The sequence below is a fragment of the Nyctibius grandis genome, chromosome 26 (assembly GCF_013368605.1).
Source record: "Nyctibius grandis isolate bNycGra1 chromosome 26, bNycGra1.pri, whole genome shotgun sequence".
NCBI classification, from domain to species: Eukaryota; Metazoa; Chordata; class Aves; order Nyctibiiformes; family Nyctibiidae; genus Nyctibius; species Nyctibius grandis.
Window position 1 is genome coordinate 156,294 of NC_090683.1, and position 72,089 is coordinate 228,382.

The following is a 72,089-nucleotide window of genomic DNA, read 5'->3' on the forward strand; positions in this document are numbered from 1 at the left end:
GAATCACAGAATGGTTGAGATTGGAAGGGACCTCTGGAGGTCATCTTGTCCAACTCACCTGCTTAAGCAGGGCCACCTAGAGCCAGTTTCCCAGGACCACGTCTAGATGTCTTTTTTAAAAAATATCTCTAAGGAGGGAGACTCCACAACATCCTTGGGCAACCTATTCCAGTGTTTGGTCACCCATACGATGAAAAAGTGTTACCTGATGTTCAGATGGATCCTCCTATGTTTCATTTTCCCTCTGGTCCTGTCACTGGACACCACCGAAAAGAGCCTGGCTCTGTCCTTTTTGCACCCTCTGTCCACGTGGAAAGAATTGCAGATGAATTGTACCATCTAAGATGGTGGTGAACTCATGTTCATTCTGGATCCTTCAGTCTTTTCCTGACATTGAAGGCAGAAGGACATTCCATCGCATGAGCCTGGTCAGTAAGGAAAACTTCTCTGGAATTTTTTTGGGTGCCTAAAGCAACATTAAACACCTATCTTTGGGCATCTGAATTACTTCCATTTATTCTGTTATGCATTTGGGACAACACTGGGGTGAGGAGAAATTTTTCTCACCAGCCCTGTGGGGTCTGGGCTGGTTGACAGTCAGTATTGTGTTATAGTAGGCTACTGTTGATACAGCAGTCTGCTAGTGCCCCTGTCTCTAAGGGGTAATGTTTGAGGAAGAGAAATAGTCATCCTTTGACAAAGGGCCTTTTATGTACCAGTGAGTTACCCAAAAAGCTGAACTTTATCTGTATTGAAGAAAACAGTTTTAAAGGAAGTACGGAGTACTACAAATGTTCAGCCAGATTCCCCTATGAATAATACAAAACCTAACCTGTCAGAGGGTAACTGGGGAAGAATGGAGAAGTGGTGTCCTTTAAATATGGGATTTAAAAGTCCTTGTCCAGGTATGAGATTAGTGCTGGGAAAGAGCACCTGTGACTCCCTGCCCCTCTTTCTTCTTGAATTGCTGTACTACACATTTCAAACACTATCCTTCATTGCTTGTAGGGAGAGTTTTCTTTTCATCCCTGGTATATAGAAAGCAGAGATATACCCTTTAATGTGCTCTAAAAGTATTTCCATTTGCCTCACAGGTGCAGATATTCCCCAGGTTTGAGTGGCCTGCTGGCTTGGGTCATCTACAGGATGAGGTGATACAAGATCCAGCCCACAGTAAATGTGGGTAATGATGTCATTGCCACTACAGCCTAAGGTCCTTCTAGGTAATCCTGAGGAACTGGTGACAGTAAATATAGCATATAGACAAGATCATGCAGAATTATATCAGCATATTATGTAAGTTAATAGGGCAGGGACAGAAACAGAGATTTCTCAGTTTCTAGCAGGAAAGGGCATGGACTGACAGCAGGGATACTATCCTGATTACGTCAGTGCAGTGCAATAATCACAGGAACAATCAAATCCACACCATCTTTGTTTTTAGCTATGATTCATTCTTGTGGCTTCACTCTTTCATAGGATGCATATTTTTAAACTCTGAAGTATTTTGCCTTCACTAATTACTGCTGAGTTAATGCTCTAATTGAACCTAACCTGCTGTCCTGATGTATCCAAGTGAATCCTTTGCACTACCTTGTACTACCTTGTTACTCACTGCCTCAGCCTAGACAGCAAATCTAAATTTGTTCTATTACAGATTTATAACATGCTATACCTCACATCCTGGTCTATTTGTGTTATGCATTCCTGAGTCCATCTCTGTCCTTGCTCTCTTAGAACCTTGGTCTTCTCAATGACCTTAAACTGATGTGTCCTGACTTCTGTATGCTCAGGCATTGCCACAGTCTCTGATACTTTGACTTGATTCAGAAACCCTGTGGGTAGATCTCAAATGAAAAGTAACCATGTCCCATTACAATGGATTCCTGGGGGTGTGGGGGTGAGGGGGGTAGAGTGGCTGGGGTGAGGGACTGTAATTATGCTTGTGTATGGAAGTTGTGGACCAGTTGATTCTGTCTATGTGTTCCTGGAGTGATTGCTTACACCGATTCAAGGCCACAGATTCCAGCATTGAATACAAAGCTTAGATCCTGGAATAGAGGAATTCAAACAATGTAATATTAGGTTTTCTTGCAAAGTGTATGAGAAGACATTTAAGTCATTTGTGAATTTGTGAACTATTGCAGTTAGTTTTCACTACTTCCTGCTTAGTTTTTACTACTTCCACTTTTCTAGGAGCTATAATTACAAAAACTATCATTACAGCTACACAAATTAGACAGATATCTAGCAGAGCAAGTGATAGTACAGGTTTCAGGAGCAGACAGTAGAATGAGTACTGGGAGTTATACTCAGCAGGAATGGCTCATGTAGTGGCAAGTAGCCTCTGGAAAGCGCTCATACTACAGCAGCACAGTTTACATCAGACATGCAGGAGCAATAATTGTTTCTACAGAAGAGGAAAACAATCATCTGAGTTCACTTTTATTTCCTCTGGAGAGGCAACTGTAAAGACTGTTAGAATAACTTCTTAGAAATGATGAACCATGTTTGTTTGCAATTTCAGTTAGCATAGCTACATTAATGCTTCCTCTTTTCCAGGTCTGTAAATTCTAGGCCAGTTTTGCACTCTTATACAGCAATGTTTAACTCTCTGTTTAGGACTGTTAAGTCCTGCAAGTAGCAAGTTCCGTCTATCCCAAAAGAAAGCGAAGACTGAGCTCCAGCTACTGCCACTGATGCAATAGACAACAGATGTCATAGGGGCAGGCCCCTGATAAGTCACATAGTTAACAGGCCATTGAACCCTGTCTGGTGCTAGATATTACTGGAAGAACAGCTTTGAAGTTCATATACAGCCTGGCCTGGAAAAGAGCTGGGAGCAAATGTCTGAATTGTGCAGGGAACAACGATATCAGAATTTCTTAATTCACTGTTATAAGGAGTTTGTACTACCTTATGTCCTGTCTTGTTGTATTGAACCTTCATCAGAGCAGTTTAATTTAATGTTCTGTCTCCACGTCTTCTGTGTTATCCCATTACCAGCTGTCTGGTCTGATTCAGTCAAATTAATACATTGCCCTGGTTTGGCTCCTCAGGCTGACTCAGCACAGGTAGACCACACACAGCTACAATCCATTCTACTCTTGATAACTCATCATCTTAGCCTGCTCAGTCCACTGTAACCAGTTGACTTTGACTAAGCCACCTAAGGCAACTATTCTTTTGATTTGATTCCTTTTTCTCCAGGCAATTGATCAGTATTAATCTCTACCTCTGTTTTGATAGAATTTCCTCCAGAAATCTGGAGATTTAAATAAATCTAAAAAATTATAATACTGCATTCAGTTCAGCCACCTTCACCTTGCTTGACGAGCATTAGTAAGAGCTGGGACTTTGGAAAACACTGCCAGAAGTCTAAACTCTGGCTGAGCCTGACTCACAGAAGAAGTGAGTCAAGGACAACTTCAGATCTTTTTGTTTTCAGTCTGGGCCTTATCTTACTTCTGATATTTCAAGAAAAACTCTCATCAGCCCCACGGGAGTTGGGCTGGCTGGCAGCCCAGATTCTGTGATAGCTGGTTACAATCATGGTATGATTTTACTTAGAGCAAAGGAATTCTTCTCATTAAAGCACACACATTGACGTTCATAGAAACTGTGAAAATGTGTTAAATGGTAGAATATGGGTACCTGTCCCTTGCTTGCTCTCATTGGGCCATGCTGATATGCTCCTGAAATTAAATAATAAGTCAAAGAATAATAAATTTACAAGGTGGGCGGAAGAGTGTGTGTAGGTTCCTGTTCAGTCCTTGATAGGGCTAGGATTCCCAGGGAATCTTAAACATAAGAAAAAAGGTTTTACAATGAGAATGGTCAAACACTCGAATAGCTTGTCCAGAAACGAGTGGAGTGTCCATCCTTGGAGACCCAGCTGGAGCTGGTCCTGAGCAACCTTACCTATGTGACCCACTTTAAGCAGAGAGGAGTGAACTAGATGACCAGAGGTCCCATCCAACTCTACCCTATTCTGTGATTCTATAATAGCCTTTGAAGTTTTTTTCAAGGCCCTGATCACTTCTCATGAATAAAGTTATTTTCATATAATAGCACAGACATAGGAGTCTCCAGACCTGCCACTCCAAAATAGTAATCTAATGGGGGAAAGAGGTGATCATTGCTCTCTAATAAAGGCTACTGCAAGCTGTAAGAGGTCAGTGACCTGTATGTCACTCAGGCTGCAGTCAGTTCTCTTCAATGCGGAAACAAAGAGCAGTGGGCAGAAGAGGGTGGAGGCTACAAACTCCAACAGAATCCCATCCTACCGCTGCTGCTTTATTCTAGACACATGGTCCCAGTGAAAGCAACTGAGCTAATCCTTAGCACTTCATCCTGGCATCTCAGTTCATAGGAACAATGATAACTACTAGACCATGGTCTTTTAGCCCTCTTTTCCTTCCTGAGACTATGGTGATTTATTCATACTGTGTGTTGATTTAGCTATGCTGCATACATTTATATAGTAGGTTCACTACAACAAAATTGTCTACTGTTACAGTGTTGCCATATCCTTGACACACAATTGTCTTCCAATAACAGCTAGAGCTAGGTAGTCCTCCTGGCTCCTGAGTATTGTTCAGAACCTAGCACTGGCCAGAAACCATTCTCAATAGCTCACCTGCATGTAGTGAATTATTTTTAGAAAGTAAAAGAAAGTAATGAGTCACGACTGGCGTGTACTGTCTTTGGATGAGGAAGTCTGCCATTCTTTAGTTGTTAAGAACTGACAGTTTCTCAGCAGTGTAAGTCTTCCCTCCCTTTGAATTTAGGATGCTATTGCCAATTTTCAGGGCTACAAATAAGTGTTTATTGCTATTGAACAGGGTCCAAAAGTGATTAAAGAAAAAAGGATACAAAAGTCAGACTGGTTTTCTGAGTGCACTTTGAAATGTGGGTTGAGAAGTCTTACCCTGATTAAGCGCAGCCTTAAGGACAATTTATCTGTATCTCTTTCTCGTCTCACAACTTGAATATGATACTGCTAACTCTGATATAAAAAAGAATTTCCTCCTCCTCCCCTGCAAGCAGCCTGTGTTGCAGTGGTTGCCATGGAGATATGAGATTTGCCAGCTACTCGAGCTTTATCCTCTGTACTGGATAGTGCAATGAAATACAGTTCCTTTCACTGTGCATGAAGCTACTGCTAAACACAATAGCCTGCAGATTCAAAACTGCTTTAACATCGCTTGTCAGCAGGAAAAAAAAAAACCACATGTTTCAGGGTGGTAGAGGTTAGATCTGCTAACCAGGACAGAGTCCTTGAAAATCAGCAGTCATTATATTTACCAGATAAGAAAGACAATGTACCCTATACCTGATAACTTGTTCCTCATATTAGTTGTCATGGGAATAAAGACAATCTAGAACACTGATACACAGAACTGTGTATTTGTATAGGAAGGCAGGAATTTTTAAGAGAGACTAGGGCAATGAGAACATGCTTTCTGCTTGGATCTGTGCATCCATCTCCTCGAACATTGTAACAATTTTTAGGCCTTTCCACAGTACCCCCATCAGTATCTTCTATGTCACCTGAGTCAAGAATTTCATTTCTCACTCCGTGATAAACCACTTCTTCTGACTTTAGCTGGTGGCACACATTGTTCTAGTCCAGGATATTGTGTGGAACCACTGACCAAAGGACAGAAAACCACTCTGGGACAGGAGAAAATTGTGAACTGAGCACAGCAGGAAGAAGGTTTTCTCTTCAAAGTTGTACTGCCTGGGCTCTTATGCCAGACTGAGCTTACTGCCTACACTTCAGCACACAGGTTGGCTCCCTTGTCATAGGATCACAGTGACAGAGATTTGCAAGGATCAGGGCCTTCTTTCCAGTAAAAGCTGCAAAGCACTTACCCTACTGTACTGAGCCTGGCTAGGATAGAATTAATTTTCTTCTTAGGAGCTCATATGGTGTTGTGGTTTAGATTTTTGACCAAAACAGTACTGTTAATACATTAATGTTCTAGCTTTTGCTGAACAGTGTTTGCACAGCACCAAGGCCTTCTCTGTTTGTCACTTCCCCTCCCCTTCCTCCCAATTGAATAAGGGGTATGCAATAGGCTGGGAGTAGACACAACTGAGCATATAACCCGAACTAACCAAGGAGATATTCCATACCATATAATGTCATGCTCAGCCGTAAAAGGGAAAAGAGAGGGGTTTAGGGGGTGTTAGCCATCTTTTGCTCAGGAATTGCCTGGGCATCGGTCTACCCACAGGAGGTGGTGAGTGATTGCCTTTGCATCACTTGTTTTGTTTTGTTTTCTTCCCTCTTCTTCCACTTATCCTTCACTTATTAAACAATTATTATCTTGTTTGCTTGTTTGTTTTATCTTGACCCCCAAGTTTTCTTGGTTTTATTCTTTCTTTCCTCTTCCCTCATCCCAATGGGCATGGCAGAGGGGAAGTGAGTGACTGTGTGGCATTTATCTGCCCACAGCAGTTAACCCAAAACACCTGCCAATAAAAATAAGACAAAGCTCTAGTTAGCTCTAATTAAACAGCAGTAATTTGCACGATGGAACACTGTGGTGGCAGAAGTGCCAAAGGAGCAATATAGATTTACCTAGCTGGAATGGGGCCCCCAAAATCCTGATTATGCATTCAGATTTGGTATTGTGCTCTCAAAATCTATATTCAGTTTGTTAATATCAGTTCATTCTGAGGCAAGAAAGTGTCTAGTTGTACCAGAAAACAAGGATTACTGAAGGTGTCCAAGGGAGACAGAATCAAAGTTTCAGCCTGTTTCCCTGAGTTTTTCTGAAAATTTTACTTGAGCTGTCTTGTGTAGGTCAGTCCTAACCACTAGTTGAGGGAAAACCCTGTGGGATTTACTTTGTTTACAGCTTTGATCAGTTTCTTTTGCTTCCGCACAGTGTTTGTCTGCAGTCCCCAGAGGAAAGGAGGCCAGTAGACTGTGACTGCTCTTTCTGTAAAGATTAGATGGAAGATATTCCAGCTGTGAGAAATGTCACTTCATACTGGAGAGCCTAGGGAGGAGCGAGGGGGGGGTGGTGGGGGGGGGGGTGTACACAGACATCCATTTACAGGTTATTCAACTTAAAATACAGCACAATAATTAAGAAAAGTAATAAATTAAACATGGATATATGCATACTATAATGAACAGCAGATAATGGGTATAGTAACAAAGCCCAAACTAAATAGCAATAATTCAGGTGTAGCCTTGAAGACACTCAAACATCAACTTTTGTAATTGATAAGAAGGAAACAGGATTATCACAGGATTAGAATGGGTCTCACTGGTAAATGACAATTTAGTATAGGATGTTTAAGAGTTATGGGATGTTTTAAAGGATTGTGGGAATGCATGAAATTCACTGTAGGATGTTCCAGGGAATTATCAAAAGTTGGGAGAGGTCAAGTTGAGGTGAATTGAGGAGGAAAAGTGTGTGAAGATGAAGAGAATTAAGAGAAGGATGGATAAAAAGGGCTAATAGTGTCTAAGTAGGCTGCTGGTCAGTGTACTTGCTTGGCCAGCCCTTTCCTCAGTCACTACAATCTGTTTTGTCTTCTTTATTTCTAAGTGCTTACTGTATGTGTCTGTGTGTGTGTGAGTTTGTGCTCTAGCTTGTTTGTGTGCATGTTTGTGTGTGTAAGTGCCTGTTCTGCCAGTGAACTTTTAGTTGGACTAACAGGGAGGTAGGAAATCTGAACGTGAAAAGACTCAGGGCCTGTGCTGGAGACTGGCTAAAAGGTCCAGGGTCTGGGATAGATACAAGAGGGACTTTAAGTCTCAGCAAGAGATCAAGAGATACCCACAAATAGAAGTATATGCATAAGTTAAGTGAATTAGGGTATATGTATAGTCCAATAGCATATTTTAAGCTTGATTAGCAGGAAGATCAGGCTTTCTCTGTTTGTGTTTATATGAGTGCTGCCTATGTTTGTGTGGGTGACAGTAAAAGGTACTGTCCTCACTGTTTTGATCAATGTGGCAGTGATGCCTGTACTCAGTTTTCCTGTGCCAATGCTCACGTTTGCCTTATGTACTCTGTTGCTACTGGCTGGGCCCACTAGCAGGGAAAAGCAGCACCCTTCCTGCTTTTCTCTGAGTTCTTCAATCTACCAGATAAGAATATTCTTAACAGAGGGGGCGTGTCCAGTGATAGGATTGTTGTCCACCAAAATCTCCTATTGAGCTTCAAGAGTGTATGACTTCTGACACCAAGACTCCTCTTGCATCAGCTTTCATAGTTTAACCAGGTTTGAATGTGACTTGAAACCACATGGCCAGCAGCAGAAAGCAAGGACTGGATCCCTTATCCCACTGTGACAGTATGGCCAGTCTAGTTAGATCACTGACCTCACTGTCATTCCTACCTAATGCACTGCTCTAGCTCCCTTCACCAAAGTCTGCTTGTTGTTCACCGCCCTCTTGTGACTCACGAGACCCTCCATTTTGACAGACAGCTCAGAATCACAGAATCACAGAATCAATCAGGTTGGAAGAGACCTCTGGGATCATCGAGTCCAACCGTTGCCCTGACACCACCATGTCAACTAAACCATGGCACTAAGTGCCATGTCCAGTCTTTTCTTAAGCACATCCAGAGATGGTGACTACCACCTCCCTGGGCAGCCCATTCCAATATCTAATGACCCTTTCTGAAAAGAAATGCTTCCTAATGTCCAACCTGAACCTCCCCTGGCGAAGCTTGAGGCTGTGTCCTCTTGTCCTATCACTAGTTGCCTGGGAGAAGAGCCTGACTCCCACTCCACTACAACCTCCCTTCAGGTAGTTGTAGACTGCAATAAGGTCACCTCTGAGCCTCCTCTTCTCCAGGCTAAATAACCCCAGCTCCCTCAGCCGTTCCTCATAGGTCAGACCCTCCAGACCCTTCACCAGCTTGGTCGCCCTCCTCTGGACTCGATCCAACACCTCAACACCTTTCTTGAAGTGCGGGGCCCACAACTGGACACAGGATTCAAGGTGTGGCCTCACCAGTGCCGAGTACAGAGGGACGATCACTTCCCTAGACCGGCTGGCTACGCTATTCTAAATAGAGGCCAGGATGCCATTGGCCTTCTTGGCCACCTGGGCACACTGCTGGCTCATGTTTAGCCGGCTGTCGATCAGCACCCCCAGGTCTCTTTCCGCTGGGCCGCTTTCTAACCACTCTTCCCCCTGCCTGTAATGTTGCATAGGGTTGTTGTGGCCGAAGTGTAAGACCCGGCACTTGTTCTTGTTGAACCTCATGCCGTTGGTCTCGACCCATCTATCTAACCTGTCCAGATCCCTCTGTAGGGCCTTCCTACCCTCCAGCAGATCGACACTCCCACCCAGCTTGGTGTCATCTGCAAATTTACTGAGGATGCACTCAATCCCTACGTCTAGATCATCTATAAAGATATTGAACAGCACTGGCCCCAGAACTGAGCCCTGGCGAACACCGCTAGTGACCGGCCACCAGTTGGACTTTGCCCCATTCACCACCACTCTCCGGGCTCGGTCATCCAGCCAGTTTTTAACCCATTGAAGAGTCTACCCATCCAAGCCCCAGGCAGCCAGTTTGTCTAGGAGGATGCTCTGCCGGTGTTTTTCTGAATCACCTGAACTGTTTCATCCACACAGCATTTCCTGCTTTTTTTTTTTCCTGTTAAAATCACAGTCCTGGGTGTGATGGACCTCACTTAGCCTATCTACCCATTTTAGCTGTACCCCAGCCCCTATATACTCATTAAGCCGCAGCCTAGGCAACAAATCCAAACCTGCCCTTTTTTTCCTGTCTCACCTTAGTTCACCCTAATATTAATTCCTCTGTTCTATTAAATTTTTGATGACACATTGTTCTGGTCCTATTTACTCATGTTAAAACTATACCTGAAACCGGTTCAGCTTCACTCTCACACCGACATCATCCAGCCTGCACTGTGTCATGGAGAGGGGTTTGCTCTAATCGACTCATACACACTCTCTACTCACCACTGCTAGCAAGTTAAATCAAACAGGCAGAGAGCTTGTGCTTCTTTCAGTTTCCTTCCAACACTCAGCTGGAAAACTTTATTTTGCTGCAATCTCAGATAATTAACATGGATCATGGGGAGAACTGCGGAACACTTCTTGTCCGTCCACAATACCATACTGTCCATATTCTGTCCATTCCATCTCCCATTAGGGGAAGAAATTTTATCTTTAGCTCCCAGAGACAGCAGCTGAAGATACTAACTACAGGTAGAGCAGGGAGAAGAGCTCTCTACCAGAGTAGCTGCCCTGGTTTGGGGTGGGAGGGCAAAGTGAAAACTGAATTGTATGGCTCTTCTGCAATGAAGGTCATTTCTCAATAGCAGGATGAGTACCTCCCACTGCTGTGGCTCCTGTGATGGATGTCATAAGCTAGGACTGAATTTGGTGCAGATTGAATGACTGAAGGTTCAAATGGCAGCAATGGGCTGAGTACTGCAGGGAGGAGATGCCATATATGTCACCCTTTGCTACTGCTCTCTTCTAGTACAGGCATGTTTGCCTACTGTGTGCTGCCAGTTTACCAGTACTGACCCATGAACATCACTGTTCCATATCTGTTAATCCATTCACTTTTGCTGCAATATTATCATTATTTTTCATCTTTCTGTATTAACCCCTACTTTGGGCTGGTTCTGCTACATTGCTTTGACAATCTCTCCCAGCCTTTTGAAAGAAACAAGAAAGACATGATTCCCCCATGGGCAGACTCTCTCAGGAATGTAGGTTAGTATGAATGGTACACACCAGCTACCCAGAGAACCTGATTTCAGAGGTCTCTCCCTGGTATGAGCTGAGATTTCAGTCAGAGTACTGGAGTTGCCTTTACTGTTGACGGCTTCAATATCATCTTACATATGGAATTAAATGCAGACCACAGAACTTAATCCCTCCTGTTAAACACCAGAGGAGAATGACTGGCCATGATGACCCTCCTATAATAACAGATATTAAAAGCTACCAGATTTGAAGGTGGTGTAGTGTATGACCAGGAGTTCACATGTCAAGGAGTGAAAGAGTCCTGCAGGTAGCAGAAGCTGTAAGATTAACCTAATCTCATTATCTTTACTTTAGCCCGTGCCCATTCAGCTCAGTCTTGAGTTTCAGAGCCCAAAATGTGTTACAGACTGTTACTGTGAAGAAGGAGACCTGCCACTACAGGATGGAGAATTTACACAAATATACATGGCCCATACAGAACCCCTGCTGTGTTCTAGAAATGAGACAAAGGCCACTCCAAGCATTCTTTTTGTCTGGATGTCACAAGCTAAGCATGCCTGAAGGTGGGCCTCAATCTTGAAGCCAGTTGACAGTGAGTAATGGTAAACATTAAGGTCATCTTATTCCACCACTCTGGCGTGATTCACTTATATTAAACCTTTTCTTGTGTTACCGAGTTAAATCTAACCTAATGTCCATCAGGATGACCAGCATCAAGGCCATGTTATATCCACCCTGGATCAGTGCATCACCTATCCCGTCATGCTTTCTCTCTTGCCTGGTCTATTCCATCCAAGCTATCCTGGTATACCAACCTATTCAATCCACCTTAATTTACTAATCCTGCCTGCTCTGTCTGAGTTTATACTGTATCCCAGCTTTCTCCATTCATGCTGATCTGATGCCTAAGACTGATTCAGTCACACTGCAATAATGAAGTCTATTCTGTTCATACAGACACAGTCCATTTTGCCATGACCCACCCACATTAACCCTCTGTCCTGGAGAGGTTTAACCCTAACATAAGGAATTAATTTGGATGGAGCTCTGATTTTTAAAGATCGGTCAAATTTTCTTACCTTAATATGACACAAGCTGCATTTGGTGGTCCTTATTCATAGTTACCAAGCCAGCTCTGTGCATTGTGTGTTCAATCCTGCCTTTGAGGATGGTGGAAAACTTGTCTCCAGTTTCCAGAAGCATTGGGCAGGGAAGTTACATGGAGTGAGCAGGCACAGATAAGAGAGGTCGTTCAGCCCTCAGTCAGTGTGTTCCAAGAGACTGGGACTGTGGAGACTGGGAACCTGTAGGGATCTTTGTTCTTCACTGAAAAGTGGGAGTGAGGCACTTGCAGTGTCATACCTCCTAAGGTGTTAAGTTTCACATGTAAAACTGGTTTGGCAGTGCCACATAGTATGGCTGAGAAATCAGACAGCAACAGAGGATTAAGTCTTGCAGAGAGAAAGTGCTGCAAAAAGAATCTTACTTCACTCCCCTCACCTAGTCCAACACTATTATTTCATTGCACCATCCTGGTCTATGCTTTCTAAAGTGATTCAAAAGGGTCGTTCATACTGCGACTGACGCTCTCTGACTCCTATAACTCAGTCTGTGGTCTGTTTCATTCACCTTAAATGATTTGATTACTTTGGCCTAACTATACTAACTCGATTCACCAGAATGCTTCAGCCTCACTACCCCACTAATCTTTATCAGGACATTATCAGTATCACATAGATTCCTCTTGTCTAGCCCATCTTCAGTAACTTTTTACCCCCACACCCCTTGGACAAAACAGGTTTGAGTATGGTGTTACTTCCTTGCTCTATTTTCAGATCTGGGAAATCACTCTCAAGGAACACAGTTGTAATAAAATGGATAACAGCATTAGATGACTGTCCTGGTTTGGCCTAAACCAGGCCGATTTTCCTTTCAGTGATTTTTACTTTCAGCTAAGTCTCCTTTAAGTAACTGCATTTTCTGAAACTAACTGCATGTTTTTGCAGACAGTGTCTGCTTCCAGGACTGATAACGCTCGAAGTTTGTAGTTATCACTGAGGCACCGGTAGGGATGTTGTGCAGAAAGGCTCTTGCTGTACTTATTCTTGAGAGAAACCAAGGTCACTGCTGAATTCCTCATTGCTTACGAGTGAAGAGCCGAAGGGGGGTCGCAGCTGCAGTGGGGAGCAGACAGGGCAGGTGACCCAAAATTGACCAACGAGGGTATTCCATCCCATACACGTCATTCTCGGTATAAAGTGGGGGGATCACGAGGGTCTCGCTCTCTTTCTGCTATGGCCGGTGTCCAAGGAGGACTCCGTCTGTTTTCCTGCTGCCCCCGATCCCGATCCGTGCGTTCCTGAATCCAGCTCTCGACCATCGCTAGGCCCAGGCTGGGCCTTCCCGGAGCCTCCCCTGCAGTGCCGGTGGTGACGTGGCTGACTTCAGGGGAGCTCAATCTTGGTTTTGTATATATATTTGTATATATTTGATTATTTTTATTATTATTATTATACTTTTTTTTTTCATTATTATAGTTTATTAAAACTGTTTTAATTTTCCAACCCAGAAGTCTCTCTCCCTTTTCCCTTTCCCTTTCCCTCTGGGGGGAGGGGGGGGGATAACAGAGGGCATCTGCCGCAGGTTTAATCGCCAGCCCAGCTTTAAACCGTGACAGATTTATTGGCGCCCAACGTGGGGCACGAGAGAAGCTCCGACAGGTTGCTCTGATAAGTCGAATCCCAGCTCCAGTGGGAGGAGACCCGGAGAGCTCAGCCAAGAGAGTATCAGATTTCTTCCTTTGAGATTTACGAGGGGTTGGAAATTAAAACAGATAGCTAAGATGGTAATGTCATTTGTGAGCCTTGTGTTACCTCTTCTCTTTATAAAGCTTGTTTTACAGTTATGTGTAATGATACCTTACTTGCCGTATGCGCTGTGTGTTAGTGCTTACGTGTGGTTTAACAGGGCGTGCTGGTCAAAATGTGTCGTTTCGGTATGGGTTGTGATACTGATTTATGTCGTGATAAACTGGGCAGTCATTATTCCGATCTCTTATCTCTATGATACAATGATGGGCAGCTTTAATCGCGAATCGGTAGCTGCGCACACCGGGCGTCTTTTAACTGATTTTGATAGTATCTGCTCCTTTTTTGCCAAGTTGATTCCTGCAAAATTCGAACAGGGCATGTTGTTATTTTTGGGTGTCCTGAATGTGTTACTGGTGTGCTATGTGATTAGATGTCGGTGCAGCAACAGCGGTAGGTATCATGCTGCCCCTGTAACCAGGAGAAAACACCGAAAGAAATCAGCTAGTAAAGTGAAGGATGATGACTCAGAGGCTTCTAAGGCAGAGCCAGCACGGGACCCAGGTGAGGGCCCTTCTCAGTCAGAGTCAGGGCCTGACACAGAGGGGGGTTTCCTTGATCGTCTTTTTAAAGAAGGCCCATTACACAAGAAGGACAAGAAAGGTCCTTCTAAAGCAGAACAATCACAGGAGGACTCGGACTCGGAAGTAGAGATAACCTACCACTCCTTATCCCTGAAAGAACTGCGAAATATAAGAAAAGATTTTAGTCGTTATGACGGTGAGCCAATAATTACCTGGTTGCTCCGATGCTGGGATAATGGGGCAGATAGCATAGAACTGGATGGTAGAGAAGCCAGACAGTTGGGATCCCTGTCCAGAGATGGTTGGTATTGATAAGATGCTTCCAAGAAGGTCGAACAGTATCAGTCTCTGGAGGCGACTCTTGTCAGCTGTAAAGAGCAGGTATCCCTATAAAGATGATGTTATGAGCCACCTAAGCAAATGGACCACTATAGAAAAAGGTATTAACTACCTTAGAGAACTAGCTGTGCAAGAGATCATTTATAAACACCCTCAGGACATTGTAGATCCTGTAAATCCTGATGAAGTGGAATGCAACCGATCCATGTTCCGGAAGGTTGTGAAGAGTGCTCCACCAACACATGCCCCTACATTGTCAATATTAGTCTGGGGAGAAGATGCTATGGCACGACCTAGTGTGGGCGAAATGGCTAACTATATGCGACAGTATGAAGATAGTATTTCTTCCCCACTGCAGGCCCGTGTCTCGGCTGTGGAAAAACTGACTAAGGAAAACAAAGACTCATTGAAACAACTGTCAGACAAACTGTCCAGGATCGAGAATAAACTTGACTCTCTACCTACACAGGCCCGCGTTGCAGCCTTTAGGAGGCAACGCCCTCCTACTGGACCGGCTCAAAGGAAACGGAACACGTCACGAGGTATCCTGTGGTTTACCCTGCGTGATTATGGGGAGGACATGAACAGATGGCATGGACAACCTACCAGTACCCTACAGGCACGAGTACGTGAGTTGCAAGCTAACAGAAATACCAGAGAGAATTTTCCTAGGAGGATGGCTGCGCCAGTTACCAATGAGCAGGACCCCAGTCAGGGTAGATGGGCCTCAAATCCCTTTTTTCCAAGAGTGAATAGGGGAAATGAAGGTCCAATCCCCGTGAGCTGCACGAATCCAGTATTTAATTAGAGGGGCCCTGCCTCTAGCCAGGAGGAGGAGAGGGATAACCGGATTTATTGGACTGTGTGGATTCGATGGCCTGGCACATTAGAACCACAAAAGTATCGAGCCCTGGTAGACACTGGTGCACAGTGCACCCTCATGCCATCGAATCATAAAGGGACAGAATCTGTCAGTATCTCGGGAATAACAGGGGGATCTCAAGAGTTATCTGTATTGGAGGCCGAAGTGAGCCTAACTGAAAATGAATGGAAAAAGCACCCCATTGTGACTGGTCCAGATGCTCCGTGCATCCTTGGCATAGACTACCTTAAGAAAGGGTATTTTAAGGACCCAAAAGGATATAGATGGGCCTTTGGTGTAGCAGCTGTAGAGACTGAGGACATTAAACAGCTGTCTACCTTGCCTGGCCTCTCAGAGGATCCTTCTGTTGTGGGGTTGCTGAAAGTTGAAGAACAACAGGTGCCAATTGCTACTGCCACGGTGCACCGACGACAATATCGCACCAATCGAGACTCCCTGATCCCCATTCATAAACTGATTAGACAATTAGAAAATCAAGGAGTGATTAGCAAGACTCGCTCACCCTTTAATAGTCCTATATGGCCAGTGCAAAAGTCTAATGGAGAATGGAGATTAACTGTGGACTATCGTGGCCTAAATGAAGTTACACCACCTCTGAGTGCTGCTGTGCCAGACATGCTAGAACTTCAATACGAACTGGAATCAAAGGCAGCCAAGTGGTACGCCACTATAGACATTGCTAATGCATTTTTCTCTATTCCCTTGGCACCAAAGTGCAGGCCACAGTTTGCTTTTACCTGGAGAGGTATCCAGTACACCTGGAATCGACTGCCCCAGGGGTGGAAACACAGTCCTACTATTTGCCACGGACTGATCCAGACTGCACTAGAAGAGGGTGGAGCTCCAGAACATTTGCAATATATTGATGACATCATTGTATGGGGTGATACAGCAGCAGAAGTTTTTGACAAAGGGGAGAAAATAATTCAAATTCTTCTGCAAGCTGGTTTTGCCATAAAAAGAGGCAAGGTCAAGGGGCCTGCCCGGGAAATCCAGTTTTTAGGGATTAAATGGCAAGATGGGCGTCGCCAGATCCTGATAGAGGTGATCAACAAAATAACAGCTATGTCCCCACCAACTAACAAAAAGGAAACACAAGCCTTCTTAGGCGTTGTGGGTTTCTGGAGAATGCATATTCCAGATTACAGCCAGATTGTACGCCCTCTTTATCAGGTGACCAGAAAGAAAAATGATTTTCAGTGGGGCCCTGAACAACAACAGGCTTTTGAACAGATTAAACAAGAAATTGTGCATGCAGTAGCCCTTGGACCAGTCCGTATGGGACAAGATGTTAAAAATGTGCTCTACACCTCAGCTGGGGACAATGGTCCTACCTGGAGCCTCTGGCAGAAAGTGCCAGGGGAGACTCGAGGTCGACCCCTAGGATTTTGGAGTCGAGGATACAAGGGCTCTGAGGCCAATTACACCCCAACTGAAAAAGAGATACTGGCAGCATATGAAGGAGTTAGAGCTGCCTCAGAGGTAATCGGTACTGAGGCACAGCTTCTCCTGGCACCCCGATTACCAGTACTAGGCTGGATGTTCAAGGGTAAGGTTCCTACTACTCATCATGCAACTGATGCTACATGGAGTAAATGGATTGCATTAATTACACAGAGGGCTCGAATAGGAAACCCTAATCGCCCAGGAATCTTAGAAGTGATCATGGACTGGCCAGAAGGCAAAGACTTCGGAATGCCACCAGAAAAGGAGGTGACACGTGCTGAAGAAGCCCCACCGTATAATGAACTACCAGAGGATGAGAAGCAGTATGCCCTGTTCACCGATGGATCCTGCTGTCTTGTAGGAAAGCATCGGAAGTGGAAAGCTGCTGTATGGAGTCCTATACGACGAGTCACAGAAGCCACAGAAGGACAAGGTGAATCAAGTCAATTTGCAGAGGTAAAAGCCATCCAGCTGGCTTTAGACATTGCTGAACGAGAAAAGTGGCCAAGGCTGTATGTTTATACTGACTCATGGATGGTGGCAAATGCCTTGTGGGGGTGGTTAAAGCAGTGGAAGCGAAGCAACTGGCAGCGTAAAGGTAAACCTATTTGGGCTGTTGAACTGTGGCAAGATATTGCTGCTCGGCTAGAGAAACTAGTCGTGAAGGTACGTCATGTAGATGCTCACGTACCTAAAAGTCGGGCAACTGAGGAACATCGAAACAACCAACAAGCAGATCAGGCTGCTAAAGTGTTCCAAATAGATTTGGACTGGGAACATAAAGGTGAACTATTTTTAGCTCGGTGGGCTCATGACACTTCAGGTCATCAAGGGAGAGATGCAACATACAGATGGGCTCGTGACTGAGGGGTGGACTTAACTATGGACTCTATTGCACAGGTTATCCATGATTGTGAAACATGCGCCGCAATTAAGCAAGCCAAACGGTTAAAACCTTTGTGGTATGGGGGGCGGTGGTTGAAATATAAATATGGGGAGGCCTGGCAAATTGACTACATCACACTCCCTCAGACCCGCCAGGGTAAACGTTATGTACTTACCATGGTGGAGGCGACCACCGGATGGCTGGAAACATACTCTGTGCCCCATGCCACTGCCCGGAACACTATCCTGGGCCTCGAAAAGCAAATTTTGTGGCGACACGGCACACCAGAGAGAATTGAGTTGGATAACGGTACTCATTTCAAAAACAGTCTCATAGATAACTGGGCCAAAGAGCATGGCATCGAATGGGTATATCACATCCCCTATCATGCACCAGCATCTGGGAAAGTTGAACGGTATAATGGGCTGTTAAAAACTACCCTAAAAGCAATGGGGGGTGGAACCTTTAAAAACTGGGATAAGCATTTGGCACAAGCTACCTGGCTAGTTAACACCAGAGGATCTATCAACTGAGCTGGCCCTGCTCAGTCAGACCTTTTACATACAGTAGAAGGGGATAAAGTCCCTGTGGTGCATGAAAGGAATCTGTTGGGAAAAACTGTCTGGGTTCTTCCTGCTACGGGCAAAGGTAAACCCATTCATGGGATTGCTTTTGCTCAAGGACCTGGATGTACTTGGTGGGTGATGCTGCAGGATGGTGGAGTCCGATGTGTCCCTGAAGGTGATCTGATCTTGGGTGAGAATACTTAATTCTGAACTGCATGATGTTAATTGCTGCATAATACTAACAGTGTTCATAAGTGTCTTTCAGGTTGAAGCAGTGGTGATGAGACCGGAGCTAGCTGCAAGTGGCGTCCAGTAACCTCCTCGAGACTGACATCTTTAACCTGCAACCCGTGGGCACGAACTGTGACAAAGCTCATATCATCTCTCCTACCCTGGGAGACTCCTAGCCAGATGGAAACCCACAATCCTGAACTAAATGAACTTGATGAACTTTTTTTTTCGTTGTATAGAGAAGAATCATAAACTAATGTTATCTGTATATATTTTAAAATGAAAAGTTAGTGGTGATCTGAGTATGACGTGAATGGTATGGAATAAGGGGTGGAATGTCCTGGTTTGGCCTAAACCAGGCCGATTTTCCTTTCAGTGATTTTTACTTTCAGCTAAGTCTCCTTTAAGTAACTGCATTTTCTGAAACTAACTGCATGTTTTTGCAGACAGTGTCTGCTTCCAGGACTGATAACGCTCGAAGTTTGTAGTTATCACTGAGGCACCGGTAGGGATGTTGTGCAGAAAGGCTCTTGCTGTACTTATTCTTGAGAGAAACCAAGGTCACTGCTGAATTCCTCATTGCTTACGAGTGAAGAGCCGAAGGGGGGTCGCAGCTGCAGTGGGGAGCAGACAGGGCAGGTGACCCAAAATTGACCAACGAGGGTATTCCATCCCATACACGTCATTCTCGGTATAAAGTGGGGGGATCACGAGGGTCTCGCTCTCTTTCTGCTATGGCCGGTGTCCAAGGAGGACTCCGTCTGTTTTCCTGCTGCCCCCGATCCTGATCTGTGCGTTCCTGAATCCAGCTCTCGACCATCGCTAGGCCCAGGCTGGGCCTTCCCGGAGCCTCCCCTGCAGTGCCGGTGGTGACGTGGCTGACTTCAGGGGAGCTCAATCTTGGTTTTGTATATATATTTGTATATATTTGATTATTTTTATTATTATTATTATACTTTTTTTTTCATTATTATAGTTTATTAAAACTGTTTTAATTTTCCAACCCAGAAGTCTCTCTCCCTTTTCCCTTTCCCTTTCCCTCTGGGGGGAGGGGGGGGATAACAGAGGGCATCTGCCGCAGGTTTAATCGCCAGCCCAGCTTTAAACCGTGACAATGACCAAATCAGATTTACGGAGCAAAGAGCAATACATTCATAGCAGACTATTTCATAATTGAAAATCCAGACAAATGGACCTTTGAGAGAGACTGTCCCACCCACCTAAACCTTCTGCATAGCCTGGCCTATTCATGTGTCATAAGTATATGGGTCAGGTCTAGCCATGCTATCTCATGTTCTGACTTGCACTATTCAACTGACTGCAGAGGATGGATTATCATTCAGGAAGAGGCTTATTCCTGGAGCAGAGCATATGGGACTTCTTTCCACAGACCCCTTTCCCTCATTCCACACCTCACAACTCATTGTATAACTGGCATCCTGGAACAAATAAAGTGAGACACTGTGGGGAGGCTTGACGGACTAGCCTCAAGACCTACAGCCTTGGGAGAAAGATCAGAGCGTGTGTTCTTTGTCTGCAGCAAAGTTTCCCGTAACTCTTAGAATGACCTAGGGAACTGTGACCCCTCTGTTTTGAGACTTCACCCCTCAGCTGGATTTGAAAATAATAATTAACAATGGTTGAGTTTTAAAGGGACCCAATAAGCAGAGAAAGACTGAATACTTCCATAGACAAGGACAACTGAGTTCTCCCCAATTCCATGCCTTGTCTTGATCCACCTTTGTTAAATTACTTCTCTTGACAAGTCCATTTTTGACACTGTGCTGTTCCACTTTCATGTATCAGTGTTAACTCTCAATTTCAATTTGATCCTTCAAGCCTAACCTGCCTAGAATAAATTAAGTCACTATCCTAATCTGGCCTTAATCTTCAGGCTTTGCCCTGATCTGTTTCAGTCATGATGTCCCATGCTCTGTCTTAACTGGGAAATTAAACCACAGTGCCAAACTGATGGATCCATTGTAACACATTGCTCCAGTTTCTTCTTATCTTAATAGCCCTATGTTCATCCTCTGTCACAGGAACTAATTCTCAAGTGAACAAACTGAGCCCTGAAAGATGCAGAAAATTCAAGATTCATATTAACCCACTGACTTTCCCTTGTCCGTGTATGTTTATGTACAACCCTGGTCCACCCACCATAACTTAGATCCGCACAATGCTTCAGTTATACTCACACATTAATTTCACTCAGCCCTCACAGAACTCTTTACAGATTGCCTTGGGTGGAGACACTCAAACAAAATTACTAACCCCTGCTATTGCAGTCCAGCGAATTTGGAGCTGCCAGTGCCAGTAATAGGCCCCAGGCATACAAGAATAATATGTATCATGCCTCAGAATTTGTCAGGTCTTGTCTGGATCTGAACTTATTTTTATTTGCTTTTAGTTTTGCATGTGAAGTTATTTAAGAAACTGGCTGTGCCTGCAACTTGCTTTTGGATCAGAGTTGTCCTGGCTGTAACAACAGAAATACTTAATGATCTTGTATTTATGACTAGCCAGAGGTTTTGTGTGTTTTTTTAGACCAAATTGTCCAGCTACTAATGAACTTATTTTTTATTATAATTTTATTTATTTAGGTTTTGCTTAGCTTTGTGCATTTGCATGCTTTCAGTCCAAAGAAATACAACCATGACTGGAGAAGGACTACCAGACTGAAGCAATTGCATAACTAAGTTTATGAGCCAAATAGAAGTTAGTGCTACCAAAAAGGCTGTTTGAAACATAAAATAACCCTGAGTGTACACAAAAACAGGAGGAAGAAACCCTCCACTGGTGACACCATGCTCTTTCGTGGGGGTGGAATAAAGGATGGAATAATCCAATGTTCCTTGTGATAGCTGTTATTTGATTCAAGAACCAACAATTGCCATTGCTGCACAGAAGGCTAACAGTATCCTGGGCTGCATTAGGCAACGTATTGCCAGCAGGTCAAGGGTGATGACCTTTCCCCTCTACTCAGCACTGGTGAGGCCACGCCTGGAGTACTTTGTCCAGTCCTGGGCTCCCCAGTACAAGGGAGACTTGCACTCGTGTTCTCAGCAGTGAAGTGCGATCAGTGCGGGACAAAGAGCTGAGATCACATTCAGACTCTCTCCGCTGCCAGAGAGCCAGATATACCAGGCTTCTTCACCAAAGCAGCAGGAACTTTAGTTTAAATGTTTCCGTTCATAATGAATATGCTCTAAATTACATACTCAGCCACCATTGATTGAGATAGGTAAGTCATGATGAAGAAGGCGGGGTCCATCAACTGCAAGTGAGACACTTCTTAACCTCATAAAACTGCTGATGAGGGGGAGTTGCTCAAGCTCCTGTCGTGTGCCCAAGGATTCCTCTCTGGGAGATATTTCTGAGAAGATAGTAAAGGAGAGATAGGGAGACTCTCCTATTGCTTGAAAAAAATCTCTCCCACTCCAGTTTCAGACAATAGCTCACGTGATCACTTAACACTAATTGTACTACAACTACCCAAGAGGCAAGAAAAACCCTGCAGTGAACCTGGCTGGAGTGATCTACAGCTCCCTGCAAATTGCAAGAAAAATGGCTTTGGGAGTTGTGACAGATGCACTCCTTAATCAAACTAGTGTTAGCTTAGTACCAACTTCAAAGGAGGTAAAGGCCTAAGCTGTAACTGTGCCAAGAACTCCTCTAGTTCCAGTCTGTCCTCCGAAAAAACACAAAGGAACAGAGTGGCAAAGTGAGCATGATATATATCAGCTTGGATCATGCGATTAACACGTAATTAGTGGGTGACCTTTCCAGGACTCATTCATCAAAGGAACAAAGTTGTGGGTACAAGGAGTCTCATGCATTCCTTTTCCATCGCATGTAATTTGACTACAAGCTAACCACTTTATTCCATAAATATGAGAGTCCAAGTGGGACTTCTTTGAGCTCTCCCTGCTAATCAGTTGGCTGCATGGCAGTGCTCTCCCCTTGAGATGCAACACCTCTCAAGGTTGCTCCTCGAGGCAGAGAGACCTTTCACCAATGGCAGATCTTTGGTAAGCAACCGATACTGTGTGTAACTTCACATTATGGTAACTATTCTGTCTTGGTAGTTTTTGAATCATTGTTATATCCTTTGTGCAGCAAGTAATAGAGTGAACCTTACCATCAAACTTTGTTAAGGCACACTTTTACAACATCATATTTCAATAAAAACACTTTTGCTGATACTTTAAGCAGCCTAAATCACTCATTCACAACAGGAGTACAGCAAGAATAACAGACTTGCTCTTGCTCATGTGGCCCATTCAGTGGCCCACAGAAGTAACGGGGGGATGATTGATGCTATGTGACAGGACTGGTTTGCCCCACATTTTTCTTGTGCGCATATTTTTCAGTTATTTGTCTATTCTCAACATTTTTTTGAAATGGGATGAGAGCAATAGAAAGTTTTAATGAAGTCACTGAGCTAATGACTACATCATTAAAATTTCAGTATATCTGAAGATACAGCTAATACTGAAAAAGGAAAATTGAAGACCTTTAAACATGTTTTAATTTTTTTTTTAACAATCCACATACATTTAGGATTTGCAAATTCATACACATTTTTATTTAATCAAATAGTTCTATAGCTTGGATGATCAGGAAAGGGCCTTCATTTTGTCAGAAACTAAGGCATAAATTATTAAAGCTTGCTAACAAAGTATTGTTCAAATTCTTAAATCTTCATCTTGTTATGACACCTTTTCAACAAAATAATGTAAGACAGCAGGAGAAGACAAGTATAACTGTACACCCTAAACTGTGGGGACCATTTGTAAATTTGCAAATTGACTTTATTCATACGCCTAAATGCTGTAATTTTGAGTATGTCCTTGTCACATTAGATATATTCTCAGGATGGGTAGAAACATGTGCTTGTAAACATGCAGATGAAACAACTGTTGAAAAAAAGTTGCTGAGAGACGTAATTTCCGGGCTTAGTATTCCCCAACACTAGATAAGGAGACCCACTTTACTTGATAAGTAGTGCAGAAAATGGGCGATTTAAACGCGGTGAAATCAGAACAAACAGCTGACAGCGGAGGCAACAGCGACAGCGGCGACAGCGGCGGCAGCGACTGGAGGTTAGTGCAGGGGTGAGGGCGACATTGGGCTGTAACCAGGCGGTTTTCGTACTCTGGGCCCCCCCCGAGCTCCCCCCGAGCATCAGCCCCGAGCTGCTTCCCCCCCCACCCCGGCCCCGGAGGTTCCCGGCAACGAATCAGGAGAGGAGGGGGCGTAGCCGGAGGCACTGCGGGCGATTTAAACACACCACCCCCTGTGGATTGGGTGACAAAAAGCCTCCTGGAGGACAGGGACTAGTCCCTGCCCAGAGGGGAGAGGGGGAGTCAGCAGTGACTGTGTGAGTCAGCAGTGACTGGGTGTGTCCCAGGGCAGGAGAGGCCGCAGCAATTTACGGGTCGTTGGGGAGGGCTCTGACTCCCTCCCAGTGCACAAGGCGAGGAAGGTGCCAAGGAGCTGTGAACCAGGGGTGTCACCAACAGGTATTTCCCAGCTCAGTGAAAGAACAATGGTATCTACCCCGTGGAAGAAGACCAAAATGGATGTGGGAACCCAGACAGAGCTCCCACGGAAGGAGGCGATGGTGCAGGTTACGGGCTGCAGGGAATGCTACAGCGTCTCTGTGGTGTCAGGGGGCTGTGTGCGCTGTGAGCAGGTAGATGATCTGCTCGGCCGAGCGACACATCTGCAAAGCCAGGTTGAAAGGCTTCAAGCCGAAGTAGAAAGGCTTAGGAGCATTCTGGAGGCTGAAATGGAGATAGACTGGTAGAGTCAGGCTCTGCCTTCCCTGCAACAAAAATGGGAGCACCTGCCAGAGAGCTCCCAGGATCGAGGGACAACTGTACTCTGCCCCTCTCAGGTGGAAAACAATAACTTAGAGGAGAGGAGTGAGTGGAGGCAAGTCTATGGCCGTGGCAAAAGGCGAGTGTCCTCCTTGCCTACCTTGCCTCCACAGGTGCCTCTGAGCAATAGATATGAAGCCCTAGTGGAATACAGCCGGTCCAATGGGGATGTGGTGGAGAGGCAACCTATATCAGAGGTCCCACCACAGTCAGAAAAACCTGACAGGCGCATAGCTACCTCCTCCACAAGGAAGAAGAGAAGAGTTTTAGTGGTTGGAGACTCCTTCCTAAAGGGATCTGAGGGCCCAATATGCAGAGCTGACCCCCAACACAGGGAGGTCTGCAGCCTGCCTGGAGCCCGAATCAGGGATATCACCAGGAAACTCCCCAACCTGGTGAAGGCCACAGACTACTACCCTCTGCTGATCTTCCAGACAGGTGGGGAAGAAGCTGCATCCCGTAGTCTGAGGGGGATGAAGAAAGACTACAAGGCCCTAGGACGGTTGGTGAAAGAGTCTGGGGCACAAGTTGTTTTCTCCTCCCTCCTTCCATTTTCAGGTGATGACGTGGGATGGAATAGTAGGATTCTCTCTATTAATGCCTGGCTACGAGACTGGTGCTACAGGCAGGGCTTTGGGTTCTTTGATAATGGCTGGTTTTATAAGACACCAGGCGTGACTGTAATACATGGGAAAGGTTTATGTCGTAGGGGCAAAAGGGTTCTGGGACAGGAATTAGCAGGGCTCATTCGGAGAGCTTTAAACTAGATTCGAAGGAGGATGGGGTTGTAGCTGTGCTTGCACCACTGGGGCAACGCTCTAGTGTTGAGGTAGACCAGGAGGCCTCCCATCCCCCTGGGGTGAAATCGGTGTGCTCAGCTCGCTCCCTGAAATGCCTGTACACTAATGCACGCAGCATGGGGAATAAACAAGAGGAGTTAGAAATCCGTGTTCGGTCGGGGGGCTATGATTTAGTGGCAATTACAGAGACTTGGTGGGACGCCTCGCATGACTGGAATGTGGTCATGGATGGCTATGTCCTGTTCAGGAAAGACAGGCCGCTAAGGAGAGGTGGTGGAGTTGCTCTTTATGTGAGTGAGCAGCTAGAATGTATTGAGTTCTGTCCAGGGGCGGATCAGGAGCGAGTTGAGAGTTTGTGGGTGCAAATTAAGGGGCAGGCTGGCAGGGGTGATACTGTTGTGGGTGTCTATTACAGGCCACCGGATCAGGATGAGGAGGGTGATGAGGCCTTCTACAGGCAGCTGAGAGCAGTCTCGCAATTACAGGGCCTGGTTGTCGTGGGGGATTTCAACTACCCTGATATTTGCTGGGAGGCCTACTCAGCCAGCCATCATCAGTCCAGAAGGTTCCTCCAGTGCATTGATGATAACTTTCTGATGCAAATGGTGGATGAGCCAACTAGGAGAGGAGCGCTGCTGGATCTTATCCTTACTAATAAGGAGGGTCTGGTTGAAGAGGTGAAAGTTGAGGGCAGCCTTGGTTGTAGTGACCATGAGATGGTAGAGTTCAGGATCTCATGTGGCAGGAACAGAATAGCTAGCAGAATCGCAACCCTGGACTTCAGGAGGGCTAACTTTGGCCTTTTCAAGCAATTGCTAGGGGAAATCCCACGGGACAGGGTACTAGAAGGTAAGGGGGCCCAAGACAGTTGGTTAGCATTCAAGGACTGCTTCTTCCTAGCTCAAGATCAGAGCATCCCAACAGGTAGGAAGTCAAGGAAGGGTACCAGGAGACCTGCATGGTTAAACAGGGAACTGCTGGGCAAACTCAAGTAGAAGAAGAGAGTGTCCAGATCATGGAAGGAGGGGCTGGCCACTTGGGAGGAATATAAGTCTGTTGTCAGAGGATGTAGGGAGGCAACTAGGAAAGCTAAGGCCTCCTTGGAATTAAACCTTGCAAGAGAGGTCAAGGACAACAGAAAGGGCTTCTTCAAATACATTGCAGGTAAAGCCAACACTAGAGGCAATGGAGGCCCACTGATGAATGAGGTGGGGGCCCTGGAGACAGAGGATAAAAAGAAGGCGGAGATACTGAATGCCTTCTTTGCCTCTGTCTATACTGTTGGAGGCTGTCCTGAGGAGCCCCGGACCCCTGAGGCCCCAGAAGAAGTCAGGATAGAGGAGGAATCTGTCTTGGTTGATGAGGGCTGGGTCAGGGACCAATGAAGCAATCTGGACGTCCATAAATCCATGGGCCCTGATGGGATGCACCCGCGGGTGCTGAGGAAGCTGGGGGAAGTCATTGCTAGGCCACTCTCCATCATCTTTGCTAAGTCGTGGGCAATGGGAGAGGTGCCTGAGGACTGGAGGAAAGCAAATGTCACTCCAGTCTTCAAAAAGGGCAAGAAGGAGGACCCGGGTAACTATAGACCGGTCAGCCTCACCTCCATCCCCAGAAAGGTGATGGAACAACTTGTCCTTGGTGCTGTCTCTAGGCACATCAAGGATAGGGGGATCATTAGGGGCACTCAGCATGGCTTCACCAAGGGGAAGTCATGCTTAACCAACTTGATAGCCTTTTATGAGGACATAACCAGGTGGATAGATGATGGTAAAGCTGTGGATGTGGTCTATCTCGATTTCAGTAAAGCATTTGTCACGGTCTCCCACAGCATCCTCGCAGCTAAACTGAGGAAGTGTGGTCTGGATGATCGGGGAGTGAGGTGGATTGTGAACTGGCTGAAGGAAAGAAGCCAGAGAGTGGTGGTCAATGGGACAGAGTCCAGTTGGAGGCCTGTGTCTAGCGGAGTCCCTCAAGGGTCGGTACGGGGACCAGTACTATTCAATATATTCATTAATGACTTGGGTGAGGGAATAGAGTGCACTGTCAGCAAGTTCGCTGATGACACAAAACTGGGAGGAGTGGCTGACACAATGGAAGGCTGCGCAGCCATTCAGAGAGACCTGGACAGGCTGGAGAGTTGGGCGGGGAGAAATTTAATGAAATATAACAAGGGCAAGTGTAGAGTCCTGCATCTGGGCAAGAACAACCCCATGTACCAGTACAAGTTGGGGACAGACCTGTTGGAGACCAGCACAGGGGAAAGGGACCTGGGGGTCCTAGTGGACAACAGGATGACCATGAGCCAGCAGTGTGCCCTTGTGGCCAAGAAGGCCAATGGCATCCTGGGCTGTATTAGAAGGGGTGTGGTTAGCAGGTCGAGAGAGGTTCTCCTCCCCCTCTACTCTGCCCTGGTGAGGCCGCATCTGGAATATTGTGTCCAGTTCTGGGCCCCTCAGTTCAAGAAGGACAGGGAACTGCTAGAGAGAGTCCAGCGCAGAGTCACGAAGGTGATTAAGGGAGTGGAACATCTCCCTTATGAGGAGAGGCTGAGGGAGCTGGGTCTCTTTAGCTTAGAGAAGAGGAGACTGAGGGGTGACCTCATTAATGTTTATAAATATGTAAAGGGCAAGTGTCAAGAGGATGGAGCCAGGCTCTTCTCAGTGACATCCCTTGACAGGACAAGGGGCAATGGGTGCAAGCTGGAACACAGGAGGTTCCACTCAAATATGAGGAAAAACTTCTTTACGGTGAGTGTGACCGAACACTGGAACAGGCTGCCCAGAGAGGTTGTGGAGTCTCCTTCTCTGGAGACATTCAAAACCCGCCTGGACGCATTCCTGTGTGATATGGTCTAGGCAATCCTGCTCTGGCAGAGGGATTGGACTAGATGATCTCTCGAGGTCCCTTCCAATCCCTAACATTCTGTGATTCTGTGATTCTGTGAAAATTTGTGCAGCCCTACAAATAGAATGAAAGTGTTATTTTGCCCATCACCCCCAATCTAACAGGTCTATAGAGAGGAAAACTCTGATTTTAAAAACAAATAGGCTAAAAATTTGTGCAGAGATTGACCTGAAATTTCCGGATGTGTTACATGTCCCATTGATGTATAGAAGCAGCATTCTGAATAGAAAATATGGACAACAACTTCATGAGATTTTAATGGGCAAACCCATGCGACTGCCTTACACAGCACCCTGAACTCCACTACAGTCAAACCTAAAATTGACGGATAATGATAATTCTAAAATGTCAAGTATTAAGGAAATGTGTAAGGACTTTCCACACACAGCTGAAAGATGCCTCATCTGAACTTGCCACTGAAGTTTGTCACTCCTTGAAACCAGGAGACTGGGACTACATTAAGGTATGCCAGTGAAAACACACACTTCAGCTGTGCTGGAAGGGACCTTATCAGGTACTGGTAATTACTAATACTGCAGTAATGTGCAAGGGCTGCTCAACTGGATCGACGCTTCACAGCAGGGCTGGATGATCTGGATAAACTTTCTTTGATCAAATGTCAACACAAGTACAATCTACAACCTTGCAAATAGAGTTTGATGACCCTATTATAATCTGAACCTGTTGATTGTTTTTAGAAATTGTAGCTTCGTTTGCTCTGGGATTTTGTATTTGGGTTTTTATTATTACTGGTCATATGCTAACCTGTAAGCATTGTTACATGGTAAGACCATAGAGAATGAAAGGTTATGAGGGGCATGTGTCTCTAAGGTCCGTAAGATACCTGTTAATTGGACTGGTACTTGTACATTAGGATTTTTTTTTTCTTCCTGACACCTCAATACATCCAGACCTCTTAAGCTGATTAAAACAGCATTGAAATATGTTTTGTTGGGATTATTAACTTTGCTGGTGGTGTATGAGTGGGTACTCTTGACCTTAGGTTGTGGCAAATTGCTGCATGAGAGGCTGGAAAGAGGCATAACTCAAGCAAAGACTAGAACAATAATGCCAAATATATTAGAGGATAAGGAAGGAGAAAAGGAAGAAGTGCTTGGATAATGACTGTAAATTATAAAATCTAGAGGCAAGAACACACGATGGGACAGCATGGCCCACATGGAGATTGATCCTGGGCTTCCTGGAGTCATGAGCTCTGAAGACTGTAATATCATGACTACAAAGCAAAGATGAGTGAAAAGAGAGGCATACAGATCATTGCTTTCTTATCGCCTGTAGCCTGCAATAAAAAATAGGTTAATAGAGAAAAATCTCAATAAACAGCATAATTTGGCCTTTCCTACCAGCATCAGAAATGCAGAAAGACAGACACAGGTAAATTAATGACTTCATTGTCACACACTCCACATGTGTTTTACTGTCCTGACACAGATGACCTGTCTTCTTTCTTGCTTTCTTTGTTTTTGAAGTTTACTTCTTGCCATCCTTCCGCACAGAGCACATCCTCTTCACCTGGATGGTACGGGGCCGGCTTAGCTCTTCTTCCCAGCAGTACTCTGGGGAGAGCAGGCGCGTGGGCTTGTGATACAGGAAATACTTGTTGAGGTGACTCTCATCATGCCACCTAGCTTCAATGCCGTTTTCTCTGTCCTTCACAATCCCTTTAAAACAGGCTCTAGTCAATTTGTAGACCTCAGCCACACTTCCCCCATAGAAGCTTGCTGTATAATAGAAGTCTCCTTCTCCCTTAGGGATAGCAGCTTGTGACTCAGTGCGTGTCTCATATGATTTGCTCTCACGATGTGCAGTGTACTGCCAGGAGCTGATGGTCCCCACCAGTGCATCAATGATCTCCACTCCAATGTGTTCAAATAGCTGGACGTCAATGTCTATGGAGTAGAGATAGTCAACCTCATACTGGAATTGGCTCTGAATATATCTGCTGATGATATCCATACGGCTCATGGAGATATCCTGCCACTGTGAGTAATTCCGGACGGGAATGACAAAGAGGTGATTCTCAGGGGCCATCTGAAGGTGAGAGATCTGCTCAGGATTGTCTGTGAACAAGTAGAAATTCACCTGGTGCCCAGCAAGGAAGTACTTGTTGGCAGAGCTCATGAACCCTTCTATGAACTGGACATATCTGAGAGACAAGGAAGGGAAAAGAGTGGAGAGAGGTTCCTCCTGCTGAGGAATGGTGGCTTTTCGAGCTCATTTTTTTTCTCCTTTTCTATCCTTTGCTCCCTTCTTATGTTAGTGCTCTGTATTTAACATAGCTGCTACCCCTTCAACCCTTCCCCATGCTGCTGCACATTATACCACTTTTTAGTTTTCACTGTTCTCTACTCCACTGGTCTTTCATGCTCACTGCACAGAACACATACCTTCTACCCCATGCTGTTCCCTAATATTACTGCATAACACAAATACTTCTCCTCACCCTTCACTCTTACATGCTCCCTGGCTCCCTGGCATGCTTTCTGCAGTGTAACTTTTTAACTTACTTACTATTCTAGAGGGGAATCAAAATTAACAATGAAATAATTTTGATTGCCTTGAAATATCTGAAGTCTCTAAATCTGGGATGCTTATTGGAGATAGCGGGAATATAGTTCTTTACTCACTCAGAAAATCAAAGAGGAACCTCCCCCAGAACTTAAAAGCTATAACGGCATGGTTAATAATTTTACTGGAGCTAATATTTTAACTCTAAACTCTAATGGGAAGCCATTAAAAATCTCAGCTTTGCAGAATTTTTGTATTTTTTACCCCAGGTTAGAGGCAAAGCTTGTTGTTAGAAACACAGCAGGAGCTGGCATTTTCTTCTCAAGGGATCAAAATGGTAGTTACATTTCCAAGGATATTTTTTGCCCTTTTCAAGGCAATGTCTCCTGCTTTTTCATAGCAAGTTGCCTTACTTGGCAATTTGATACGCACATGTCACATTTCTTCCAACCTAAAGCTGCTCATATTCTGTCTTTGGAACCTTTCTCACTCCTGCTCCATCAGCAGTATTGCAGTATAGCTGGCAAGTGAGAGGTTTAAGTATTTGATAAGAAATAAATGACAAACCAATACTTTTTAACAGCAAAAGTGACCACTCCAGTGACCAGGTTCTTCTGCGTATATTGGGCATTCAGGATGTCTCTATTGAATGTGTCTTCCCAGACAATTGGAGCCAACCAAGGTGTCAACACCAGTACATCCTGCCTCCTGCAAGGAGTTTGAGAATGAAGGTAGTCTTTAGAAGGCCTGTAGAATTCGTGAAGACAAACACAAGCTTCTTCAGCACAGATGTCTACCTTTAAGTTAATCATCTCAGACTCCATTTGAAATCACATGGGGTCAAGAAAATACTGTCAGTGAAATCTGAGATATGAGTCATCTTATCCTGGAGTAGATACATAAAATAAGTCAGATGCCTCTAAAATATTTCCTTCTCTGCAAAGTATCTAATTGCAAAAGAACTGCAGTAAGTTTGGAATCTGTGTTCCAAATTCAGCCTTTGGTGACAGGAAAGTTACAGCTACTTCTGACTGTATGTAACCATACCTGACTGCTAGCTCAGCTTCACAGAGCCATGTGAACTGAACCATTTGTGACCACACAGCATTTCATTCTTTCATCCAGTTTTAACATCCGGAGAGCATACAGGCTCAGTCCAGCATATATCCAGAGTGCAAGAAACTGTGTAAACAACACACACAATCAGGGACTTAGACACAAGTATGGGCTTGAGCCCTGAGTTAATTTGAAGGTATGGAGAAAACCAAAATTGGCAGAATGCAATTTACTGCTGAGATGGTTTGAATCACCTTTTGGAGGTGCCACTGACTATTGAGGCCCTTAACCTCTACACTGTTTAAACTTATCTGTATGATTATTTAGATTTTATAAAATTGAACCGATATATTTCTCAAGGCATTTTTCTGCGCAAATGTAGGTGTCTATATTGTAGATCAGCACATCTGAACAAGTTGTAAGGGATCCATTATTGTAAATGAAGAGAAACAAGCACTTCTATGGTATAATCAATCTTCTCATAATACAAGTATATAGAATATGTTTATGCCACAGACATGTTTGCAATTCCCAATTTACTCTAAAGGGAAACTAAAAGACTAGAGGCAGACACATATGATCCTTGGAGACACCTTCTGATAACTTCTGATTTCCTCAGTGCAGATATCTGCATATGAGCAATCTAGGCCACATTCATAGTCAGTGGCAAGAAATAGGCACTTCCAGGGAAACTCCTCCAAATTATTTTAAATACTTGGATGAACTACACCTAAGAACTGCCTGCGTATACTTACTGAGTATAAAGGGGAAATCTAGCATCACTAGTTAAAGGTATATATTGTTAGGGGAGTTGTTGAATCTGATAGCCTGGTACAGGCAAGGCTGCTGCAGCTCAATGACCCCTGGTCAACCAGTAGTGAGGCTGAGAATATATTCCCAATAAACACACAGAAAGGCACACACATACAACATATATATATATATCTATATATATATATATATATCTGTCCAGGCAGGTAATACAGAGAGAAAACACAGCACTCATGCAAACATAAACAGCACCAACAGTATTGTCCCATCTCCCTTTTAAACTGAGAATGAAAGCCCTTTAGTAAAAAATATATATAAACACATATATTACACACAGATATATATGTACATATATACAACACGGATCCTTCCAGCAGCTGGCTTTGCAGAATTTACCCAGTAATTGGCCCTGGACCCCTGGCCTCCCAGTTACCTTGCAAGCCCATGTGCTCACTGCCACTGCCACATATGCAGTATTGATCCCCCACGCTCACACATGCACAAGCACATTCATGGTGGATCCCCTCTATTAACTGGCCTTAGACGCTCAGCCTACTCTGTAGCTGGCCTGTGGATCTTATCATTTCCAGTTGGCTCATACACAGACATACACATGTAAATGGGTCTCTCAGGCAACCCTCAGACCTTACAGTCTCTCCAGTAGTTAGCTTGTATCTATCTCCTGGTCTCTCCAGTAGTCAAATCTCAGACCATCTGCTCTCTCTAGTATCTGAAGCAGGCTTGTAGCCACTTTGATACCTACTTCTCAAGTCACTTATCATACTTGCCAGCAAGTACGTCTTGGCATTTGCTAGCTATTACACCCTGACATATGTACCCACATGATATGCATGTGCTCCAGTCTCTCCAGTTGCTGACATCCCAGACATGTGAGCCTCCATGACCTGTGGGCCCCAATCCAGTTGCTATCACTTACATCCTCACTCACGGCAGTTGTTGGGACCACAGCTGCACAGGCCCCTATGACCTATGGTCCAACTAGAGTAGCTAGCACTTGAATTTCCACTTGCTCTGGTCTCTCCAACTGCAGGCACTGCAGATAGATAGATACGCAGGTCCCCAACACACGGTCTCACTATGGTTGCTGGTATTGAGGCCTCCATACAAATACATGCACACAGAAGAACCTCTTACCTAGGAAGATAGATAGATAGAAATAGAGCTTAGTGAGAAGACAGGGCAGACTGTGCTGACCAGGTACAGGGCATTGCCACACAAGCATACTGTCTAGCATGCCTTTACATGCAACTGCCCCTTATATAACCTCATCCCTTTATTTTCTCATGCTTATTCCTCCGCAAACCACCTTGATTCCTCCCTTTCTCCACTTGTGATTCCTTCTCTCAACACCCCATAATCAGTCTTGCATAATCCCAAAATGCTCTTCCCTGCCATCCCATGCCCTTGTAGGCAGTAACCCCTCTCAGTCTGAAAGTTGCTCTAGAAATCCTCTCCCTTTGACTCATCTTAATAGATTTCATCCCTGGACAATGAAGCCGATATTGCTTCTCTGTTACAGCCTTGGTAGGCACCTTTACACTGTGATTGTTTCTCTTATTAGACTGCTGGGGTTCTCAGTCTCCCATTGTCCTTCTGTGCTCCTTTATGCTGTGTAGAGATGAATCTTTTATCACATAACCTATAAAGTATCTATACGACAAATCTCTGAAGTTATCTGAGAATAATCATCCTTGATACATCTTCTTTTTCTTTTCAATACTTACAATTTTTAAAAATAAACTCACTGTGGTTTTGTCAGAAGTGGCTGAGGATATAATATGCTGTAGAAAAGAAAAAAATATATATGACCTTGGAATAATGTACATGGTCATTCATTATTGCTATAATCCAATAATAGTAATAACAGAATAACAGGGATTGTAAGGATATGTGGAGTGTAAAGATTTCTGTTTTGAGAGGATATCTGGTTAATGGTTATTCAGCATCAAAGGCAAAGACAAGAAACAAGGATGTAATCAACTAAAACTCAGACACACAAACCTAAGCAGTAGATTATGAAAACAATAACAAAGAAAGGAACTCTTAAGTCAGCAACTGATGGGCTGAGGCAAATTGTTGAAATGTGCAATATTTATGTTTAGTGGAAGAGCCAAAGCAGAGAAAGGGAGGAATAGAGAGAGGCTGGGGAGAACAAATGCATAAAAATGGAGAGAAGGTGGTAGATAATAGGGTCCAGTCTTGCATTACAGGCTGTTGGTCACTCAGCTAGTCTGAGTGACAGAAATAGTGTGGCCAGCAGGAGTAGGTCAGGGATCGTCCCTCTGTACTCGGCACTGGTGAGGTCACACCTCAAATACTGTGTGCAGTTTTGGGCCCCTCACTAAGCGAAGACATCAAGGTACTGGAGCGAGTCCAAAGAAGGGCAACGAAGCTGGTGAAGGGTCTGGAGAACAAGTCTTATGAGTAGCAGCTGAGGGAACTGGGGTTGTTTAGTCTGGAGAAAAGGAGGCCCAGGGGAGACCTTATCGCTCTCTACAACTACCTGAAAGGAGGTTGTAGTGAGGCAGGTGTTGGTTTCTTCTCCCAAGTAACAAATGATAGGACGAGAGGAAATCGCCTGAAGTTGTGCCAGGGGAGGTTTAGATTGTATATCAGGAAAAATTTGTTCACCAAAAGGGCTGTCAAGCACTGGAACAGGCTGCCCAGGCAAGTGGTGGAGTCACCATCCCTGGAGGGATTTAAAAGATGTGTAGATGTGGTGCTTAGGGATATGGTTTAGTGATGGACTTGGCAGTGCTAGCTGACGGTTGAACTCGATGATCTTAAAGTTCCTTTCCAACCAAAATGATCCTATGATTCTGGCTAAGCCCTGAGCCTGATCACTGCAGTTTGTCCTATCTTCTTTTTGGATTCTGTGCTTATTTATTTTCCATGTGATCTTGCTCTCTAGTCTGTGCATGCAGATGCATATGCCAGCAAATGTCAAACTGATCAAGCCTGTGAGCAAGAGAGAGACCAGAATATGGAAAGACTTGAGGTCGGAGCTGGAGACTAGATAGTGACACCCGAAGTCTGGTCATTGAGTCTGCCACACAGCTACTGTCTGGTCTAAGCTTCGAGGGCCTCACAGGCACATGCATCCATGTGGAACAACAGAATAAGGGGGGGTGTGTTTGTCCACTTAAAGATGATGAGATTCATTTTCCTTTAACAAGAATAATAACTACACAGGCCTATATTTTACACTAAAGAGACCGTGGCAGTTCTCTGTGAACTCTGGAAAAGGGCAGCTGTGTTGTGTTGTATTGTATTTGAAGTGAAGAAGCTATTCTTCATACAGACCATAAGACGGCACAAGAGGCCAAGGGATAAATCCTTCAGGGTAATCCCTTGCAAAACGTTCTCAGGCTTTTGTTTCAATAAACTGACTCATGTATAACCGGAGTCCTCCCAGTTACAGGAATGTGTTTCTGAATTAGTTTACACAGCCACTATTTGGAAGCAATCCATGCGGTCCAGAGGGCTTATGGATCGCTATGTGGGAAAGGACAATTTGAGACCACGGTAAAGGATAATGTGAGATCATTTTGCATCTCAATAGCTCCAAAACAGTCCCTGTGTTAATAGTGGGAAGGTGTGTGCCTACGTGTGGATGAGTTTGTGCATAATGTGGATTGTAAAAAACACTATCAGTAGTTAGAGAGTCAGGTGAAGATTTCAGCTTAGAAGGATCTTCCTGAATATGACTAGAGAAGGCCAAGAAAAGAACAAATAACAAAACAAAGAACAAAAACCCTTAGAAACTCCTAGGAGAAAAAATGAACTCCCTCCTTTTAGGTTTGTAGTGGTGAAACTTAAAATCTGGGAGGAAAAAAAACAATTAAAGAAACATTAATGTGGTATATATTTAAATTTATATATCTGAAATTAAATTAAATATGTACCAGAATTCAGTCATCGAAATATGAATTTGTCATCTATGATTTTTCACAGAATCACAGAATTGTTGAGGTTGGAAGAGAACTCTGGAGGTCATCTGGTCCAAGCTCCCTGCTCAAGCAGGGGGCAGCCTAGAGCCAGTTGTCCAGGAGCATATTCATACAGACAGTTTTTTAATAACTCCAAGGAGGGAGACTCCACAACTTCTCTGGCTATCTTGTTCCAGTGCTCAGTCACCCTCACAGTAAAAAAGTGTTTCCTGCTGTTCAGAGGTAACCTTCTGTGTTTCAGTTTGTGCCCATTGCCTCTTGTTCTGTCACTGGGCAGCACTGAAAAGAGCCTGGCTCCATCTTCTTTGCACCCTCCCGTCAGTTATTTTTATACATTGATAAGTTACCCCCCAAGTTTGCTCTTCTCTAGGCTGAACAGTCCCAGCTCTCTCAGCCTTACCTCATAGGAGAGATGCTTCAGTCTCTTCATCATCCTTGTGGCCTTTTGTTGAACTCTCTCCAGTACATCCATCTCTCTTCTACTTTTTTTTCTTGAGCCAATGGCTCTAGAATAGGCAATTCCTGAAAATAATTCATCCCACTGACCTAAAATGACCCTTTCACAGGTGTTTACAAATCATCTGGAATGCTGACTGTTACCACTAAAAATAGCATCAGCCAAGGACTCTTCTTTTTTAGCCTCTGAGATGGGTGGTGAGAGGGGAGTGAAAAAATGAATTAAAATCTAAGTAAACTGAAAACGCTTCAGCACGCACCATAATCTCCTGGTTTCCTTTCTGAAAGCAAATAAATGAAAGATTCTGCATCTATGCATTTTTTAATGGTTTCTGGAAGAGTACCTTCTCTAAACAAGTGTCCTTTCCTATTTATTCAGCCTTTTTATCTGCTGTCCTGACTTGTATGTGCCTGAAAAAGTTATGAGAACAATGTAATATCAAATTAATGAAGCCAGTGAACTTATCCTTACCGTGGAAGCATTGGAGATGTTTCATTTAAGTCTGTCTTTCTGTAAATGAGAGAGAAATAAAAGACACATAAATACGTTATGGCACAGTAGTTTCAGATTTTCTTTTTCATGCCAGGAGGTATGATTTTCTTTTTCATGCCACAAGAGATCCTATGTGTTGCAGCAGTACTCCCTCTTGATCCAGTGTCAATGGGCATCTAGTCAGTTAGGCTCCATCACAAATACTGTGATATGATTTATATTACTTCATCTCCATATACAATGTTAACTACATTTAAGTGATGTTCCTCAAACATACTACTCAGCTGGTCTAACTAAGTTGAATGCAAAATAATCTATTTTAAGGTTATTTTCAGCAGGTCTGTTCTTGTAGTGCATCTTCAGGAAATTTGATTTTTCTTCTACATGGTGAGTGTCTGGTCCAATAAGGCCAAACATCTTCAATACAGTTTGTAGTTTATTCATAGATGTATGTCTGCATGCCTGCACTCTAGAATAGATAGCACACATCACAGAGAAGATGGCACTGCTGTCCATTCCTACTGTTTATGCAGGTTCTTGTAGATGTGTCACCAAATGGGAACCCACCAGTCTTGATTCCTAGATTATCCAGCAGGAAAAACAGGTTCTGTACAGTGGAAACACTTACTAAAAAGAATAGATTAAGCAGGCTAGGAGAGAGATGTAAAAAGAATCACATATCCACGTACACAGAAATGTCTAGCCATATTAACTTTTTTGGGCTGAGGGGTGAAAATGCTGTCTCATATTGGTCCCTTTTTAATTTAAAATCAGTGACAAAAATAATGCATTCTCTTTGTCATATTGTTTTATTGGAGTTAAAGTTTACTTCTCCTTTGGTCACACATGCTAGGCTCCTTAAAGAATTAGTGTGTGTCACTGTGAATGTATTTACAGCAGCATTTCTAGAGAGTAACATGACTGTGTGTATTAGAAGAGAAGTGATGAAAAGGAAAAGCCTACGTCAAAAAAGCAGTGGGGATTAGAAATGTATAATTTATAAAGCAATAAAAGAATGATGAAATACAGCTCAGTTAAATGAAATGAAGCATTTTTTGTTTAAAAATATGAAAGTGTTTCATTCTGACAAACTACCAGATTAAGCCCTTTCTTGCTTCCATATTCAGAATCTGTTACTTCTCTGAGAGTTTATGCACAACACCAAATTGGAGGGGGTGGACAACATGCCAAAGGGCAGGGCTGCCATTCAGAGGACCCAGAAAAGCTGGAGAAATGGCCTGACAGGAACCACATGAAGTTCAGCTAAGGCAAATGCAACCTGGTCCAGAGCAACCCTATGCAACAGGGCAGGCTGGGGGCTGACTGGCTAAAAAAGGGTCCTCGTGGACAACAAGTTAAACAGTAATCAGAAGTGTGCACTTACAGCAAAGTAACAGCATCATGGGGTATATTAGTAAGAGTGTAGCCATTAGTGAAGAGAAGGCTGTGCTGCCATTCAGTGAGACCTGTACAGGCCAGAGAGTTGGGCAGAGAGAAACCTAATGAAATTCAACAAAGGCAAGTGTAGGGTCTGCACCTAGGGAGGAACAACCCCATGCACCAGTATAGGTTGGGGATTGACCTGCTGGAAAGCAGCTCTGCAGAGAAGGACCTGGGAGTTCTGGTGGACAAGTTCACCATGAGCCAGGAATGTGCTCTCATGGCCACGAAGGCAAATGATACACTGGGGTGTATGAGGAAGAATGTGGCCAGCAGGTTGAGGGAATTTATCCTCCCCCTCTAACCTGCCCTGGTGAGGCTATACCTGGAGTACTGTGTGCAGTTCTGGGCTCCCCAGTTCAAGAAAGACAAGGAACCACTGGAGAGAGTCCAGCGGAGGGTTACAAAGATGACCAGAGGACTGGAGCATCTCTCTTACAAGGAAAGGCTGAGGGAGCTGGATCTCTTTGGAGAAGAGAAGAATGAGGGGGGATCTTATCAATGCTTACAAATACCTTAGGGGCAGGTGTCAAGAGGATTGGGCCAGACTCTTCTCAGTGCTGCCCACCAACAGGACAAGGGGCAATGGGCACAAACTGAAACATGGGAAGTTTCATCTAAATATGAGAAAAACTTCTTTACTTTGAGGGTGCCAGAGCACTGGAACAGGCTGCCCAGGGAGGGTGGGGAGTCTCCTTCTCTGGAGATATTCAAAACCCGCCTGAACGCAACCCTGTGCAATGTGCTCTAGGTGAACCTGCTTTGGCAGGGGGTTGGACTAGATGATCTCCAGAGATCCCTTCCAACCCCAACCAGGCTGTGATTCTGTGATTCTGCAAAGGAGAGATTCTTCCCCTCTTTTTGACCCTTGGGATATACATCTGCAGTACACTGTCCTTTCTGGGGTCCCCTGGACAAGAAAGAGATTGATATACAGATGAGAGTCCAGCAGAGGTCATGAAGTTAGTGGCAGCTGGAGCACATGAAACAGGAAGAGAAACTGATATAATGGGGTTTGTTCAGCTTTAAGCCAAAAAGGCTAAAGGGGAGACCTTGTTGCTATCTAGAACTACCTGATGGGAGCAGGATACAAAGATGAAGCAAGGCTCTTCTCTGGTGTGCATAGCAATAGGATGAGAGGAAGTAGACATAAATTGGAACTTGGGAAATTCCAATTACATATGAGGAATTTCAAATTACTTTTTTTAAGTGATGAGAATGGTCAAATACTGGAATGGGTTGCCCAGAGAGGTTATGGAAGCTCCATTTTTGGAGGTTTTTAAGACTTGACTAATCAAGTCTTTGAGCAACCTGCTCTAGTTGACACTGCTTTGAGCAGGGGATTGGACTAGGTGAACTCAGAGATCCCTTTCAAACTAAATTATTCTGTGATTCTGTGAAAGGGTTTTTTCTCCTTGCTTTGCATTTTCTTTAATAGAATATTCTGATCTTTCAACTGTGCTGTAATTTCAGGGCAGAATTATTGTCAGTGGCCACATCTTTCTGCTTAAGACACTCTGGGAAACATTGCCCAAATGTGTAGAGTGACCTATATTGTCAGGGTTCCAGGCAAACGAACTGGCTGCTGGCTATGCCTTACCCTGAGGTTAAGTTAACTGAACAAGATGTGGAAAACTACTGTACAAGACATAAGAAATTGCTGGATATTACAAATAAGCGTGTGGGAATCTGACAGAAACTACAGATAGTGCTGTGAAAGATGGCTGGATTTCATAGCTGGTTAAAGGGGAGTTTTGTGAGAAATGGCCAAGTTTCACAGGTAATAGAAAGGGTGGTGGGGAATTTTCGGAGACCAGATTCTTGCAAGTCAAACAGCTCCTTGGTAACCATATCAGTAATATTATATAAGTCCAAGGTCAGATAACAATATCAGAAATATCAAATTTAGGTCTGGATGTAGCAGAACTGTGACCTCTGGATAAAAAGTAACTAGAGGTGAATTGTTTATTTGAGAGGGGACTGGGGTGGAGAAATGGAGGTACACAGCTGGCAAAAAGGAGAGTCAAGAAATGGGACAGTGGTAGTAAGGCAAATCATGTCACCAGGGCTGTCTAAGGGTACCTGTTGAGTAAACCTGAGTTTCATCACAATCAGGACAATAAACCAAACCTGTTTTTCCAATGACGCCACAGGAGCCAGATTTGCTTCCATGATCAGTACAACCACTGTGGGAGAGAAGTACCTTCCATGTTTACAGGGGGAACACCCAGCACACATGGACTGAGCACTCTGGTATCACCATTCCCACTCTTATTTCAGGACTAACAGCACTAGCAGCTACCCACCACTTCCTTACATGTATCTGCTATGTTCTTATACCTTTTTGCTTAATCAAGTGTGTCTAGTGTGAATGGCATATAATCCAGGTCTCCACTGAGTCTGACATAGTTCCATTGTTACCAAGACATAGTTTTGACTTTTGAGAATATTTAGGTTCAAAATTCATGGGAAAAAAGGAATATGTATCACAGACCATAAGAGTGTTATCGTCATTGTTTCACACGAGGGGTGGCAGTTGCATTCCCTCCCTGTGAATGAATCTTGCCCTCTTCTGGCAAGAACATGTATAAGTATTCTGGGTATTTTTAGAGAAACCCTGAAAAAGTGAAGATAGATAATCCTAATGTGGTCTGTGCTATATTTTCTAAAGGAAGGAGTTAATGCAGTGAACTGTCCCCTATCCTGAACTCGTATTTTTGCCTCCCATTAAAGGACAGCTCAGGATTCAACATATTCTTATGGTGGTCAATCAGAAATTGTCATTAAAAATAAAACTCAGGAATTAAATTATTTGACAAGCTAGCTATTCTTATAGGACAGAACACCCAGCTTTGGCACTAGGTGTTATTTAACATGGATAAAGGAAGAGGATATTTAGCAAGATATCCATAATATTCATAGGTCAGAGCTGTGGGAGAACAGGGGTAAGAGATCCTTACCGTGAAAGCTGACACAAGCTCTGATTCATGTTGGTCGTACTAAAAACAAAACACAGAAAAAAACTTCAGGTTAATGAAAATATATCAGAGACATAAGGCAGGTCCTACTTTCTTATATAGTGGTATATATCCTAGGTTTCAGTTCTTAAGGCATTGGTTTCGAATTAAGGTCATTGAAGACATATTGACCAAATAAAAGCATTTTCTCCCTATAATACGCTACAACTTGAGCCTGTTTTAATTGTATAATTCCTTTAATTTAAGTTGTTCCTAACACATGCGTGTGTGCATGTGCGTGTGCACACACACACACACACACACTGTTTAAATAATTCAAAATGCAGCTGTACTGACGTCAAAGGATTTACTTCTGGCTTACAGGAAAATAAAAGTGCCTAGTGGTCCTGTCTTTGTATTTACATTATCTTATAACATCAATCCCAGATCTAGAAATATAATCAGTTGTCCAGAGTGTTAAGAACATGACACAGACTATCTCTAGATCCCTAACCAAGAATGGGATTAATAGACTTTGGCAGTGCCCACTTCTTTCTAATGATTACAGAGGAAGCCTAGATTACTTCCTTAGAAATAGATAGCCAACTTGTAGATGTCTAAACCAGGTGGGATTAAGCTGTCTTTTCATGACATGATTTTGAGGGAGCTGGATCAATTTTTTTTCTATTTATTTCCCTCTTCAGAGTCCTCACATTAAATCTCTGGAATCTGAGTCTTTTCACCCAGCTCAAGGCATTCATAGTAGAGATAACTGCATCTTAGTTGGTCAAAACGGAAATAAGCACTTCTAGGCCATGTCTCTTCTGTTAAGAATTAGTCTTATAAGATGAGTCTTATCCTAGTGGCCTAGAACAACACACATGCTGGATCTTGCAAGGCATGCAGAATGAAACTCAGTCCCTTACAGTAATATGCCCTCTTCAGAGGAGAATGTGGATTCTTGGTCACTGGCTGAGGAGAAAGGGTGATGGTACCTTTGACAAAGTAAGAAAGCAATGAGTCAATGATAAAAACAACAAATCAACACCTCCTTCACCCCCTTTATGACTGAAACTGTAAAACAAAGCTAACAGAATACATATTTGTGGGGCCAAACTGGTGAGGAGGACGTGCAAACCTCAGTTGTTTCAAAAGAGCTGTCTAGTCTGGTATTACCTGCAGATATATTAACTCTGAAGATCTGTGGGTGAATTTAATTTGCATTTCATGAGGCCCAAGACCACTCGTGCCAAAGGAAATGTGTCTGCTTTACAGCAGAGCTTGTTCTCAGCTGCTGCTAGAAACTGACTGTGTAGTCTCCTTTTGGAGTGAGGTTTCTGCACCATCACTTTGGCTCTACTCTGGCCAGTATGTGGGATGTCCTCTAATGTGAGCCAAACTGTATTGTCCACAAAAATGTGAGCACTTGTGATGGATACTGTGTTGCAGACAGAGTATATGGATGAAAAGCTTGCCCTAGTTACTCCATTTGGAATAGTCCTCCAATATTATTCCAGTAAAATCTGCATTCCCATATATGCCCACTTGATCTCATGCCAAGCTCCAGGGCACTGAGCACATACATTGAAAGCATCACTGTGGTAGGCTACTATAGGGACACGCAAACCAAGGGAGACCCAGGCTAATCATTATGTGGGATAAATATGGCTAAGTTCACTCCACAGAGTACTAGCTCTCTGCCAGGATCCTTCTGTTGGTCTGGAGTCCAGAGATGTCATCGTGGTATGTAAACAGGAAAAAACCCACTTGGGGTCACAAGAACATACAGGGCCCAATTCATCAGATTTTTAGAATTTCACAGAAGAGATGAAAAGTGTCCACACTTGCTTATTTTTATGTTTTGAATGTAAAAGGGGATTAGGAATTTAGCTTTGTGCAAATGCTTACATTATACCTGCCTAAGTATAGCTAGAAGAAACATCACTCAATCTGAGCAACAGAAATATATGCTAGTTAAGAATCATTATCAAAGGTTAAACACCCACCAGATCGCTCCAGTGATTCCTGCTGTCACTAGAATAGCCAGTCCATGTAATTTTGTGATTCCCATGATGCTGGTGTTGAAAAAAAGATTGTGAACCCTGGATTTACAGGAAAGTGTAAAAAAACACACAGAAAATACTGTAGTTATTAAATATTGGATAAGCTTTCTGTTTTGGACAGCAGGTCTGGACATAATACAGAAAAAAATTATTATTTCTAGAGGGAATGTTTTACATCTAGGTATTTATAATAGATACTAGGTATTTACAATAGATATTCCACAGACAGCTCTCGTTTTAAAATGGTAGTACAGTGTACCATTTCATTAATGTACAAACAAACAATTCTCAGTTCAGATTTTCTCTGGATCTGGTTTTCTTCTTTTCCTGGCCATTGCCCTAACCCCAACCTATTAACCCCAGCCATAGTACTCACCTATGGTGCTTTCAGTCTCTCCACTTCAGCAGCTCTTGTTCTCTTCCTCTTCTACTTCATCTCTCCCCACATACCTGCTGAACCAGTGTCAGCACAGCAAATCCTTTCTGTATGTCAACCATCTGTCAGCAGCTGGGCTCAGGGCCAAATGGTGGGCCTCCACCCAGTTCTTTACCTTATGTGGGAATGCTGCCTCCTGAGTAATGGGGAAACAACAAGAAACTTGCAATAACCAGTTATTCCCCAACACTGCAACACTGAGATTACTGATGAGCAAGAAGGCAACCGCCTAGACTTCTGATATGGAGACTTTTTGCTTAGAATGTGGGTATTTTTGTTAGGAGTTATTTGTCCTACCTGCAAATATCTATAATGTAGACATTTCAAATGCACTGAACTTAAGATACTGTTTGTAGTCACAGGAGAGAAATAAACATTTTCAGGATATAATTAATTTAATTTAGAGTCAGCGGCCTAGATTCACCAGAGCTAATGGATGGCTAAGACTGTAGGCCCATTGTCTGAGTCTTGCTCTTCATTTACTGGAAGAAATGATAGTTGACTACAAAGAATAATTCAAAAGTCCTACTTAAGATGAATCTGTTCTGTTGGTGCCATCTGTTTGATTCCAGTGATTGTATAGAATGTATGCAGCTGACATGAATAGCATTACAGTAGTTGTATGGATAACAACTGGGATTTTTTGAGTGAACCATAAATAATGCAGGGGAGATTAGATTGAGAAAGATAACAGTTACCTGCTGCTTTTGAGTATTTGCAGGTAGGTTCAGACTAGTAACTCAGGGTCAGTCAGTAACTTCAAGTAAAGTTCCTTACTCCTAACTTCACGTGATGAGCTTTTCAACCAGACTACAACATATTTACCATCAATAGAGATAATTAAACAATTCTAGGGAGCCTTCATGTGACCTATTTCAATTCTTCTATCTGAAAATGATGTGACTGAGATCCTCATCCTTAACTATTAAAAGAATCAGATTGTGAGGTTAGGTATAGGTTTCTATGCCCTACATGATTAAAATAAAGTGAGATGAAGTTTAGCCCTAATTTAAATTGCTAGGAGGCATAACATGTAAGAGAAATAATGAGATGTAGGCTAAATGGCAGGGGAATGGTAAGAAGAAAATAAGGCATAAAGTGGAGTTAAGTGGTCACATATCACATAATCACAGAATGGTTAGGGTTGGAAAGGGCCTCTGGAGATCATCTAGTCCAACCCCCTGCCATAACAGGTTCACCTAGAGCACATTGCACAGTGTCGCATTCAGGCGGGTTTTGAATATCTCCAGAGAATCACAACCTCCCTGGGAAGCCTGTTCCAGTACTCTGGCACCCTCAGAGTAAAGAAGTTTTTTTCTCCTATTTGGATGGAATTTGACATATTTCACTTTGTGCTTGTCCTGTCGCTGGGCACCACTGAGAAGAGCCTGGCCCCATCTTCTTGACATCCGCCCCTAAGGTATCTGTAAGCATTGATAAGATCCCCCCTCATTCTTCTCTTCTCCAGGCTAAACAGACCCAGCTCCCTCAGCCTCTCCTCGTAAGAGAGATGCTCCAGTGCTCTAATAATCTTTGTAGCCCTCTGCTGGACTCTCTCCAGTAGTTCCTTGTCTTTCTTGAACTGGGGAGCCCAGAACTGCACTCATACTCTGGATGTGACCTCACTAGGGCAGTGTAGAGGGGGAAGAGAACCTCCCTCAACCTGCTGGCCACATTCTTCCTCAAGCACCCCATTGACCTTCATGGCCACAAGGGCACATTGTTAGCTCACGGTGAACTTGTTGTCCACCAGAACTCCCCGGTCCTTCTCCGCAGAGCTGCTTTCCAGCAGGTCAATCCCCAACCTGTACTGGTGCATGGGGTTGTTCCTCCCAAGGTGCAGACCCTACACTTGCCTTTGTTGAACTTCATGAGTTTCCTCTTCGCACAACTCTCCAGCCTGGTCAGGTCTCACTGAATGGCAGCACAGTCTTCTGATGTATCGGTCACTCCTCCCAGTTTTGTGTCATCAGCAAATTGCTGAGTGTACACTCAGTCCCTTTGTCCAGATCTTTGATGAATAAGTTAAACAGGACTGGACCCAGTACTGACCCCTGGTGAACACCGCTAGCTACAGGCCTCCAACTAGACTGAGCACTGCTGATCACAACCCTCTGATCTCTGCCATTCATCTGGTTCTCAATCCACCTCACTGTCCACTTATCTAAGCCACACTTCCTGAGCTTTCCTATGAGGATGTTGTGGGAGACAGTGTCAAAAGCCTTGCTGAAGTCAAGGTAGACAACATCCACTGCTCTACCCTCATCAACCCAGGCAGTCATGTCCTCATAGAAGGCCATCATATTGGTCAAGCATGATTTCCCCTTGGTGAATCCATGTTGACTACTCCTGATAACCTTCTTTTTCCTCCATATGCAAGATGACTGAATATCTTGCAGACTTCTCTTGCACCTATATCATCACTATTTACATCCCTGAAGGAACATTAATTAAACAGAACACTAGGAAGCAGGAAGAGGGGATGAGAACTAACAGGTCACAATCAGACTTACAAATACCCACCTTTCCTGAATTTCATCCTCCCGCTTTGGTCTCCAGGCATCCAAAAGTACTGAGTCCAAAGTTGGTTATTTATGACTTTAATTCTGTTTGGTACAACTCTAAATGTCTATCCATCACTCCAACTATGGGCATGTATGCCATCAGTGCATCAATGAACACACCAAACACAAAGTCTGTCTACAAGTATGTTACTAATAACACCCCACACCAAGTGATCCATGGTCCCACAGATCAAGTAGTACAAAGTTACTTGGCTCTGCATTAGACAGGATTAAACCCATATAAAGTTAATTGCTACATACACATCACATCATAGCATTTCACCCAGGTCTTCCCTGGGCCCTGTCTGGTGTCCCTGTGGCTCTTTGAGAGTTCTATTCAAATTAACTACAAGTTGTGCTACAGTCCAGAAAAGTGTTGCTTCACTTGCATGAAACAGAGCGTATGAGTTCTATATTCTGTAACTCTGCATGAAGCATACAGATGTGTTTAATGGACAGCCCAAGGTTTCCTTGGACTAAGTCAGAAATTGAAGTTATTTGCCAATGTAGATACAGGCCTGCCTGCAAACTTAACTGTGGCCTCTTCTGGAGTGCTTCACTGCTCCTTTATTACCTTTATTTCCCTATACTTTGAAATAAAAGTTGGACTAGACCAAGAATTCTGGTCTCTAAAGGAAATGTTTCCCATTTGAAAAATTTGATTGTGGCAACTTTAAACTCTAGCTCCTCTCCAGGCCCAAATTTCGAACTATCTGCCTGGCTTACACTTATTTGCACTCTACTTCTAATGAGAATCAGATTTCCAGAGATGAAGACTTAACTTCTCAAACCAGTGGGTTTTCCAGCAGCACAAAAGGTAAATGAATGCGTAGACACACATAGGTGTCTGGGATACATCTGCCTTCTTTAGCCATTGAAGAAGGGAACAGATGGTTAGTGCCTTGGATACCCAAGGCATCTACAAAGGTCTGTCAGATACAACTCAGAAAATACAAAGCATAAGCTAAAGGTTAAGAAGAACACCCAACAGTGTTTGAAAAGACACACATTTTGAAAAATGAATCCCAAAAAATTTGGCTACTTTCGAATGAGGAGAAGCACTGTCCAGACTCTTTTCTATTGATTCTCTCCCCATTGACTGTTATGGAATTTCAGCCATGTATTTCACATATGGACACTTACAGTATTGTCACCTGTATTTAGGTGTCTTAGTCTTTGAGATAAATCTCACTCTGAGTTTCTAGGCACATGGTGGGAGCTGGATTTCCCCTCTGAATAGCATCTTTCACACCTACAATACTATTGATACTTAATGCTTGGGCACCAGTTTCTCTGTGGAACCTCAAGTCATCTTCAAGGCCAGTATAACCACTGTTTTATATATGGAGAAACTAAGGCACTGATAAGTAAAGAGATTTATTGGTTAAAGCTACCTATCATGTGATTATGAGCCAACAGCAGAGTAGAAATGCCCTGAGTTCCAGTCCAACGTCTTATCACATAGACAGTACTGACTTTGAAGAAAGAAAACCAAGTATCAATAGTTCTTGTGCTATGGTTAGCACATAAAAAATAAAAAACAAACAAGCAAACAAACAAAAAAAAACCCTGATGAACAACCTATTCCATGAGGTTTAGAAAAAGGAGGGGAATTTATTCCCTCTAATTTTGTTCTTAGTTCTCTTGGGCTTTGAAGGATAATATACTGGGTGATATTTTCCACTCTGGGAAATCTTTCACTCAACAGAAACTGCAGAAAGTCTGCAGGAACTGTATGTGCTCACAGCATTTTACAATCCAGCCTGCTTTCAACCATTCAGAGAAAAACAAAGGGGTAAGATTCTAGCTAAACGAAAGACAGAAACAGAAGCATAGATGCTGATCTCTTGTTGGGACAAAGAGCATTTAATTTCTTTTTCTCTAGCTTTGTTAGAGGTCCTTCTTGTTGTCTCGTCTCACCTACACTCTGAGATACCAACATAAGTTGGGATATTATTGGAAATGAGTAGTTTCCAAGAGAAACAAAGTGTGAGAGAGAGAAAGAAGGGTTGTTTGGGAAGGAAAACAGAGGTGAATATAACAGATCAAAAGATTAGTAAAATGGAACTTTCTTATTGTACTTTATATGCTTTTAAAAATCTTATGACCTCTGTTGAGATGAGGGTGACAGTAGCAGCAATAATAAATTTCAATGTATGTTGACATTAATATTACATATTTTCATTGTTTTTCTCTTTAAATTTAAGCAGTATTCTAGTGTGAGTCAAATATAACCTTCCCCTCACCCCTCTCTGTATTATATGCACTAGCAGTGAAGATAGTGAAGATATTTATGTGGTAAAAAATTGGCATTTGTATTCCACTTTCAGTGGACTAGAATATAAAAACATTCAGCATAATTTTTACCCTGAGAAAATTCATGTGACATTAACAATTCTCAAAATTAAACATGGAAGTTATCTTTATATGCTGTCTGAGAGTGACCCATTATCAGAAGGCAGGTAGCTGAAATACTCTGATTAATCATCCTTTTTTATTAAATTATTTTCAGTCGATATTTAAGGGTGCTATAAGGTAGTTTTGGAATTTTTAAAGCCTATATTGGAATGTGTAAACATAATTTTTACTTTCTCTTTTTTATCTCCTTTTCATTCATGCACTTTATAATTATGGTTTGTAATGTATAGCATGCTAAGATCACACAGGCTAGGTTTTTTTCTTTAACTGCTTAGATCTCCATTGGCTATACTGGAAACCAAGTTACCTGGTTTACCTGTTAGTATTTACTACAGCTTAAATTAAATGCCACAAATCTCATGGAAGTTGCCTACACCAAGCTGCTAAAATAGGGTTGACGAGTCTCACGTAGAGTACAAGCTAGGAAATTTGAAATATAAAATTATACTTTATATTCTATCACTTTATTATTTGGCAGCATTTATGTACTTGTAATGAAACATGTAAGTCATGTAATTAGACTAATTCTACATAAAGAATCCATATGCAAAAAAAAATTAAATTCAAAATATTTTGAAATTCAAATAAATAATGAAATCCATAAAATACATATTTCTTTTTCTCTGGCAATTTTTGTAACATTTCATAACATTAATAGATTTTTTCTTAATGTTTTATATGAAAAATATTTTGTGAAGGACAAAGCCTGAACATCATTCCAGAAAGGCAGTTGATTATTGGATATGAAAGTGCAGGAACAGGTCAAAAAAGCTTGTTTGAAACCTTCAGTAAAGAGTGAAAAAGAAGAAGAATAAACATCAAACTTCAGGTATATTGTGATAAATCAAGATTAATTTTATCAAGTAATGCAGAAGGAAAATGATGGATGGGCACTGTAATTACTGTAGTCTAAGACTATAGGAAAGCTGTTATTTGTGAGAAATGACCTGCTTTAGTCAATTAATCAATATATTGGAAATGAGAGAAATTTTCAGGTGCACAGGTCCTTCCCAATTCTGAAAGAAAAAATAAATGCATATACCCCACAACCCTAGCAAACTTAAAGTACTATTATTTGAGAGAACAAACACTTATTTTCTTCTGCCTATAATCAAGAGAAAGGGAGAGAGAAAAACAGCTCAAGATCAATTTGTCTTCATGAGTTCCACCATTTAGCAAGACTGTGCTTTTATCTAGATATCTTTTGGCATTAGCGGCCATTTGGGGGACAGCTCAGAACTGAGATGAAAAGCACATTTAATAATGTTTCCTCTTCCCTTTGACTGTCTTTTAAGTGAAGATAGGGGTAGGAAGGCCTGTGAGGAAATCAGTGAAGCCTGAACATTTTCTTGGAGCCAGGATCTGAATCACCAATCCTATAATGCTGTAGGACTCAAAATTTTTCAGGAGTGGTTAAATAGTAAAGAATGTCAATTAAATAACTGGTATGAGATGTCTACTTAAAGTGGGTATTTGCAAATCCAGAATGGAGAGGATGCTTGAAGGAGATAATACAAGATGATCCTTATTTCCTCGCTTTTTCCTCCTTACACATTCCAGGTCTTCAAGGTCATGATGATACAGGAAAATGATACCCACATCCATGAGTTCATCCTCTTGGGATTCTCTACCATCATAGAGCTGAATATTCTATTGTTTGTAATTTTCCTCATTGTGTATTTGTTGACTGTCCTTGAAAACATAGTCATCATCACTTTAATCAGAAGAAATCACCAACTCCACAAGCCCATGTACTTTTTCTTAGGCCATCTATCTTTCCTAGAGACCTGGTACATCTCAGTTACTGTTCCCAAATTGCTGGTCAACTTTCTGGTGAAGAATAAGAGCATCTCCTTTACAGGTTGTATGGCCCAGCTCTACTTCTTCATTGCCCTCGCCTGTACTGAATGCGTCCTCCTGGCTGTCATGGCCTATGACCGCTATGTGGCCATCTGCAACCCCCTGCGCTATCCAGTCATCATGAGCCACAGAGTCTGTATACAGCTGGCCATGGGCTCTTGGCTGGTGGGCTTTCTGACATCTGTGCTAAAGGTCATCTTCATTTCCCAGCTCTCTTTCTGTGGCCTCAATGTCATCAACCACTTCTACTGTGACATCAGCCCTTTGCTCAACCTCTCTTGCACTCAACGGTTAGTTGCAGAGATGGTGGACTTTGTCTTTGCCTTGCTTATTCTGTTGATCCCTCTCTCTGTCATTATAATTTCTTACATGTGCATAATCAGCACCATTTTGTGCATTCCCATGGTTCAGAACAGGAAGAAAGCCTTCTCCACCTGTGTTTCTCACCTGACTGTGGTCACCATCTTCTTCTCAGCCACCCTCTTCATGTATGCCCAACCTAGGAGTGTACACTCCTCGGATCTCAACAAACTGGTTTCCATAATTTATACTGTATTCACTCCAATGCTAAATCCATTCATCTACTGCCTGAGGAACCATGAAGTAAAAGACACTTTATGGAAGGTCTTATGTGGCGTGGGTGCTGTCTCCAGAGTTTCTGGGTCTGATCACTAATATTATACTTGGAAGATAATCTTCCAACTGAATTTGTCTGAATCTCATGAATGTTTAACAAGACTTTTACTTTCACAGAAATGAAGATTATGGTTTTGTTTAGACATCAGTGGTTAAGGATTGCTCTTTCTGAGTCAATCTGAATGATGATAACATAATAATGAATGATAACACTGTGTGAATGTAAAAGAACGTGTTTCTACTGAACACGTTACACACCATTACTGACCAGCAGAGAAGGCAATAAACATCATGGCCTTCTCTTAATGCATTTTTTTGGTCTTCATCAAAGAACACAATTACTTTCTGACCTTGATCCAATTTAATATGAAACTGGGATTCAAAGAACTTGAGGAACCAAATAAATAACTATGTCAATCTTCTTCACAGGGATTAGGATGGGAAATTCATTAATTCAGATAATATCTGTCATTTTAGTTAGATGTCATAAGACAATGTGAACCACCACTGAGAATTTTCTTCTTCTTTTCATTAACTTCAAATAGAACTTTGGGAAGTAGCTGAGATTTACAGAACAAAACTTTACTTTTGGCGAAGAGGGTTAATTTACATAGTTTAATTTCCATTTCAAATGCTAAATGAGCCCCCTGATTTTCAAGTTAAATTTTCCTCTGCTCCTTCTATCTTATATGGGGAGATATAAGCACTAAGAGAAGAATCAATTGTCTAAACACAGGCATCTAACAGCATTTCTGGTGCCATACGGTATCCACACACAGCTGGCAAATTTTACACTGGACCTATGGGAGATCCAGCCCTTTTTAAAGTAATATTCAGAAGGAGAGGGACAAGAAGAACTTTAAGCAATTCAACAAAGACAGATGCGAAATCCTGCACCTGGGAAGGAATTAACCGATACTTCAGTATAAGCTGGGCATTCACTGACAAGGCAACAGCTCTACAGAAAAGGACCTGGAGGTCCTGACAGATGAATTAACATAAGTCAGAACTGTGCCCCTGCCATGATGAAGACCAACTGCCTCCTGGACTGTATTAGCAGTAATCTAGCCAGCAGGTCAAAGGAAAAGATCCTTCCCCTCTATTTGTCACCTGAGACTGCATATATTTGTGAGATTACATCTGCAGTACCATGTCCAGTTTGGGGCTTCCCATTGCAAGGAAGACAAGATGGACAGAGTCTAGCAGAGGGTTACCAATAGTGATAGAGGGGTTGGACCACCTGTTGTACAAAGAGAGACAGCTGGAAATAATTTTTTAAGTCTGGAAAAGAGAACATTAAGGAAGTATTTAGTTGCAATCTGCCACTGCTTGAAGGATATTACAGAGAAGATAGATAGAGACAATTCTTAGTTGTGCACACCTGAAAAGATAAGAAGCCACGGGAACAAGTTGCAGCAAATTAAATTCAGATTAGATAGTACAAAAAAGAAAGAAAGAAACAAACAAAATCAGTCAGAGTGATTAAGCACAGCAACAGAGTCCCAGAGAGGTTATGAAATCTCCACCCTTTGAGTTTTTCAAAGCTTGACTAGACAAGTCCCTGAAAAACCTGACTTGACTGAAATATGTTTTTGAAAGCAGAAAGAGCTGAAAGTTTCCAGAAGTGAAACTCTACCCTTTCAACCTAAGTTTTTGTACGATTCTTTGATCTGGTTAGGAGGAAAAGCCTGTGGCATCTCAAATTGCAATAGAAATTGATGTTTAGGCAACTGAATCTCACTGTAGCTACCTACTGACTAGGGTTCCAACATATAACTGTGCAATACATTCAATACAATTTAGGAAATACATTCAGTGGTTTATAGACACTCATTCAAACTTATGTAGACAAATGGAGATCAGTTCTGTTCTCCACTCAGAAGTGTCTAGTGACATTTGACATCAGAGAATCACAGACTCACAGAAATGTTTTTTGGGGACATTTGAATATCACAAAATCACAGAATGGTTGAAGTTGGAAGGGAACTCTGGATGTCATCTGGTCCAACCCTCATGCTCAAACAAGGAAAACCTAGAGCTGGTTCCCTAGGAACATGTCCAGACAGCTTTGGATATCACAAAGGATGGAGACTGCACAACCTCTTCGGGCAACTTGTGCCACTGCTCTGTCAACTTCATGGTAAAAAAGTGTTTTCTCATGTTCTGAGAGAACCTCCTGTGTTTCAGTTTGTGCCCGTTGCCTCTTGTCCTGTCAGTGGACACCACAGAAGAGGCTGGCTACATCCTCTTTACACTCTCCCTTCAGAAACAGTTGTATATGCTAATGAGATCCTACCTGAGCCTTCCATTCTCCAGGCTGAACAGTCCCAGCTCTTTCAGTCTTTTCTCATAGTAGAGATGCTGCAGTCCTTTAATCATCTTAGTAGACCCTCACTAGACTTTTTCCAGTATACCTGTGCCACTCTTGTACTGGGGAGCCCAGAATTGGACACAGAACTCCAGGTGTGAGTATATCCATAATTTGACTTCCCTTTTGTAGCACAACTCTCACCATTTCAATGTTATGCCAGCTGTGGCTTGATCTAGCTGAGAGTTGAAAATCTGCAAAGACAGAGATGCTACAGTCTCTCTGGGCAACTTGTTTCAGTGGTCTTCTGACCTCCTAGTGAAGAAGCTTCTTGTAAAGGCCTATTTGCAACTACTTGCAACAACTGAGTTGCAAGTCATTATCTTTGCCCCTTTTTATACTATCTGTTATGACAAATAATTGTTTGGCCCCATTGTCTTTTTAACTACAGTCTTCTGTTAGACCACACCATAGCCTCCTGTTCACCACCTTAAACAAACCTAGCTATCTCAACTTCTTTTCATAGTACGTGTCCCCTAAGACACATCTTAACATCTTAGTAAGCCTTAGTAAGAACCTCTCTAGTTTCTCCACATTTTCCTTGAACTGGACACAGTAGTCCAAGTGAAGCCTCACCAGCCCAGGTGAGGAGATAGGGAGATATGAACTAACCCTTTTTTCTTCTGGCAGCACTGCTCTTCTTTCTCCATGCACTTACATTATTCTAAAGATGCCTTCTTCATGCAATGCCCTTAGATGTCTAAGTCTGCACACAAGGCTTTGGCCAGCAGTTACAGGTCAACTAAGATACCTTAACACACATCAAATGTCACTAGATTCTAATATATTGGCAAATTTAATCAAACTGTATGTCCTAACAGCCAAATAACTTCTATAATCCCAGCTCTCCTAGGTGCTAATCTTCCACTTAATCTCACTGTATGAATATAATTTTAATCTTATGCTTTTGGCTTGACAGACATCTGACTCATAAAAGACCAATTCCGAAGTGGTTTCACAAGTAGCTTACTCACAGGACTCCTTCCACTTGGCAGTATGGAGAAGACTAGATCTGGTTCTGTACTCTTTGTGATACAAAATCTTGCAACAGTACCCTTGCAGGTTTTTGATCTCCAGATTCCATTCTGCCATGCCCTAGGACATCTAACATTTAACCTTCTTGCTATTCAGTAAAAGTACACTGTGGTGATCTGCAGTACAGTTCCCATATTTTGGGGGGATATATGGAATTGAAAAATTGCATGACAACCATATTTATTTTAGCAGACATTTACATGAGGAAGATAAATAAAATAAGTTATTTTAGAATCTCTGTAATGAAATAGAATATTTTCATTTCACTCTAGGGATGAGTTTAGCTATTGCACCTAAACTGTAAATACCTACTTAAGAGTTCAACTCCCTGGGCATTGACAGCTAGTATAATCTGAGGTCACTAAAGTAATAAACATACCTTCATGGGTTGACAGATTTGACACAGAACTTACTGGAAACACATAACTTCTGGAAACCCTACTGAAAAGTACATAAAACACCACAAAATCTGAAATTAAACACCTCTCTTTAGATAACTGAATCCCCTACTAATTACCTACATTTCCATTAGGGTCATAACACTTAGCTCTAGTTTTTGATTCTGGTGAAAAAGCTGGATCCAGAGTGACATTCAAACTGTTCAATGGTCTTCCTCAGGAGCTTCAGCTGCTGCTTCAGATGGGAACAGATCTACTGTAATTCTTGTGTTATACCTGTTAGCCTTATTTCAATGTTTCATGTATCTGAAGCCATTATAAGGCATTGGAAGCTCAACAGTACACAGTTGAAATGAGAAACTAGTCGGGGCAGTCAGTATACTCTAGAGATCTATTCAGCTGAGTAGGTATACATGGTAGGGTGATCTGTGCAGCTGTCTAAACTCCTCTAAGTACAGACAGAAAGCCTTCTCTACCTGTGTTTCTCATCCAGTTGTGATCATCATCTTCTTAATGGCCATCTTCATGTATGCATGACCCAGGAGCATACACTCCTTGGATGTCAACAAACTGGTTTCCATAATTTATACTATAGTCCAATGCTATAGTCCATTTGTTAACCATGAGGAATGAGGAGGCAAAAGACACCTTTATGAAAAAGTCTTGCTGACTACCTCAGGTGTGTATGTCTGCAGGTGAGATAGTGCCCACCCACAAAGCTTAAATTTGGTGTTATCTTCTATTATGACAGGGTGAACAACAGGGCTTAGAGATGAGGGTGAGTTGAGATCTCAGGTGATTTTGACCTACCTTAGTTGCATATTTTAATTGTTGAATCTGGTCTTTGATAAGACTTAAATTTCCTTGCAATCAACAGAGGTGGAACAGCAACAACCTAGGAGTTATTAAACTTCTGTTAAGGATAGGAGTCATATCATCTAATATAGGCATAATAAAACTGGGTAACTAATATAAACTAATGGTCTAGATTAATTCTGGTGATATCTGCAGTCATACACACACAAAAAAACGCACCAAACCCCATATTTTCCTGTAAACAGTATCACAGAATCACAGAATCACAGAATGTTAGGGATTGGAAGGGACCTCGAAAGATCATCTAGTCCAATCCCCCTGCCAGAGCAGGATTACCTAGATAATGTCACACAGGAACTCGTCCAAGTGGGTTTTGAATGTCTTCAGAGAAGGAGACTCCACAACCTCTCTGGGCAGCCTGTTCCAGTGTTCAGTTACCCTCACTGTAAAGAAGTTTTTCCTCATATTTATGTGGAACCTCCTGTGTTCCAGCTTGCACCCATTGCCCCTTGTCCTGTCAAGGGATGTCACTGAGAAGAGCCTGGCTCCATCCTCTTGACACTTGCCCTTTACATATTTATAAACATTAATGAGGTCACCCCTCAGTCTCCTCTTCTCCAAGCTAAAGAGACCCAGCTCCCTCAGCCTCTCCTCATAAGGGAGATGTTCCACTCCCTTAATCACCTTCGTGGCTCTGCTCTGGACTCTCTCTAGCAGTTCCCTGTCCTTCTTGAACTGAGGGGCCCAGAACTGGACACAATATTCCAGATGCGGCCTCACCAGGGCAGAGTAGAGGGGGAGGAGAACCTCTCTTGACCTGTTAACCACACCCCTTCTAATACACCCCAGGATGCCATTGGCCTTCTTGGCCACAAGGGCACATTGCTGGTTCATGGTCATCCTGCTGTCCACTAGGACCCCCAGGTCCCTTTCCCCTGTGCTGGTCTCCAACAGGTCTGTCCCCAACTTGTACTGGTACATGGGGTTGTTCTTGCCCAGATGCAGGACTCTACACTTGCCCTTGTTATATTTCATTAAATTTCTCCCCGCCCAACTCTCCAGCCTGTCCAGGTCTCTCTGAATGGCTGCGCAGCCTTCCGTTGTGTCAGCCACTCCTCCCAGTTTTGTGTCATCAGTGAACTTGCTGACAGTGCACTCTATTCCCTCATCCAAGTCATTAATGAATATATTGAATAGTACTGGTCCCAGTACTGACCCTTGAGGGACTCCACGAGATACAGGCCTCCAACTGGACTCTGTCCCATTGACCACCACTCTCTGGCTTCTTTCCTTCAGCCAGTTCACAATCCACCTCACTCCCCGATCATCCAGACCCCACTTCCTCAGTTTAGCTGCGAGGATGCTGTGGGAGACCGTGTCAAACGCCTTACTGAAATCGAGATAGACCACATCCACAGCTTTACCATCATCTATCCACCGGGTTATGTCCTCATAAAAGGCTATCAAGTTGGTTAAGCATGACTTCCCCTTGGTGAAGCCATGCTGAGTGCCCCTAATGATCCCCCTATCCTTGATGTGCCTAGAGACAGCACCAAGGACAAGTTGTTCCATCACCTTTCTGGGGATGGAGGTGAGGCTGACCAGTCTATAGTTACCCAGGTCCTCCTTCTTGCCCTTTTTGAAGACTGGAGTGACATTCGCTTTCCTCCAGTCCTCAGGCACCTCTCCCATTGCCCACGACTTAGCAAAGATGATGAAGAGTGGCCTAGCAATGACTTCCGCCAGCTCCCTCAGCACCTGCGGGTGCATCCCATCAGGGCCCATGGATTTATGGACATCCAGATTGTTTAATTGGTCCCTGACCCAGCCCTCATCAACCAAGACAGATTCCTCCTCTATCCTGACTTCTTCTGGGGCCTCAGGGGTCCGGGGCTCCTCAGGACAGCCTCCAGCAGTATAGACAGAGGCAAAGAAGGCATTCAGTAACTCTGCCTTCTTTTTATCCTCTGTCTCCAGGGCCCCCACCTCATTCATCAGTGGGCCTCCATTGCCTCTAGTGTTGGCTTTACCTGCAATGTATTTGAAGAAGCCCTTTCTGTTGTCCTTGACCTCTCTTGCAAGGTTTAATTCCAAGGAGGCCTTAGCTTTCCTAGTTGCCTCCCTACATCCTCTGACAACAGACTTATATTCCTCCCAAGTGGCCAGCCCCTCCTTCCATGATCTGTACACCCTCTTCTTCCACTTGAGTTTGCCCAGCAGTTCCCTGTTTAACCATGCAGGTCTCCTGGTACCCTTTCTTGACTTCCTACCTGTTGGGATGCTCTGATCTTGAGCTAGGAAGAAGCAGTCCTTGAATGCTAATCAACTATCTTGGGCCCCCTTACCTTCTAGTACCCTGCCCCATGGGATTTCCCCTAGCAATTGCTTGAAAAGGCCAAAGTTGGTCCTACTGAAGTCCAGGGCTGTGATTCTGCTGGATATTCTGTTCCTGCCACAGGAGATCCTGAACTCCACCATCTCATGGTCACTACAACCAAGGCTGCCCTCTACCTTCACCGCTTCAACCAGACTCTCCTTGTTAGTGGGGATAAGATCCAGCAACGCTCCTCTCCTAGTTGGCTCATCCACCATTTGCATCAGAAAGTTATCATCAATGCACTGGAGGAACCTTCTGGACTGAGGATGGCTGGCTGAGTAGGCCTCCCAGCAAATATCAGGGTAGTTGAAATCCCCCATGACAACCAGGGCCTGTAATTGTGAGACTGCTCTCAGCTGCCTGTAGAAGGCCTCATCAACCTCCTCATCCTGATCTGGTGGCCTGTAATAGACACCCACAACAGTATCACCCATGCCAGCCTGCCCCTTATGAATCTCATTCTTTCAGTAATCAAAATAGATATTAATCTCAAATCTGAAGAATATATCTGACAAATCTCTATGGAATTTTAAGTGAATCTTAGGAATTTAGATTTTAGTTTCGAGAAATATTTCTGGGCTCTCTACTAACTCTAGTATAGGTACAGTATTAACTACTGGATGCCTCCAGCTCTCTCCATTATTTATTGTATTTTATCCAGACGACTCTAAGTCTCTTGTCTCCTGGGATTCATCTTTGATATCCATTCTGCATGGCCTTAGCCTGATGATAGGTTACATTCACATTGCTTGGCACCCCAGGCTACATTGACTCCTTGTGATTCTGAGGAATTTATTTTCCTTGGTGTTCAACTTGAAAAACCCAAATAATGACAGACTTGTACTGAACTTTTCTTAGCTGTGTTTTTCAGCATGATGGTAGATGCTGTGTAGCCTGTGAAGTGGTATGAAGGAACAAAGACTCATGATGCAGTGCTTGAGGAATTTGCAGGCCAGAGAAATCTTGCCTGTACTATTTATAGCAAACAGTAAAGAGAGGAAACTAGCCATGGAGTTACATTTTTGTCTGGTCTAAAGGGGAGCTAGTTGGCTCTGCTACAGCTAAAAGACAAAGAGGTTAGGAACTAACAAAGAGGCAGGCTCTTACACAAAGATATTCCCTTACATGGATAGAGATGCCTATTTGTATTTTAGATGTGGTAGGGTAGCCTTCCTTCTCTCCAGAAAGGTTAAGGTCTTACCAAAGGTCTTGAGTGAGATCTGCCAGACCCATACATGTTTCTGAAATGGCCACAAAGCACGAAAGTGTAGACAAATTAATTCCATTTGCAGGGTGTTATGTTTTGTGAAAACACAGTTAGTTGATCATGTAGGCACAGTAACAGATAATTACTCAGGTACAGATTCATATTATATAGTTTTGGGTAGCTTCCTGAGGAACCTCTGTCAGTAGCTTGTTCTTAGGAAGCATCACTAGTAGGTAACTGAGGAATAGTCATCTCCAGAAAATGTTTCACAGCAGCTATGTTAGGTTATTGTTTTGCTTCATGAACTGCAAGTGCTGCCAAGAGAGCCTCAGAAAGCTAGAATTAGTCTTCATAAGTTTCCTTCTTGGGTACCTCGGTTATACAAAGGCAAAGTAAACACTGAAATCCCATGAGCAATTACTCATATCTTATGCAATCTTATACTGAACTGCTTTTTTATGAACAGGTAAGAAGCAATCACGTCACTATGTTTTGCAGAACTCCCACCACTTGGGTTATGTTTTTTCAATTAAATCATGGAGAAGGGTTGTCTTCCCTAACCAGTCATGAATCAGACCACAAGCACTGCTGAAGTGGTGTGAAGGTAAGAAGAGAAGAAAGTTTTTCACTGTTGTTCTTCTTCAGGAATTTTTATAGGGTAATCGCTTCCTTCCAAGGAGGAATTAATCCACTGGCATTTCAACATCTACACCATATGTAGGGACTACACTGAGCAACGTATCTAGGCTTCTGAGCTGCTTGTTGACATGCACGTATAGAGTCAGGGAAGAGAGAAATAGACATGGCTATGGAACGATCCATCTGGCTTATTTTAGACCTTTTCCTGTCAATGACAGCAGTATTACCTGGAAATGCCTGTATATCTATATTCCCTACAAAGAAGACAAGCTGAGTATATTGTATATTAGGTAACTAAACTGATAGTTATCTAAATCTCAGCAGATGAATTCCAGCTTCTCAGTATAGTCTTCTGATGTTCAGATAGCTTAGCTATTTACTGCAGTTCAAGTGACAGAGAAATGTAAGCATTGTATTTTACTTAGGAGAATCACTATCACTCTTTTGTAATTGCTTATTTAGAGATTTGACTGATGTGTAAGATGAACAATTTGAAATATGAAACACTCAGATATCCCCAGTTTTATAGGTAGAACTGGCCAGGTCAGGAAGTACTGAATACATGTACTGTAGAGACAAATTTGTTAAGAATGTATTTTGCACTGACTAAGAAAAAAAGACAAAATTTTGCAGCTTCTCCTTAGACCCGTGGATTTTCTCATGGCAGTAAAAGCTAACAGTAATGTGGTTACAAAGTTATATGGGTTTGCACATTACAAGTCTTCAATCATGGTTTATAATACCAGTTCTGAAACTATAAAAGATTTTAAATGAACAGTATCTATCTGGACTGCTATTTCAGTGTCAACGAATTGTTTTACGAAGATAAATGTTCTTGCATCACTGAAAACCTAGTTTATTATATGCTTTTCTCTAATACTTCTGGGGAGAGGGGAAGAGGTGGTTTGTTTCTTTGCTTTTAACATGAAATAAAATATTACACTAGTAGAACTTTAAAACAAGATGAAAAAACATTTATTATCTTAGACTAGACAATGGCAATGTTAAAGGAGAGAAATGTGCATTTTTCCACTTTGAAAGGGTTTTTTTCTTTTCAATTTTGACCTGTAGAAATTGACAATTATGTATGAAAATTAGCTCGTTAATTTTTTTTTAAAAGTGGATAGATAGAGAAATGGAAAAACAGGGGATGGGAAGGGAATAGACACAGACAGAGAAATACATTCCTCCAAAATGTAATTCATCTTCCCTGAGAGATTTATTTGGAATAACACATATTGCTCTCTGGAAATACCTGTTTCATTTAGTGAATATCTTGAGGCTTTCTATGCTGGAAAAATGTGGCAGACACCAAGCTCTACTCCACAGGCAGAGCAGGAATGATATTAAATTTGTTCTTATATCTTAAAAATGGTATATGATCGGAATGTAATAATGTTCTTCCTTTTCTCCCTCTCATGTTTTTCCTTTTTTATCATTATCATTCTTCCTTTCTTCCTTTCAACTTGCCATTTTTTCATTTCTTCCTCTGCAGTTCTTCTCACTGTTTCTTTGATTTTAAAATTATTTAATATTTTTTATCTTTTATTGTCTTTACTTTTTTTCTGAAGCTTGATACTATGCCCTTTGCCATGAAGCAGAAAAACAGCACAAAATTCCAGGAGTTTATCCTCTTGGGATTTCCAACTATCATGGAACTTCGGATGTTGCTCTTTGTGATATTCCTGGTGGCCTACATGATGACCATCTTGGAAAATATACTCATAATTATTTTGATAAAGATGAACCATCAGCTTCACAAGCCAATGTATTTCTTTCTCAGCAACCTTTCCTTCCTGGAGGCTTGGTACATCTCAGTCACTGTCCCCAAACTGCTAGTGAATTTTCTTGTTGAAAGCAATAATATATCTTTTGGAGGCTGTATGACCCAGCTTTACTTCTTCAGCTCCCTTATTTGTACTGAGTGTGTCCTCCTTGCAGTCATGGCTTATGATCGTTATGTGGCCATCTGCAATCCCCTGCGCTATCCAGTCATCATGAACCACCGGCTCTGCATGCAACTAGCCACATGCTCCTGGCTCATTGGCTTCTTGTCCTCCATGCTGAAAGTATTTTTCATCTCTCACCTGTCTTTCTGTGGCTCCAATGTCATCAACCACTTTTTCTGTGACATCAGCCCCTTGCTGAACATATCATGTGCTGACATGACAATGGCTGAAATAGTGGATTTCATCCTGGCCTTGCTTATCTTGCTAGTTCCCCTCTCTGTCACGATTATCTCCTATATATGCATCATCAGCACCATCCTGCATATCCCCACAGCCCAGGGCAGGAAGAAAGCCTTCTCCACCTGTGTTTCTCACCTCACTGTAGTCATTATCTTCTTTTCAGCCACTCTGTTTATGTATGCCCGGCCCAAGAGAATCCACCCTTTTGACTTAAACAAGCTGGTGTCAATTATGTACACTATTGTAACTCCCATGCTCAATCCTTTCATTTACTGTCTGAGGAACCAGGAAGTTAAAGGTGCTTTGAAAAAAATCTTCAGTGTTAGGCAGACTGCCTCCAAGGTCTCTCAATCAATTGCTGTCCACCTTTAAGTTAGTTCCTTATAGACAGAATTTAAGAGTGAAAGTTAAAAGGAAAGGTTCTAAGATTTAGGTTTTACTTAATCAGAATTGCAATCATCATAATGCTGGTAACTCAAGAAACTGAGGCATACATGTGGCCACTTACCCTCAACAAGAAGTGTTTCCACCTATTACCTTCAAATAATCTTACTTCTCTGATGAAGGTTACTGATTTGACTCACAGGCACTTCAGGGAACAAAAAGACATGTCTAGGATATCATACATCACCAGCTTTGAGAACACAATTGAAACATTCTGTTAACAGCATGTGATCCAATTCCAGTCAATATATATCAGCAAAGGTGAGATGCATGTGCCTAACTAAAGGCACATGCCTCATGTTTTAGAGACCTTGGGTATTCTGCTCAATATACAAATGTGATGCTAAAAGGAAGAGCCTCTTCTGGAGTTCCTGTATCATATCTGCTTATCCAAAAGGGGATGTCTCAGGCACTCCACAGTATTTCACATTCTACAAGAAGCCTGTACTTAGGAACCTGAATCAGTCCTAGAAGAGAGTAACATCAGAAGGAAAGAAGGTGTTCACAGTGGAATGGGAGAAGCCCAGCTATTACGGAAGGTTGAAATAAATACTCTAAATAAACTGAAGACTTTAAATCCTTGTCATTGTAAATAAAATAACTTTTTTTTCCCATTTTGTAGGACATTTTCATTAATTTCTGTTCTCTGCTGAAGTCACTGCGTATTAGTTTGAATATGAATGAACTTACATTTTTTTGGGAATTTCGTGTATTTTAGGAGTCAGTGGCTGCATCTCTGCTGCCTTTGTCAACATGTGTTTCACTAAACCATTCTGTGATTCTGTAAATTAATTTACTCTAGGGAGAGATCTGTGGCCATTTTGCTAAACATATCACAGTGTCAGACACTGATATGCTCATAGCTAGGCCACTTTTGACCAGGCTGGCCATGTCAATGAGCAATCCCTTGACTGTGACCTACTCCAAAGGCTTTTGCGTCTGTTCACCTAGGTCTTCTGCCAGTGTGTTGTGTATAATATTCACTGCCACTTCTCTGTTTCACAACAGCAAAGTGATTTTCCCCATTTTCCTCATGGATCTTAATATACGCTGCTTTTAATTATTATCATCATAGAATGGTTTGGGTTGGAAGGGACCTTAAAGATCATCTAGTTCCAAGTGCCCGGCCATGGGCCGGGACACCTTCCACTAGACCGGGTTGCTCAGAGCCCCATATAACCTGGCCTTGAACACTGCCAGGGAGGGGGCAGCCACAGCTTCTCTGGGTAACCTGTTCCAGTGTCTCACCACCCTCACAGTAGAGAATTTCTTCCTAATATCTAATATAAATCTCCCCTCTTTCAGTTTAAAACTGTTCCCCCTTGTCCTGTCACTACATGCACTTGTAAAAAGCCCCTGTCCTGGTTTCCTGTAGGCCCCCCTCAGGTACTAGAAGTTTGCTATAAGGTCTCCTTGGAGCCTTCTCTTCTCCACACTAAACAACCCCAACTCTCTCAGCCTGTCTCCATAGGAGAGATGCTCCAGCCCTCTGATCATCTTTGTGGCCCTCCTCTTGTCTCGCTCCAACAGCTCCATGTCCTTCTTATGTTGGGGGCCCCAGAGCTGGATGCAGCACTGCAGGTGGGGTCTCACAAGAGTGGAGTAGAGGAGCAGAATCACCTCCCTCGACCTGCTGACCACGCTTCTTTTGATGCAGCCCAGGATACTGTTGGCTTTCTGGGCTGCAAGCGCACATTGCCGGCTCATGTTGAGCTTCTTGTCAGCTATCACCTCCAAGTCCTTCTCCTCAGGGCTGCTCTCAATCCATTCTCCGCCCATCCTGTGTTTGTGCTTGGGATTGCCCCGACTCATGTGCAGGACCTTGTACTTGGCCTTGTTGAACTTCATACGGTTTGCACAGGCCCAGCTCTCAAACCTGTCAAGGTCCCTCTGGATGGCTTGAGAGGGACCCTCCAGCGTGTCGACCGCACCACACAGCTTGATGTCGTTGGCAAACTTGCTGAGAGCACACTCAATCCCACTGTCCATGTCGCCGACAAAGATGTTAAACAGGACCGGTCCCAATACTGACCCCTGAGGAACGCCACTTGTCACTCGTCTCCACTTGGATATAGAGCCGTTGACCGCAACCCTTAGAGTGCAACCATCCAGCCAATTCCTTATCCACTGAGTGGTCCATCTGTCAAGTCCATGTCTCTCCAATTTAGAGAGAAGGATGTCATGCAGGACAGTGTCAAATGCTTCGCACAGTTCCAGGTAGATGACATAAGTTGCTCTTCCCCTATGCACCAGCGCTGTAACCCCATCATAGAAGGCCACCAAATTTGTCAGGCATGATTTGCCCTTAGTGAAGCCATGCTGGCTGTCACCAATCACCTCCTTGGTTTCCATGTGCCTCAGTATAGTTACCAGGAGTCAGTGAGACTGACTGGCCCGTAGTTCCCTGGGTTTTCCTCTTTTCCCTTTTTGAAAATGAGGATTATGTTTCCGCTTTTCCAGTCAGTGGGAACTTCACCAGACTGCCATGACTTCTCAAAAATGATGGATATGGGCTTAGCAACTTCATCCACCAGTTCCCTCAAGACCCGCGGATGCATCCCATCAGGTCCCATGGACTTGTGCACCTTCAGGTTCCCTAGATGGTCTCAAACCTGGTCTTCTCCTACAGTGGGCGGTTCTTCATCCTCCCAGTCCCTGCCTTTGCCTTCTGAGACTTGGGTGGTGTGGCTGGAGCACTTGCTGGTGAAGACTGAGGTAAAATTTGTTGTGTACCTCAGCCTTCTCCATATCCTGCGTAACTACGTCTCCCATTTCCTTCTGGAGAGGGCCTACATTTTCCCTAGTCTTCCTTTTATCACCAATATACCTATAGAAGCTTTTCTTGTTGCCCTTGACATCTCTAGTTCCTCTTGTTTGTTCCCCATGCTTCATGCATTTGCATAGAAGCATTTCATTTGGGCCCCCAAAGAAGCTGACTTATTGCCTGAAACTCCTTTCTGCTGTTTTCATTTATTTGTTATTAATTTTATATTTATTTATTTAGAATGACACTGTGGTTAACACACTTCAGATGCAACTACACTGATGTCTCATTCAGTTACAAGCAACATTCCTGCATTTCCAAACATAAGGTCCTGTGATGCTCTTGCCTTCCTGCGGCCCTTCACTGGGCTGGAAATACTGTAATAGTTTTAAGCTAATCTAAAAGTTCACATTTTTTGTAATACAGCCAAAAACTACCTCACAGCCTGTGATGTTTATGCTTCTACATGGTACCGAGGTTCTGTGATGTATGTAGGGAATGAAGAGCAGAAAAAAATTAGGCAAGTAAAGATGCCAAGACTGGTGCAGCATTATCCAAGTATTGCGCCATGTGGACAGAGAAAGAGGGAGGAGATGTTTCATCTTTGCATCCAAGTCAAATAGATTCTTAGCTGATCAGAACCACAGTACCACCGCTATGTTTTGTTTGAGAAAAGAACCAGTTTTCCATTGCAGAAGACTCCTAACCTACATTCACTAAATAGTCCAGATAGACTTTATACAGAGACAGTCAGATGAATAGCACTTTATAGTGAGACTCAACCAAATATGGGCTCAGTTCAGTAGAACCATTATCTGATTCCTGACTGACAAGCTGTGTTTAAAGCCTATGAAAATGCCACTTGGAGGACAAGTTCAACTTCATACTTACCTTTAAATATGCAAAAAAATAATAGGACTGCAACTCAGCACAGCTGGTTGGTATTCACCTCACCTATCTTATGAATGTGATTTCACTCCAGGTTTAAACATGTAAGTGGAAGCAGAAGATGTCTCAGCTTTCAGTATTATCAAGGATGTTCTAGGACTTGTATTAGTTGCACAGTCATGGGTGCTTAGTGCCTCTTGAAATGACCTTGTATATCCTGGCTGTCTTCTAGTTGTTGTTCCAGAAGGACACTGGCCTTACACAGAACCTGTGTCATATCTACCATATCTATATGACCTGTGTCACATCTTTAATAACAGACATCTATCCTGTGCACTGAATATGTCTCTAAACAATATAAAACTACTGTCTAGAGATCTGTTGAGATGATTAAGTATAAAGGCAGGATCCAGTTTCCTAAACATAGCCATCTGGAGCCATTTCAGTAGAATTTGGGTATCTCACCTTGGCCACAGTTTACAGAGACTGTATTGCCCAGAGCTTCATTGACTATAATCACCTCTTAGGTAGTTAGGATGGGAGTTTACTCTAAAGGAGTGATCCACTATGAGCCATGTGGATACATGCCATTCCAGTCCATTTGTTCAGGGGAATAGAGATTAATCCCCAAGACAGGTCACAAAGTGCTTAAGAAGCATTATAAGCATTATAATGCTTGTATATTAATGATTTATAATGCTTATAGAGCCTATTATGTGAAATAACTTTGGCTTGTTCTTGTATCACACATACCTAAATAATGTAAATTCATTTGCAGGCTCCCTTTTGGAACTAAATAATTCTCTCCCAGCCAAAACTCATTAGGGTCTGCTCCTCATAGAATAGATAAAACTATTTTAATTTTGGCTCCTTTCTCTGTGGAACAACAGTGGAGTTTTTCAAGAATTTCTGGGTGTGACATGCTCTCAGTTTCATACTGTGAAACATGATTCTGGAATGCTGCAGCAAAGCCTTCACATTTTTTTCAAACACTTTGAACTAAGCACATTCAGGCAAAATGAAAAATAACATGGTCTTCAGATTTCAGAGGAGAACTGGGGCTTCTTGGAGATGTGTAGGTCTACACCTAGCTACCCAAACTGTACTTATTCTTTTACTGAAACCCTCCCTAATCCCCTGTGCTATTGCTTAATTGTGCTAATTTGCATTGGCTCTACTAATTTATTCTCAAAATTTCCCAGCATGCATTCTGTCATTCGTGGTCTCCTCATTCTTGCTGTCCTACTTCACACATAAGAGTCAAGCATGTCTGCATGTGTATGTGAATGTTTGCTAACTTCAGAGTCATGGAATCATAAAACAATTTAAGTTCAAAAGAACCTCTGGAATTCCAACTTCTTTCTCAGAGGAAGGTTAAATCTGAAGAAAATTCAGCTTGCTCAGTGTCATATGAGGTAGAATTTTTATTATCTCCAAGGAGATTAATATCTTATTGGGGATTCCACCACCAGTCTGGGCCCAAGTTTCATCCTTACAGTGAAAGTAGAATTTTGTTATATCTAACAGGAACTTCCTGTGTTCCAGCTTGTTCTCTACTGCCTCCAGGCCTGCCACTGAGTACCTCCAAGATGAGTCTGTCTCCAACTTCTCTACCCCTGACCCCTCTCCCCAACTAGGGAGATGTAGACAATGAGAACTTCCCTGGGCCTTGACTTCTTAAGGATAAACAAGCCCTGCTCTCTCAGCCTCTCCCTGTATGTCTTGTTCTCCAGACCTTTAGCCATCTTGGTGGTCCTTCACTAGATTCATTCCACTCCATCTATCACTGGCTTCTTTATCCGGGGAACCTTAGACTGGACACAATACTGCAGACTTGGGTCTTGCAATGTTATTTCTGATCCTCCTTTTGCTCTGAACATATTTTTTAGAAGCCCTTTTTGTTATCCTTCACAATGCTGGACAGCTTGAACTCTAATTGAGCTTCAGCTGCATGAATTTTCTCCCTGTACTGGCGAACAGCAACTCTCTAGTCCTCCAGTGTCACCTGTCCTTGCTTCCAATGTCTATACACTTTCCTTTTGCACCTAAGTTCTAGAAGAAGATCTATGCTCAGCCAAGCCAGCCTTCTGCCCCACTTCCCACACTTTGGAATTGCCTGCTCCTGCACTCTTAAGAGATGGCTCTTAAAAAGTGACCAGCATTCATGGACCCCAATACCTTCAAAAGTAGATTCCCAAGGGACCTTACTAACTAGATCCTTTAGCAGCTCAAAGTCTGCTCTCCCTATATCCAGGGTCAAAGTTTTGCTGACAGTTTTTCTCCTATCGCAAATGATTTGGAATTCAACTACTTCATGATCATTGTGACCAAGACAGCCACCAATCACCACTTCATCCACAGTCCCTCTCTGTTTACAAACAACAAGTCTAGGAGAGCACCTTTCACAGAATCACAGAATCACAGAATGTTAGGGATTGGAAGGGACCTCAAAAGATCATCTAGTCCAATCCCCCTGCCGGGGCAGGATTGCCTAGACCATATCACACAGGAACGCATCCAGGCGGGTTTTGAATGTCTCCAGAGAAGGAGACTCCACAACCTCTCTGGGCAGCCTGTTCCAGTGTTCGGTCACCCTCACCATAAAGAAGTTTTTCCTCATATTTAAGTGGAACCTCCTGTGTTCCAGCTTGCACCCATTGCCCCTTGTCCTGTCAAGGGATGTCACTGAGAAGAGCCTGGCTCCATCCTCTTGACACTTGCCCTTTACATATTTATAAACATTAATGAGGTCACCCCTCAGTCTCCTCTTCTTCAAGCTAAAGAGACCCAGCTCCCTCAGCCTCTCCTCATAAGGGAGATGTTCCACTCCCTTAATCATCTTCGTGGCTCTGCGCTGGACTCTCTCTAGCAGTTCCCTGTCCTTCTTGAACTGAGGGGCCCAGAACTGGACACAATATTCCAGATGCGGCCTCACCAGGGCAGAGTAGAGGGGGAGGAGAACCTCTCTTGACCTGTTAACCACACCCCTTCTAATACACCCCAGGATGCCATTGGCCTTCTTGGCCACAAGGGCACACTGCTGGCTCATGGTCATCCTGTTGTCCACTAGGACCCCCAGGTCCCTTTCCCCTGTGCTGGCCTCCAACAGGTCTGCCCCCAACTTGTACTGGTACATGGGGTTGTTCTTGCCCAGATGCAGGACTCTACACTTGCCCTTGTTATATTTCATTAAATTTCTCCCCGCCCAACTCTCCAGCCTGTCCAGGTCTCTCTGAATGGCTGCGCAGCCTTCCGTTGTGTCAGCCACTCCTCCCAGTTTTGTGTCATCAGCGAACTTGCTGACAGCGCACTCTAATTCCTCATCCAAGTCATTAATGAATATATTGAATAGAACTGGTCCCAGAACCGACCCTTGAGGGACTCCGCTAGACACAGACCTCCAACTGGACTCAGTCCCATTGACCACCACTCTCTGGCTTCTTTCCTTCAGCCAGTTCACAATCCACCTCACTACCCGATCATCCAGACCACACTTCCTCAGTTTAGCTGCGAGGATGCTGTGGGAGACCGTGTCAAATGCTTTAGTGAAATCGAGATAGACCACATCCACAGCTTTACCATCATCTATCCACCGGGTAACATCCTCATAAAAGGCTATCAAGTTGGTTGAGCATGACTTCCCCTTGGTGAAGCCATGCTGAGTGCCCCTAATGATCCCCCTATCCTTGATGTGCCTAGAGACAGCACCAAGAACAAGTTGTTCCATCACCTTTCCGGGGATGGAGGTGAGGCTGACCAGTCTATAGTTACCCGGGTCCTCCTTCTTGCCCTTTTTGAAGACTGGAGTGACATTCGTTTTCCTCCAGTCCTCAGGCACCTCTCCCGTTGCCCACGACTTAGCAAAGATGATGGAGAGTGGCCTAGCAATGACTTCCGCCAGCTCCCTCAGCACCCGCGGGTGCATCCCATCAGGACCCATGGATTTATGGACATCCAGGTTGCTTAACTGGTCCCTGACCCAGCCCTCATCAACCAAGACAGATTCCTCCTCTATCCTGACTACCTTAATCTACCTTCACCGCTTCAACCAGACTCTCCTTGTTAGTGGGGATAAGATCCAGCAGCGCTCCTCTCCTAGTTGGCTCATCCACCATTTGCATCAGAAAGTTATCATCAACGCACTGGAGGAACCTCCTGGACTGGGGATGGCTGGCTGAGTAGGCCTCCCAGCAAATATCAGGGTAGTTGAAATCCCCCACGACAACCAGGCCCTGTAATTGCGAGACTGCTCTCAGCTGCCTGTAGAAGGCCTCATCACCCTCCTCATCCTGATCCAGTGGCCTGTAATAGACACCCACAACAGTATCACCCCTGCCAGCCTGCCCCTTAATTCGCACCCACAAACTCTCAACTCGCTCCTGATCCGCCCCTGGACAGAACTCAATACATTCTAGCTGCTCACTCACATAAAGAGCAACTCCACCACCTCTCCTTAGCGGCCTGTCTTTCCTGAACAGGACATAGCCATCCATGACCACATTCCAGTCATGCGAGGCGTCCCACCAAGTCTCTGTAATTGCCACTAGATCATAGCCCCCCGACCGAACACGGATTTCTAACTCCTCCTGTTTATTCCCCATGCTGCGTGAATTAGTGTACAGGCATTTCAGGGAGCGAGCTGGGCACACCGATTTCACCCCAGGGGGATGGGGGGCCTCCTGGTCTACCTCAACACTAGAGCGTTGCCCCAGTGGTGCAAGCACAGCTACTACCCCATCCCCCTTCGAATCTAGTTTAAAGCTCTCCGAATGAGCCCTGCTAATTCCTGTCCCAGAACCCTTTTGCCCCTACGACATAAACCTTTCCCATGTATTACAGTCACGCCTGGTGTCTTATAAAACCAGCCATTATCAAAGAACCCAAAGCCCTGCCTGTAGCACCAGTCTCGTAGCCAGGCATTAATAGAGAGAATCCTACTATTCCATCCCACGTCATCACCTGAAAATGGAAGGAGGGAGGAGAAAACAACTTGTGCCCCAGACTCTTTCACCAACCGTCCTAGGGCCTTGTAGTCTTTCTTCATCCCCCTCAGACTACGGGATGCAGCTTCTTCCCCACCTGTCTGGAAGATCAGCAGAGGGTAGTAGTCTGTGGCCTTCACCAGGTTGGGGAGTTTCCTGGTGATATCCCTGATTCGGGCTCCAGGCAGGCTGCAGACCTCCCTGTGTTGGGGGTCAGCTCTGCATATTGGGCCCTCAGATCCCTTTAGGAAGGAGTCTCCAACCACTAA

At 43.4% G+C, this 72,089-nt stretch overlaps 3 protein-coding genes across 3 annotated transcripts; 2 read left to right on the top strand and 1 right to left on the bottom strand.

Annotated features, from left to right (window-relative positions):
* Positions 1 to 29,554: 29,554 nt before the first annotated feature.
* Positions 29,555 to 43,807, bottom strand: LOC137673929 (histo-blood group ABO system transferase 1-like). Its single transcript, XM_068418998.1, has 5 exons — positions 43,743 to 43,807; positions 42,663 to 42,731; positions 37,319 to 37,357; positions 31,166 to 31,300; positions 29,555 to 30,230 (listed from the first exon to the last, which is right to left on the bottom strand). The coding sequence occupies exons 1-5, from the start codon at positions 43,805 to 43,807 to the stop codon at positions 29,555 to 29,557; spliced, it is 984 nt and encodes a 327-aa protein (XP_068275099.1).
* Positions 43,808 to 50,792: 6,985 nt separating this feature from the next.
* On the top strand, positions 50,793 to 56,920 carry LOC137673674 (olfactory receptor 6B1-like). The gene is made up of 2 exons (XM_068418633.1): positions 50,793 to 51,697; positions 56,893 to 56,920. The coding sequence occupies exons 1-2, from the start codon at positions 50,793 to 50,795 to the stop codon at positions 56,918 to 56,920; spliced, it is 933 nt and encodes a 310-aa protein (XP_068274734.1).
* A 5,225-nt stretch (positions 56,921 to 62,145) lies between these two features.
* LOC137673720 (olfactory receptor 6B1-like) lies at positions 62,146 to 63,114 on the top strand. The gene has a single exon (XM_068418682.1). It carries the CDS (start codon positions 62,146 to 62,148, stop codon positions 63,112 to 63,114), a length of 969 nt encoding a protein of 322 aa, XP_068274783.1.
* Positions 63,115 to 72,089: the final 8,975 nt, after the last annotated feature.

Bases quoted from the DNA above. Each gene is read 5' to 3' on its own strand.
- LOC137673929 (XM_068418998.1), bottom strand. From the start codon at position 43,807: ATGGGAATCACAAAATTACATGGACTGGCTATTCTAGTGACAGCAGGA. The intron at 42,732-43,742 runs GTGGGTGTTTAA...ACTTTGTCAAAG, and splicing joins GGAATCACTGGAGCGATCTG to GTACCATCACCCTTTCTCCT. The intron at 31,301-37,318 runs GTAAGGATAAGT...AACTCCTTGCAG, and splicing joins ACATCTCCAATGCTTCCACG to GAGGCAGGATGTACTGGTGT.
- LOC137673674 (XM_068418633.1), top strand. From the start codon at position 50,793: ATGATACAGGAAAATGATACCCACATCCATGAGTTCATCCTCTTGGGA. The intron at 51,698-56,892 runs GAAGGTCTTATG...TCCTCTTGACAC, and splicing joins GAAGTAAAAGACACTTTATG to TTGCCCTTTACATATTTATA.
- LOC137673720 (XM_068418682.1), top strand. From the start codon at position 62,146: ATGAAGCAGAAAAACAGCACAAAATTCCAGGAGTTTATCCTCTTGGGA.